Below are 72,089 nucleotides of genomic sequence, written 5' to 3' on the forward strand. Positions count from 1 at the left end.
TAACTAAAATAATACAAAAAATATTAGATAGCGGAGGGAATAAAATTACTATTAGAACTCCAAACAGTGCAACAGTAGGGAAAGTGTTGGATAGAGTAGGGGTAAAAATTAGTACTCCCACTGCAGTAATTGTAACAGTAGGGAACGTGTTGGATAGCGTAAGGATAACAATTACTATTCCAACTCCAAACAGTGGAACAGTAGGGAAAGTGTTGGATAGCTTAGGGGTAAAAATTACTATTCCCACTCCAGGGACTGCAACAGTAGGGAAAGTGTTGATACCGTAAGGGTTAAAATTACTATTCCCACTCCAGTTAGCACAACAGTAGGGAAATTGTTGGATAGCGTAGGGGTAAAAATTACTATTCCCTCTCCAGTGAGTGCAACAGTAGGGAAAGTGTTTGATACCGTAAGGGTAAAATTACTATTCCCACTCCAGGGACTGCAACAGTAGGGAAAGCGTTGATAGCGTAAGGGTTAAAATTACTATTCCCACTCCAGTTAGCGCAATAGTAGGGAAAGTATTGAATACAGGAGGGGATAAAACTACTATTCTAACTCCAAACAGTGCAAAAGTAGAGAAAATGTTGGATAGCATAGGGGTACAAATTACTATTCCCACCCCTGTGAGTGCAACAGTAGGGAAAGTGTTGGATAGCGTACGGGTAAACATTACTATTCCCACTCCAGGGAGTGCAACAGTAGGGAAATTGTTGGAAAGCGTAGGGGTAAAAATTACTATTCCCACTCCAATGAGTGCAACAGTAGGGAAAGTGTTGGATAGCGTAGGGGTATACAATACTATTCCCACTCAAGGGAGTGCAATAGGAGAGAAAGTGTTGGATAGCGTAGGGGTTAAAATTACTATTCCAACTCCAGTGAGTGTAACAGTGTGGAAAATGAAGGATAACGTAGGAGTTAAATTAACATACTTATTAATTAAATACATTTTGTAAAATAAATAACATATTAATAATTAATTAACAAAAAAATGAATACTAAAGACCAATAAAATTAAATTAATAGTTACTTAAATAACATTAAATTACTTCCCATCCTATTCCCCCATAAACACACAACCCGCTGCACATAAAAAATAACATAATTAATTTAATTACTACTTAATCAATTAATACAAATTAATTACCAATAAAAAATAACTAACAGATAATTAATAATCAATACCAGTTAAGAAAAATTAATAATTACTTAATTATAATAAATAACTTCACACCCTATTCCCCTATAAACCCACAACCTGCTACACATAAAAAATAACACAATTGGTTTAATTATCAAATAAACAAAAATGAATTAGCAATTAATAATAAATGTACAATTAAATAATTAACAATAATTATAAATAAATAATAATAATACATTAAGGTGCCGATTCCGATCCGTTAAAAAGAATTACCGTACGACTCGTATCCGTATTTTTTTACGTACAAATCATACAAGTCCCGTACAACTGGTGAAGTACGATTCGTACTTGAAAAAATACATAAGAATCGTATCGGGAAAAGGTCTACGAGACGTCCCTGGACAGTTTTACGTATGAGTCATAAAACTGAAGTCCGAGCGCACAAGTCCGATCCGTATCAGCGTTCCGAATACACAAGCGTATGGAAAACATCCCGTACGGAGCGAACTTTGTACGACCCCTACCCCGGGTACACTTGTGCCCGGGGTACGAGTCGTACGGCCCCCCCAGCCTCCCCCCCACCCGCGTATGTCTGCACCGTACACCCCACCCGCGTATGTCCACACCGTACCCCAGGCGTACCCCAATCCTCGCGTATGTACGGTCCGTACATATGCGAGGATTGGGGTACATCTGGGGTATGGTGCGGACATATGAGGGTGGGGGGTACGGTGCGGACATATGCGGGTGGGGGTATGGTGCAGACATACGCACCGTACATACGCACTGTTGGCCTATGTACGGTGCGTACCCCAACAGCGTGTATGTACGCACCGTACATATGCAATGTTGAGGTTCGCACCGTACATATGCAATGTTGGGGTATGCACCGTACATATGCAATGTTGGGGTACGCACCGTACATGATGACACGTACGATGTGGTTGATGGCGTGTACGTCGCGTACCGGGCCCCCTTATCGTCGTGCATCGCAGCGTACTTAGCTTTTCAGGCACTTTTTGGCTCCCGTAAAAAAATAGCTGTGCGGAGTGCTGTAGGTACGAATCGTACTTGCTGGTCTGTAAAACACTGCCTGACTCCGTGCAGACGTCGCGTACGCGCTGTCCAGGATCAGAATAGTAGGTATTTTTTAGCCATACAGTGTTTTTTACGATTCATACGGAAATGGTATGTCTGTACGAATCGTACTTGCTGGTTTGTAAGGTGGATTTCCCGGGTACGAGTCGTACGGAGAATACGCTCCGTACGACCATTCGTACCCGGGTTTTACAGGATCGGAATCGGCACCTAAGTATATATATAATTATAAAGTAATCAATTAATACAAATTAATGATCAATTAACAATAAATTAATAATCAATAACAATAAATAAAAACATATTAATTAATTATAATTAAATTACTTCCCACCCTATTTCCCTATAAACCCTCAGCCCGCTCTGATACTAAAACGCAAAATTTACTTTAAAAAAAATTACATATATTTAAAAATAATAGAAATACATCACAAAAAATGTTAAACATTCATATAAAATATATAACACTAATATAAATATCGATATTATTAACAACAATATTTTCGCTAACGATATTACTTACTTCGATATTACTTACTTCGATATAAAAAAATAATATTACTTACCTTAATGTTAATATTCTGATCACCGATATTCTTGACATCGATATTCTGTCCCTATGATATTAAAAAAACGATATTAGTGTAGGTCGATATAAAAAAAATCGATATTTTGACTGCGCACCTATTTGTACATAGTGCGCAAAGAGGGCTTGTACATGATGTTCGAGGCTTTGTGATAATGTTGTGCGAAGCTAGATGTGTAAACAAAGTAGTTTAAGAGAAACTAATCCAACATTGTCGTGCATGCAAATATGTGCTAAAGTTCACAGCAAAAATGTTGTAAGACAATGTAAGAAATGAGCAGTTTCGCTACATGGGCCTAACCCAGCAACATAACAATCCTAGGTGAAAAGGTCCATTTGCAGTGCATCAAGAAAAAAAGTGACTGTACATGTAAACAGAAAACTGTTGACATTTCTAGTCAGGCACAGCGTATGACTGACCTTCACTCCCTCAAAAATGTTTGTCCCCAGTGGGGTCTCCGACTACAGGTTCTTCCATACTCAGTTCTGATGAAGACCTGTTTAGATGTAATGAATGCACACTTTTCATAAGAGGGTCAAAATGTTGACGGTTCTATTGCTGCCTTTGCTGAAACTCTGCTTGTTGGGCCTCCAAATGACAAATTACCTCATTTATGAGAGACTATAGATTTGTATATATTGGGCAGGCCGTTAAAACATCGGAAATGTTTTGCTTACAAGTATTATGTCAAAGCGGAGAACCCAGTAGTTTTACACCTGGTAACTCTCCAGTGTCAAGAAAAACAAAGTTTTTCTTGTAAAACCCTCACCCACAAGGGTTACCACTTGGTGGCATACTTCATCGTCGGGTCCATCTTGATCCGCTGGGGATCGGGGCGTGCTAGGGCCTAGGATCTATGTGGGAGTATGTATTGATCTTTATTTGATGGTAAAGAAGGAATTTATAAAAGGGGGAGTGGAGGATAGTGCCGTTTTATGGTGTAGTTTAAATATACCTGGCTAGTAGGTATATCTATTTTATTCCTGCCTCTAGCCGGTATGATTAAAAAATAGGGGGTAAGTAAGAAGTGGAGGTTATAATGTACCTACTATTCTATGGGTCAACATGTTTTGAGCCGTGCACCTATGGCTCTTCTTCAAGACCATAGGAAATTCGGGGCTCATTAGGATGGCGGAGGCCCGCCACCGCCAGCAGAGCGGTGGCGGGGACTTCGCCATCTGACTGGCAATGTCCCCCCGCCACATTATAATGGCTGGGGGAATCGTTCCGCAATCATGGCGGGTGCAAAGACCACCACCACACTTCCACCACAGGCAATCATTACGATTGCCTGGTCGAGCGGACAGATAGAGGTGAATGGTGGCAGTGCCTAGCAGGCACCATCGCCAGATCACAATGCTGGCCTCGGCAAGCCTTTCCATGGCGGTGAAACCCCCATGGAAAGGCTGGTGGGGATTGGTTTTGGGGGCCTGTTGCGGGCCCTCCTTGTCTTGGGGGGAGGTGTTGCTGCACTGGTGGGTACCTTTCCCCGCACCGCATTGCAGGTGCCACGTGGTGTCTGCCATGTAGTGCAGGGAAATGCACTGCATGACACTTTAACATTGCTAACGGTGCTGCAGCCAGCAGCACCATCCGCAATGTTAAATCCCCGAGAAGCGCCCGCCATACTGGCAGGCGCATTGTAATTTCAGTGGTGGGACCGCCGCATGACCGGTGGGCAGTCCCAACCATCGCAACGATGGTGGGCGGACTCAGGTCTGACCGCTATCGTATTGAGCACCTTAGTTCCTTGGTACCACTCCTGAATGTTGGTCACAGAAAACACGCTATTTGCATGACTTGCCACATTGTGAAAAATACATACAAGATACGGTTCCCGGGGCAAAGTCCACAGTAGGCATGCACAGCAAGGGTTTGCCTAGATGCGAGTGTGACAACTGGCCACCCTCTCCCCGTAGGAACCATGATGCACTATTAATTTATTATAAGTATGGGAAAATAAAGAACACCAATTAGGTGGTATACGTATGTATTTCTCACAATGTGGCATGGCATGTAAATAGCGTACAGGAGTGGTACCAAGGAACTAGTTTCCCATGGTCCTGAAGAAGAGCCATAGGGGCAAACTAGTTCCATGGTACCACTCCTGTATGCTATTTGCATACCATGCCACATTGTGAAAAATACATACATATACCACCTAATTGGATTGTATTTTTCTCTACTTAGGATGCATTAATAGTGGATCATGATTCCTCCGGGAGAGGGTGGCCTGTTGACACACTTACATCGTGGCAAACCCTTGCTGTGTAAACCCACTTTGGATTTTACCCCCGGTCCACATCGTGTATGTATTTTTCACAATGTGGCATGGCATGCAAATAGCGTGTTTTCTGCAAATAAGGTACACGAGTGGTACCGAGGAACTAGTTTCCCTTGGTCCTGAAGAAGAGCCATAGGGGCACAGCTCGAAACATGTTGACCCATAGGATCGTAGCTACATTATAATCATGTCTTCCTAATTACCCCCTATTTTTTAATCATACCGACTAGAGGCAGGAATAAAATAGATATACCTATTAGTCAGGTATTTTTAAACTACACCGTAACACACACTATACTCCATTCCCCCTTTTATAAACACCTTCTTTATCATCAAATAAAGACAAATAAGTGCTTCCACGTAGATCGTATGTCGGAGCACGCCCAATCCGCAGTGGATATGGATGGACCCGATGATGAAGCATGCCACCAAGGGGTAACCCTGGTAGGTGAGGGTTTTTCAAGAAAAACGTTGGGGTCCATTAAGATGGTGGGCGGACTACAGTCCGCCCACCACCCTAGCGGTGCTGGGACTGGCTGCCAGTGGTGCGGTGGTCCCGCACCGCCAATTGGGATGCGACCGCCACCGTGGAGACACCGGCTGAAACCCGCACACGTCCGTGGTGGCACGGCGCTACTCATCCCCTGGATTTTTTTGGATTTAATCCCTCGATACGAACTCCCTACCAAGGTTTCTACCAGGTTCTGTGCAGTGGATCGGGGCTCCAACCCTGCAATGAACAACCCCCCTTTTTTCTGTCACCGGACGATTCTACTCTTACGATCAGCCCTCTACAGCTGACGTCCTGCGACACCGCCTAGGCATCCAAAGTCAGCCCTTCCTCCCATGGGCACTGATCCCTTCGTGCCACAGCACTCACCTATATGGCTACCCAGTCCTGATGATGATCCTAACTTGAAAGGATAGAAACGCCGTCGACCCTCTCCCACCAGCAAAACTCTTTTGGCGCACACCATACTTTGGTTCTCTAAATCGCTGATAAATTATAGCCTACTTACTCGAAATAATCATTATGTGAATCAACAATCCTGTATATATTGTATATTACATTTCATCTTGTGCCCTGCACTGTGTTTTTCTCACGTTGTCACTTGAGCCGTCACGTCTTGTCACAAGCACAATGTGCACTTATTTCCTTAGGGTTGCCTCTGCATCCATGCTTAACAGTGCTGTTACAACTGTTGTGTATATTCCAGTCTTCTATATATATGATGCCTAAGAGCACATTTAATGAATAATTTGGAGTCTCTCGCCTTTGTTCCTCTACTGTAATGTCTTGCACATACAAGCATAATTATTTTCAATGAATCCGGTTGAGATATTGTTGCATATTTGTAAATGACCTGAGGCAAACATCTACCATGTGTGATCTCTTTACTGTTGTGTACATGTAGGAATTTATACTGGAGGACCTACCTTCTTTGAAAACTCTAGGCCAGACACTGCTGGCTCTTTTTTTGAGGCCCAGCATCAGGCAGATCAGCCAGATGTAGCAGGAGTGCTTCCGATGATGTCTCCAATGCTGCACTATATCCTGCTCTTCATGCACCAAACCACTGCAATTTGTCACACAGCACTTCATTGTGTGAAAAACAGTAAATCTGGGTATTTATTTGAAGATGTGGGTTGCACGCTCAGAGTGTTTTGACATTCATGTTTTGAGGTCCTGTGAGACTCTGCCCTGTAAAAGAATAACTGGATAGAAGGCTAAACAAGCATTGGCAATGCAATCGGTCTCACATTTTTTAACGTTAGAGCTATTGGTATTGAAAATAATATTGTATTTTACTAGAGAAGTTCAGAGGACTAATAATGAGGAATTACCGTTGGGAAAAGAGACACAGTTGCAACACTGCCTAGAGCACTTAGAATGAGGAATTACAACTGGGACCAGAGTAGCAGCTAGTAGCACTGTCTGGTAGACTTAGAATGCAGAATTACTAACAGGACTAGAGAAGAAGCTGCAGCACCAATGCCTTGAAGGGTAACAATTTGGAATTGCCCCTAGGAACAGAGGCCCAGCTGCAGCACTGTGTAGAGGAGTTAGAATGAGGAATTACCACTGGGAATAGAGAAGCAGCTAAAGCACTGTCTAGAGGACTTAGAATGAGGAATTACCGACGGGGCCAGAGTAGAAGCTGCAGCACTGCCTAGAGAACTAAGAATGAGGAATTACCACTGGGACCAGGGAAGCCACGAGCAGTACAGCCTATAGGACTTATAATGAGGAATTACCACTGGGACCAGAGAAGGGGCTACAGCACTGTCCACAGGACGAAGAATGAGGAATTACCACTGGGAACAGAGACCCAGCTGCAGCACTGTCTAGAGGATGCAGAATATGGGAATTACTGTTTGGACCAGAGAAGCAACTGCAGCACTGTCTAGAGGGTTTAGAATGAAGAATAATTGATGAGCCCAGAGAAGCAGCTGTAGCACTGTCTAGAGAACTTAGAATGAGGAATTACCGAAGGGGCCAGAGAAGCAGCTGCAGCACTGCCTAGAGAACTAAGAATGAGGAAGTACCACCGGAACCAGAGAAGCAGCTATAGCACTGTCTAGAGGAATGAGAATGAGGAATTGCAGACGAGGGCAGAGAACCAGCCGCAGCACTGCCTAGAGGACAAAGAATGAGGAATTACCACCATAACCAGAGAAGCCACTAGCAGCACAGCCTAAATGAGAAATTGGCACTGGGACCAGAGGCACAGATGAAGCACTGTCAAGAGGAAGTAGAATGTGAGAATTACCAACGGGGCCAGAGAAGCAGCTGCAGCCCTGTCTGGAGGACTTAGAATGATGAATTACTTATGAGCCCAGAGAAGCAGCTACAGCACTGTCTAGATGTCTTAGAATGAGGAATTAACAATGGGACCAGAGAGGTAGCTACAGCAATGTCTAGAGGACGAAGAATGGGGAATTACCACTGGGAACAAAGACACAGCTGCAACACTGTCTATAGGACTTAGAATGAGGACTTACCGACGGGGCCAGAGAAGCAACACAACATAGAGGACTAAGAATGAAGAATTAACCCCAGGACCAGAGAGCCCGCTATCAGCACAGCCTAGAGGACTTAGAATGAGGAATTACCACTGGGACCCGAGAAGCAGCTACAGCACTGTCTAGAGGACTAAAAATGAGGAATTACAACTGGGAACAGAGAACCAGATGCAGCACTGTCTAGACGATTTAGAATGAGGATTTGCAGATGGGCCCAGAGTAGCATTTAGCAGCACTGCCAAGAGGTCTAACAATGAGGATTTACCACTGGGGCCAGAGAAGCAGCTGTAGCACTGTCTAGAGGACTTAGAAAGAGGAATTACCAACAGAGCCAGAGAGCCCGCTAGCAGCGCAGCATCGAGGACTTAGAATGAGAATTATCACTGGGACCAGAGAAGCAGCTGCAGCACTGTCTATAGGACTAAGAATGAGGAATTACCACTGGAACCAAAGACACAACTGAAGCACTGTCTAGAGGACGTAGAGTGTGGGAATTACCACCTGAACCAGAGGCGTAGCTGCAGCACTGTCTGGAGGACTTTGAATGATGAATTATTGATGAGCCCAGAGAAGCAGCTGCAGCACTGTCTAGAGGACTTAGAATAAGGAATTACCACTGGTACAAGAGAAGCAGCTGCAGCACTGCCTAGAGAACTTAAAAACCACTTGCACAAGAGAAGCAGCTGTCCCACTGCCTAGAGGACTTAAAAACCACTTGCACAAGAGAAGCAGCTGTAGCACTGCCTAGAGGACTTAGAATGATGAATTACTGATGAGCCCAGAGAAGCAGCTGCAGCACTGTCTAGAGGAATTAGAATGAGGAATTACCACTGGTACATGAGAAGCAGCTGCAGCACCGTCTTGTTTCATTTAATATTTTTAAAGGTGTGAATGTGTATATCCTTTATTGGTAACGGAGTTAACAAGCCTTTTTTTCTCACTAGTAAAGCACATTTATTGTTTTTGTCCCTTGAACCTGGAAAGCATGTTTTATTTTAAACACATAAACTGCAAAACAGGAATCCCCACCTTATTAGAAAGAAAGCATATTATAAAGGTAAAGACAGTTAGGAAATGATTTTTAAGCATGATCAACTCAGGCAATTCTAAAATTGAGGACTGGATCAGGATAACAGTAGAAACACGGAACCGGACTACGAAGCATTGCTGATGTTACGTAACTATTTAGTGAAGAGCCTTGCTACTATGGTATTTTAGAAGAGACAAACAGGCTTTTCAAAAGAAGAACCCGGCGCTGCCCAAGAAGAAAACTCATTCATTTTTTTTATACAAACGAGATTCCTTCGAATGGTAACACCAACACACAGCGCTATATTGTGGGGATCTGGTTGGGGGTGGGAGTGTTAAAGGAATGCTCAGCGATAAAAATCATAAATATTTCTGGTTAAGTAAAACGCCGCAGGACAGAATAGTAGGAGCGGTCTTTAAATTACTCGCCATGTTTGTTACACTGTCATAGAAAGGTTAAGTAAAAATGTCTCAAAATGAGTCCCTGTGAGGGCACAATGTGGCACCTGTGGGGATACACAGTTCACGTCAGGGCTGTTGTCACTGTGCGAAATTCATGTTGTGACATTTAAAAATACCAGTTCAGTTATTGCTTAATTAACACCCTGCCTCGCTTACTAGACATCCAGTGAGCATATGTACAATTAAAGGAAAGGCCAACTGATAAACACGGGGCAATTACATGGCATATTTGTGCTACAAAAGTAGATTATCAATGTGATGGATAAATAAAACAGATTGCGAGCAGGCAACGGGTGTAGTGTTTCACAAAAGTATCTATCACGAGTGCTGCAAATGCTGTGACGTATGAAACAGAGGGCTGGGCAGCCCCACAGAAGCTGTTCCAGTTCCACGTGTTTTTTTAATACAATGCCCGTGCAGGAAAAGTGAAGAGGGAGGAGGGGCCATCACACGCTATACAATGTGATGGGCAAATGAAACGTTCTCTGAGTGAAATCACCAGAAACAGAGCTAAGCACAAAAAGGTGGGAGAGTAACTGAAATGCACCAATAACAAACTACAATGGCAATCGGTGAGTTTGCCAGAGCCCATAGAAGAGGGGTCTTCGAGGCTCGACCTAAAAAGAATATGCTTTTAGCTCGAGTAAGAAAGCTGATGTAAGAAACAGTGTACTCCATCTGTTAACAGCATGCGAGTTTAACTATCACTGTGGATCCCACAATATGATGCTTGCAGCAATAGCTCAGCACTAGTGATAGCGAGAACAAGCAGCTCAGGGCAGTAAAGCTCAAGAACAACTCATTGTACAAAGAGGCTCTGCAGTCATGAATGTTTGTAAGATAATACAGTTTAAACAAGTGATTTGGGAAAAAGCAAACAACTATACCCAAAATAAACAACAAGGTCTTCACCTGGCCCCAGAATTCTTGGTGTTCCAATGTTTTGTCCTTAAATTGTTTCACAACTTTGGCGACGGTAAACATTTGTACGCACAATATCACAGTTATGACAGTTAATACGATAGATATAATAATGTAGTTTAGTGTCACCACATAAGGGTTCTTTAATTCCACTTCAAAATTGAAACACACGTTTGTCTGTTGGGTCACAGACTTGCCATACTGGAAGAACAATAGAGGGAAAACAATAAAAATAACCAGTGCCCACACTGCAAAACTGGCAGCCACTACATGTAACTTCCGATAGAACTCCACCCTGTCCTTTTTCCTAAAGAATGTGAGGCAGCAGCTAGCCAGAGTCATGACATAGAATATCAGAGAGAGGTACCGGTGCACATGTATCATGGCACTAACTGCCTTGCAGAAATCTAGGCCGAAAGTCCATTCCTGTTTGATGTAGAAGGTAATGCGGAACGGCACAGTCAGGAAGAAGACGCCGTGCACCACAAGCAAGTTGATCAGCATGGTTGTGTTCACTGATCTGGATCTTATTTTGAGGAGATAAAAAGACATCACAATTATTCCACACACACCCCCGACAAGTACCACTCCATAAATTCCGATCAGTGCAACGGCCATGACTTTCTTTTCAGCGTCGGGCATGATGCAGGCTGTTGGTTTGTCAGTGGACATTGCATAAACATTTACTGTAAAGGAAAAATAAGATACTTGTAAGAGCTGCATGTAGGAAGACAGACTAAAAATATACTCCACATTGGTATTCAAAATTGTCCATAGATCAGGAAAACTTGTATGAAAAATACAAACATTTCCCTTTTCAACATAGATTACGCAGATACAGAATATCGTCACCATGTCCTCAGATATTCTGAGGCAGAAATCTGACACCAGTTAATCCTGATGCCGCAGGATGCAGTAAATCCTGCACACTCGGGACTAAGGCATTTTCATGAGAATCTGTGTTTGTGCATGTGAGAGGCTGCAGTGCACAATTTCCCTCACCCTCTTCTCATTTCAGCCTCTTTTTCATGTTAGTATTTAGTCATTTTTTTTCTGGTGAAATGTGCATGGGAAAAATGATGTTGTGGTTTTCGTGTAACACATAAAATTCAGACTAGGGCATTTAATTTCTCTCAATTTGGAATTAGAAAGTGGGACCCTCACGGAGGGAGAGAAAACAGCCACTGAGAGATGACACGCAATGCATTGCGCATGAGATTCAGCTGCCCCATCAGTGTTCGGCTACAACATCATGATGATCAGTACGTGCCTGAGCGATTTCTCAGTTCCTCAGTGTAGCGATTAGCCCACCACCCACTCAGGTACAAAAAAAGAGATAGTTGCGTTCAGAAGGCGGGCGGGTACTTAGGGTATAAATTAAGTTTGTATTGTTTGGTGCTGGAAGTGAGAGGAAGGAGCGCATTAGGGTGCAAACAGAAAGAGCTGGGAATGTTAAAAGTAGACAAATAAGGGGGCATGGATTAGCACCCACTGAAGATGTCGGCAGGCTAACAGAGCTCTGTGGCAGCTGTGAGGTACTTTTCATCACATACCTACAGTTTTGTCACCAGACTGCTACTTTTACATTTCTAAATGAAACAGAATACTTTTGGAACACAACCACATTCACAGGTGACAGCTTCATGGGCTCTTTATCATCTATACTGAGAGGAATGCTTTCTGGTGGGAAGCTCCAGCAGTTCCCCCATCTTATCTCCTCTCATAAGGTGTTTATTAACCCTTTCGATGCGCATGACGGAGAGGTTCCGTCATGCGCATCGGTTGCGCTGTGCGGATGACGGAACCGCTCCGTCATGGCCCCGCCCGCGCACGAACCCTTCAGCACAGCGCGGTAATCCGCGCCACGCTAAAGGGGTTAAACTGGTTTGGTACTAATGGCATAACCTTTTGACCCTGCAGCACTCATAAATCTCTCTTCTGTTCTTTGTGCTGGGAAGTTTCATTTTCAACTATTCATCTCTTCAAGTTAACATTTCTATTTCCTGAAGCACTGCCATAGACTGCCAAGGGAAGTTTCGCTTTCAACAATTTATCTCTACGATATAGCATTTCTATTTTCTGAAGCACTGCAATAGACTGCCTTGACAAGTTTATTTTTTAAACAGTTTATTGAAGGTAGCATTTCTATTTTCTGAAGCACTGCAATAGACTGCCTTGACAAGTTTAATTTTAAACAATTTATCTATTCAAGTTAGCGTTTCTATTTTCTGAAGCACTGCAATCCACTGCCTTGAGAAGTTTTGTTTTAAACAATTTATCTATTCAAGTCAGCATTTCTTTTTTCTGAAGCACTGCAATGGACTGCCATGTGAGACTGTTTTAACTACATTTTACCTGCATTTCATTTGGAGATAATTCCCTATACCACTTCCCTTTATTTAATCATTTATATTTATGTATGGGAAAAACTAGTAATTTAAAATTACACACCCATGGCATGGCTCACTCTCAGTATACAGTGTATACTAAAAACTATTTTCCTTCAATGGAATCCATTTTGTATTCTTCATCTTGCTCCTTCTCTGTCAATGTGCTGTTTTCTGTTATATTTCTCTCTCTGTTAAGAAAAACATGTTTTTTTTTTTTTACTTGATTAAAGAATTTATGTGATTGTTATTCTTTACTTATAGAGTACACTAATTTCACTGCAATTCTTTATTTATGACTTTACGCATTATTACTTGGAATGTAAAAGGGTTAGGCTCACCTATTAAACGACAAGGAGTTCTTACTCATTTAGCCAAATTAAATGCTGATATTGCTTTGTTACAGGAAACTCATGTTACTGAATTGGAGACCAATAAACTTGTTAGACATTGGATGGGAGATGCATTTTCTTCACCAGGTAATGGAAAACTTACTGGAGTTGTAATTCTGTGCAAAACAATCTTTGGATGTTACCTTGTTATCACAAGAAACAGATAACAAATGTTGATGACTTCTTGTAAGATTACAAGTAAACACAATACCAATATCTGTTTTTAATATTTATGCACCCACACATCCCGCTAAAACATTTTGGAACTCAATTACACCCAAAGTGATGCCTATTTCTGATGACTATTTCGTTTTTGGTAGTGATTGCAATCTGGTACTGTCTTCTTTTTTCCCTTCCTACATTCACAAACAATTCACCACAGCCATCAAACAAAGATCCCTTATTGACCCTTGTTTACAAGAATATACTTTTTTCTCCCATGTACATTTCTCTCAGTCTAGGATTTATCAGCTTTTTGTCTCTAAACCCTTATCTCAATACATCTTAAGAGCTGAGATAGGCAACATTTTAATTTCTGATCATGCACCGATAATTCTAGATCTAGACCTCCTTCCTCTTCCCCTCAAAGTTAGACGTTGGCGCTTCAATATTTCTCTTTTATTGGATACCTCTTTCACACAACACTTTGATACTTTTATAAAATAATCTTTTACTCTCAATGAATCTCCTGGTTTATCATTTCCGATTATTTGGGATACATTCAAAGCTGCGTCTAGAGATTTTATCATTACTTATAGTTCTACTAAAAAGAAAATACATTATAAAAAGCACTAAATTTAATGAAACATATTAAATCTTTAAATCAATCCTACTTCGTACCCAAATCTAAGACTTGTTTAGATAATTTAATTAAGGCTAAATTTGATTTCAATAAACTCTCCACAGAATAGGCTAACTCTTATCTCCTTAAATCTAGTTCCAGATACTATTGTGGTCAAAATAAAGCAGGCAAACACTATGCAAATTATCTTAAAATTACAAGAGAGCATACTAAAATAGAAAGTATTTGAAGAGATGATTCCATGCATCTTTTTAGAGACAAGGATATTCCTAATGAATTTACTAAATTCTATCAAAATCTATATATGCCAGAAGTAGATCCTCTCCAATCTGATATTAACTCATATCTTTCTTCTATCCATAAGGAATTTGATTTAAAGACAGATTTTTTTCCCCTTGATTCTGATATCACAACTTATGATATTCATACTGCCATTCTATTAAAAAAGGTAAAGCTCCTGGGCCTGATGGTTTTTCTTTTGCATTCTACCTCCATTTCGCTAAACAATGAATCCCTCAATTACATTGATTATTTACTTTCTTTATTTCCTCCAATTCTGCTACCGGGACATTTCAAGAAGCCTTTGTATGCCTTATACCAAAAAATAACAACTATCATAAGTTATGCAAAAATTATAGACCTATTTCCTTAGTCAAATCTGATTATAAAATTAATCCTCTCCTCCCCAATTGGTTTTGTTAAAAGTAGACAACTCTCTGATAATACCAGGCTTTTTTGCGATGTTCTCAGTAAATCTAAAACCTATAAACATTCTTTAGCAGGCATTTTTTTCTTGGATGCTGAGAAACCTTTAGATCCGAGACACTGGAATTTTTTTTTCTCTACACTTCTCTACACTTTCATGGATTGGTTTTAGGGAAAAGTTGATTATCTGAGGGGTATATTCTAAAGAACGTGTGATAACCATCGCAAAAGTTACTTAACACAACTCTCAACATCTCAGCCTATCGCAGCTAAATTACTCTGTGTTAACAAGTATTCACAACATGGCGGTACCATGCGATAGTCACCAGACAACGCGTCAAATGGCCGCAATAAAATCAACGCCATGCCACAAAAAGGCGAAACACGAATGCAAAAAAAGCTGCGATGAGGCCAATCGCGATACAAATAGCTGTCAAAACCAGTGGCAGGCCTGCAAATCCCAAGCGTCTGGCGGGAAAATGCACCATAAAAGCTACAAAAACAACACACCAGAAAGAATCCAAAGTGCATAGCAACATGGATGCACCATGACCGAGCGCAGAGGCCAACGCGAACCTCACAAGCCCCACAGACCACCAGCAAGGAACAACGGGCTCGGGGAAGGCTAAGGTGAAGAGGGAGAGGAAGACGGGTTGCAGTCTGCAGGAAAACAAGACCAGCGTCACGGAGGTGACAGAACACAACCAGCAACTGATCCACAATCAGACCACCTGGAATGCAGCCTGAGTGTCCAGGAGGCCAATGGATGAGGCCAAGAGGCGCTGGTATGACGTGAAAACCTAAACCAGGCCGAAAGCTGCTGCCAACAGGAAGGCAGCAACGGCGACAGGAGGTGGGAGTCCTGCGCCACAGGAGGAGCTGGAGTAAATGGAGGCCAGTCATCAGTGTGGCGACAGTGCAAGGAGGTGGGAGTACGGACACAGCTCAAGAGGACCTGACACAACAAAAACAGGGTGAGGAACGAACAGTGACTGGGGGGACGGGAGGATGTGCACAATGCAAACATGCACAAGGATGTGCAACACACTGCACACCCACAATTACACAGGGTCATGTCCCCCATCCCCGTGGCACACTGCAGCACACACACATAGCAATCACAGCACATCCCATGACAATATGGCACAAAGTGCAACACCGACACTGCAGAACAGGGGACCCAACTGTGACCCCCAAAGCGGGAACAGGCCAATCACATGTGACAGCAGGGAACTGTGAGATGCATATGTACGGGTACAACCTCACATCAGTCATGTAGTACAAATGCCCACTGACCCCCTCAAATTGCCAGCACCGCCCAGACAGTCACAATGTACATTGTCACACAGTCTGCATGTCTAAATACCAACACAATGTCAACCTGCATCTCCCCTTCACATTGCAGAGGGACAAACAACACCTCCAGAAGGTCAGACCAGACAACCCATCAGTGATGCCGGAGACGACCACCACACCTCCGACACTGATGCCCTACAACAACCCATGACCATCCTACGCGACCCACCACCAGGACCAGGGCAGACAAGCTACTTAGAGGAGAGCCCAGCCTCTGCAACAGACCACACAGCATGAAGCACCCGCAAGCACGGCAGGCTCACAACACTTCACCGACCCACACATGGCACCCCAATGCCAGGTGTCAGAACACCAAAAGGAGGTGGCCGAACAGGTGCGGGTGTGGTCCAAGCCCATGGAAGGCAAACTAGATCACATAAGTGGGTGTCCATTAGCCTTCAGGGACCACCTATACCCCACAAAGGAGACCAACACTGCCATAGAGACACATGCAGATGCACATTCCCAGTACAGAGTCACACCCAGGGGCACGCACATATCAGTCACACACCCACTTTGGCTCTGCGTACGACGGCCCATGTCCACTCCCCTTACAAATTGAGTGGGTGATGACAAAGCTACATGTCCAAACTCTAACCCGCTGCCTGCGGTGACATGTCTGCGTCCGCTGTAGACAGCACAATGTGATGTCCTAGGGCCCAGGGCCCTCATGCATACAACAAGACCACAGGAACACACGCAGAAATCATGTTGAACTGGCTATGGGCACGTACACCCGGCTCCTTTATTGGCAGGGCCACATGTACAGTGACGCTTGTGCTGGATGGGTGTGGGGTGAGTATAAGCCAGCCCACACGGAGTGCTTGGTGCTGGCAACAGTGGACACCAGTGCAATGGAAACAGAAAACACCTGCATAGCAGAGTCAACTGCTGGGCAACATGGAGGGAGCTGGAGCAAGTACAGAGGTCATCCAACATACAAACAGAAGTGTCCGTGAGTTTCAGTGCGCTGAGGTTGGGGCCCCAGAGCGGAGCGCGCTCATGTGAAGAAAATGTCTAGGATTGTGTCCCTTCTGGATATTCCAGATGTAGCTGCAGTGGGGGGGTGTCATACCTGCATCATCCCCCTCATCATCATCCCAGGTCTCCCACACTGCCTGAGTTGACATTGCTGCATGAGCTGTCCACAGCACATAACCAAAACAGTAATGGACGATGATTCATTTTTTACTGACCTAGTGGCACCTGAAGTGCTGAGCATGGGATCAGGCAGAAGATGGCATCCACGACAGGTGCGAGCAACTCCGTCTGTCTGCCAGTACGACCGTTTCGACACTGGCAGTTGGCGGATGGAGTAGGTCCTGGGACTGGTGGCATGTGCCTCCTGCGGTGATGCTATGTCCGGCTTGGTCAGGACTTGATTTGATGTGTGAGCCCTGGTGGGCCGCAGTTGAGGCCGGAGGCTGCGGACAGCGCAGGGCCACAGACACATGGCGTTGATGACCCCAAGGCCATCGCCACAGAGGCCATCCAGTATCTCAGAATAAGGGGTCCCAGACCTGACCAGCACAGAGTCAGTGGCCCCAGAGGCACTGCAGCCGGCACAGGCACCCCGCCACGGATCAGATGGGCCACTTGAGCTGAGTGGGTCCATATCAATGTCCGAGGTGTATGTGGCGGAGGGTTGTGGGGGACAGTGGAAGGTGTCCTCCAGGGCATGATGCAGAGGGTGGAATTTGTCCGGAAGCAGCAAATGGAGGAGTGGAATACCACAGCATCGTTTTAGCCACGAGGTCAGTATCACCGACATGATGGCGACGACAGCCCCAAGACCATGGTCTCAGTCATCACCAAAGTTCAACTAGAAAGTGTCCATGGATAACGGGGAACAGACTTAGTGGCACCGGGGCTGAAATGGAATGCAGTCTGCGTTGAGGCCTGTACAATGACATTAAGTCAGCCATAAATAAATCAAGACTGAATTCGAATAGTGTAACCTACTCGTCCACAGTGTAGTCCTGAGGTGGCGGTCAGCGCGGGCCAGACGCGGTTCAGCAAGCTCCTCCTGGAACTCTAACACATGACGTTGACATGACATTTCGGGGTGACTTGTGGTTGGCGGAGGCAAAAGCACCAGATCCGAGTGTTTGTTCAGTCAGCGACGACGACGTGTCCTGCCTGGCACGGACTGGATTGGATTGGCGTGAGGCCTGCTGGACCGCAGTGTAGGCCAATGGCATAGTCATCAAGGGCCCACAGACACGAGTGGTTGGGATGCCTGGCACATACTTGGTGTCACCACATCCAAGGGAGTACAGTGATGCAAACGCTGCATTGATATGCGTGCCCGGACAATGTATGATCAAGACTCAGTCCCAAATGTGTGACCTACTCGCCCGCAGCATAGGCCGGAGGCAGCTGGCAGCAAGGGCACACAGCCACGTGTCATTGTCTTGCGATGCACATAGTTAGTGACCCCAGGGCAGTTGTCGGTAGTCCTTTTATCCTGAGTGAAACGCGTCATCCTCTTACACCTCTCCTTGCGTGGAATGATATGTACTCTGCCATTGACAAATCAAGACTCAGTCCCACATGGGCGAACGACTCAAAGGTATCGTGGCCTTAGGGCAGTAGTCCACGTGGGCCCACGGACACCTGTGGTTGGAATGCACCGACTTGGTGGCACCACATCGATGGGAGTATAGTGAGATAAAATCTGCCATTATTGATGTTTGACCTACTTTTCCGCTGTGCATGCAGGTGGTGTACGTCAACGAGAAGGGAGTACAGCGGGCCTGTGCTGCGGAGGCCGTGATGGTCTGAGGAGGCTGCCTAGTTCGCGGCAGTCGGGCTTGGAGCTTGTACTGGCACGTGGTGAGCCCTCATCGACACACACCGGTGTCAGCAGGTGTGCATTGAGGCCTGGGTGCGCCGGGCCTGGCAGGACTTGTACGGGGCCCTGTGGGCCGAGGTGCAGCAGGCGCACAGGAATGCAGCCAACACCGCTCACGGCGACGGAGTCAGCCTTGTGGTGGGGTGAGGGGTGCCACCCTGGCAGAGTTGTTGGGCATTCCGGAATAGGACCACGCCCAGAGCTACGAGCTTTTTATTTACACCCCTACACGTGTCCGGCGTACGCCGGGCCAGCCCACTCCGCTCACACTTACAGGGGGGGACATAACAAGCTACATTTCTGGGATCTTCCCCACTGGCTGGAGTGACATGGTTGCTTCCACTGCACTCCTTACACCGGCGGTGTATGTTGACATGGATATGTGTGTGGTCTGCATACTGCAGTCTGGCCATCGCTTTGACGCCACACTTGGCATTGTGTACATTGTCATTCATTGGTCATTTGCCTCCTTCGCATATGCCTTGTCCCTACCTCTTCCCACAATCTGCTATTGTGTGGCTGAGGTGGCATGCAGTGGATGGCTTATGTGCATGGCTGGACCAGGTTGCCAGGGTGAGTTGGGCTGTCATGTCTGGTGTGTGGGCATGTTGTTTGGCATGTGTTATGTGAGTTTGTGATGTGTGCATTCCCAGTGTTGTGAGTTGCATGGTTGTAGAGTTGAGGTGTGTGGTGTGTTCATTTGGTACTTGACAACGAGCAGTGCATTTCCATAGGTGCCAGCCAGGAAGTGCCGGGTGATGATGGGCTGTCAGAAGATGTAGGACTCATGCACTCAGAATGGGTGGTTGGCGTCGAGTTTGGTGGAGATTTACGGGTGGGCCGCTATTGCCTGCACAGTGATGGTATGCGTGTGCTTTCAGTAGCGGATATTGTGTGCAGTGTCACCAGGGGGCACAAGTAGGACATGTGTGCATTCAATTGCCCACTGACATGTGAGGGAAGCCAGCTATGGCTCTGATGCCTTGATTGGTCTCCAGCTGTTCCTGCGCAGTGTGGGGGAAAGATAGGTAGGGTAGTACCAAGCTGATGTTGGCTCCCGGGACAGTTGCGGTGGCTGGTTGTGATACTCTTCCGACTCTGGTGGTTGTTGTTTGGCAGGTCCCAGAGACCAACAGGTGTGGCACAGCAAGCCGCTTTATCTGCGGAGGGATGTCGATTGTGTTGGTACCATTGGCCTGTGGGCAATAGTGGTCAGGATGCGTAGGATGGTTGTCCTTTTGAGCCTGTGGTGGGCAATGACGTTCCCTGGTGTTGGGACTGGGAGGTTGGTGCGTTTTCAGCAGGTCGCTGTCTTTGCCTGTGCTGCCTCAGTGTTGGTCTGGGGAGGGGGGTGTTGTGCCCTCTTGGGTGTCCGGCCCGCATGGTCAGTGGCTCCATGACTTTACACCAGGTCAGAGGAGGTGTTGATTTCCTGCTGCTAACGTGCCTTATCGCATGTTTCATGGGCTTTTTGCCGATCTGGCTGGTCGTTGAGACTGTTGTGGAGTGGTGTTGTCGCAGCTTTTTGCTTGGGAACGCCTACTCTGCATCTCATTAGCGATAGTTGCCGTGGTCATCTGTGGCCATGTTTTGTGCGGCTGCTATTGTGGGTAAACTGGTGCTATGGGCTGTTAGCACCAGCTTGTGAATGGGGTGATAAATTTATCGCGACTTTGGCTGCGAAAAAGTGCCGTTAACTCGGCGATAGCTCCTTCAAAATATGCCCCTTAGTCTTATATTCTTTCTCTTCTGCATCTATATTTGTCAAGGGCCTACTCTCCTCACCTTTTCTTTTACACAGAGATGTACAAAGAGGCTGTCTCCTATCGCCTCTTCTTTTTATTCTGGCTCTCAAACCTTTTCTATCTTATATTCAACAAATTAGTGCCATAAAAGGATTCAATTATGGAGATAAACAAATCTAATTTTCAGTCTATGCTGATGATATTCTTTTGATATATGGCCTTTCCTGATTTTTCTATATAGCCCTTTTTATACGCAGTTTCCACTTTTGCCTCATTTTCAGGTTATAAACTTAATTCTGACAAATGTGAAATCCTTCCAGTTAACAGATGGTGTATCAAACACGATTTTCTCCAATCAGGACTTCTTTGGAGCCGAACAAAAATTTACTATTTGGGCCTTTGGTTCAATACTTCTATTAAAGACACTATAGCGCTCAACACCTCTACGTTACTGTCTACTTTATCTAACCTTACTTTACGATGGAATCTGCTATTTCTCTGCTGGTGAGGTCGGTTAGATTCTATTAAGATGATGTTAGTCCCCATCATTCTCTTCTATCTTTTGGCAATTCCAATTAACTTTCCCATCTCTACTTTAAAAAAAAAATTCTATTCTTACTGCATTCTTATGGAACAATAATAATCATTGTATATCTTTATCCAAAGTACAAAGGCAAAAGCAGCAAGGAGGAGTTAATTTTACGATTTTTCAGTCTTATCAAAATCCTTTCTTTTTAAAACAGTCAATACATTTTCAAGATAGCCCACCCACAATTCCATCTCCCATATGGTCAGATTTGGAGTTATCTTTTATTCAACCTTTCTCTTTTGCAGAATTTTTGTCCTTTACTCAATGCCCTTTATTCATGTCTAATCCTACTCTCAAAAATGCTTGCAGAATATTACGTCCATTTTATATTTGTTCTCTTTCACCTCAAGATCAATTCCTTTAATCCTCAATCCGGTATAATACATTAATTAAAATTAATAATAAAACTATCTTTTGGAAAGCCTGGAGAGATAAAGGTCTATTATGGACTCATCAATTGATACATAACCATTCACCTACCACTTTTTCGCTAGCCCAATCCATCTTTCACTTTCCTCTATTATATCAACACAAATTTCTGTCACTGATCTCTTCTATTTCGACCACATACCTTTCACTTTATTCATTGCCCATTTCCCCTCTTCCTATTTCACCTATTCCAACATTACTGTTAACAGCACCTACTGCTTCTCATATATAGACCCACCTTACCTCTCCCCCTGTTGATCGACAAAAATCAACCCTAGAATTACAATGGGAAGCAAATCCTCACACCTCCTTTCCTATTCCTTTTTGGAACAAATTATGGCTTAAAATTCCCAAGACATCACGTGCTACCAACACAACACAAATCTTCTTTTTAATTTATAACCGTCTTCTAATCACTCCTGTTTCTTTATACAAATTTGACAACGTCACTTCATCGTTTTGATTGTCCTGTTCTGCATCAATTTCTGATATTAAACACAATTTATTTGGATGTCCCACCCCCTATCAATTTTGGTTACAAGTGTTGAAACAAATTAACTTTATTTTCATACATATACACCATTCTCCTTTATTTTTAGGTAGTCTTTCTGATGATTGGCATTGTTGTACTATTAATACACAAACTGTAGACTTATTAATTGATGTCACATTTCAACAGATTACAAAAAATTAGAAGAATGATTTGTATATGTCCTTTCAAGACTGGTGGTATTGTGTTTGTTATAATCATAGACTAGAAAGAGTGTATACTGTCCCAATGTCTCTTACTATTAAACTAATTTCTCTCTGATCTCCAGTAACCATTTTTCTAGATTCCTCAGTTTCAAGGACTTTCATACATCAATCCTTAGCTGATGAAGTATCTAAATCTCCTTGAATATATAATTTTTCTTCTTCAAGCTTCCATACTAATAGTAATATGTTTTGCTTTTTGTTTCACTGATAGTATGCACTCTTATGATTTTTGTAATTCTAATACTGTTTATATTTTTGCTAATTTCATTACATGAGAAGTTCTTTTACTTTTTGTCCCTCTTCTTTTTATCCTGTTTTGTAGATATAATTGCAAAAATGTTCCTGTTCTATCTTATTATTGTTCAACTGTTTTCAATACATTGTTATTATATTATAATGTGAAGCTGCTACCAGTTATTTCCCTTATTCCTAATTAATAATTAGAGAAATACTGGTTAATATAACCAAAGAGGGAACAGCAGGCAGTTTGGTCCTAGTAAAGTCAGACTGAAAAGCAAGTCGATGAGGATTCAGGAATAAGGAAAAGGATTTAAGAAATCAAAAGATAAAAAGGATGAAATTGTTGGACGGTGCAAGTGGGTATAATAGACTTAAGGGGTTAGTAAAAGTTGGCCTTTGGAATTGACTTTCAGCACATTATTTACGGACTTTCAGGGGCATATGTACAAGCCTCTATCGCCACGAGAACATCACTTTTTGTGACATTTCCATGGCAATAAGGGCTTTGCATGGCTAAACGCTGCCTTGTAAATAAGGCCCCCTTTCACTCTATGCTTAGCATGAATGGGGTAGACAGTGGGTGTTGCAGTGGACGTTCCACCGCAACATTCATTAATTTAAACGCTGCCCCCTATTTACAAGGGCACCGTAAATAGGAGGCAGCACCAAAATTATGACCAGGAAAAACTTGGTTTTAAGTTGGTGAAACGAAGATGAATGCGATATTTCTCCTCGTTTTCCCTTTTTCATGTGTGCTGCCTTGTGCAGCACACATGGAAAATGCAAAAAGCCTTTTATTGTTTATGTACAGGAAGGTACCCCTTCCTGCACATAAACAATCTTTAAAAGAAATGGCATTTTGTGACTTCCATGTGTGCTGCATTAAGCAGCACGCATAGAAGTGACACAATGGCCTTTCAAGATTGTTTATGTACAGGACCTTCCTGTACATAAACAATCTTTCCCCTGTAGACACAAGCCGCGGCTGCTGCAGGTAAGAGCGGTGGGGCCATGAGGGGGGGGGGGGGATTTTGAGAGACGATCACGAGTGAAAATTAATCATTTATTTAATTTTCCCTCGTGGCCGTCTCTCGAAATTACCCCCCACCCGACCTCACCGCTCTTACCTGCAGTGGCCATGGCTGGCAGACACCCTTGCACTATGGTGCAAGGGTGCCTGCATTTGCACTACACTGCTAAGTGTAGTCCCAGCACAGGGGGAAACGAAAGGCTGCACCATATTATTGTAAATATGGTGTAGTCTTGCGTTTCTGAATTGGCGGAGTGAGGCGTTAAGGCATGACAGCTAACGCCTCACTCCGCCACTTCTGTTGTACATATCCCCCTAAGTGTGTGCAGCTAGGCTGAAGGATTGCTGGTAATTGTTAGCTCTGCTTGCTTCCATTAAAGAAACAAAGGCGTCATGATCAGGCCTTCTGACCAGTGGTAATTGTAGCGAGGGCACTAATTTAAAAAGAGATTTTCTGATCTTTTTTAATTGGCCTGCATGAAAAAAAGTGCACTTGAACCTGAATCAGGCAAAGTATTGTGTGATTCTAGGGTTGACAAACTCTCAAACTATTTGCTTCAAAGCTTCAAAGTCATGTTTCCATGTCTGGCTTACTTGCATAGCTCTGCTCCTATTATCCTCAGGTTAGGGTGCTCTTGATATATTAGTGTTAAAAGTACATAACCAATGAACAAATTAAATGTAGTCAATCACTCACTGTTGCACCATTCCCCAGCCATATCCACCCTACTCTACCACCCACCATAAAAGATAAAATGTAATCTAGATGCAGTACACAATTTCAAACTGAAATACAGCTCTAAAATGCTTAGCAATATCTGACCATTATCATTGTGTGTGTACCCTGCTATGTTCACATTTTAAGAGTGAAAAATGCTGTCAGGTTACTGCAGAAAGTATTAAAAATGCTAAAATGTGTAAACCTTCACCAACACAACATAGGAATTCTTTCTAAACACAAGATCTGGGCACAATTAGTACAATCACAAGGAAGGCACTTACATGCTCACATATCAGAATGAATAATTACATGCCTGAAGTTATTGGAAAGAGGTTGCACTAAGTGAAAGAAAGTTCCCAATGGGAGGCAATAGGTTAATTCAAAGTGACTCTCCTAGCGTGTGCTAAATCACGGATGATAAGTAAGTGGACTGGCAACGGCATGATTGAACAATGATCCCTTAGTAACTTAAACAAAGCTTTGCCAGTCACCCTTAGATCAAAATGAACATAGCCCACATACTTGTGATAAGCATACCTGCTTAGACAAGGATAAGCATGAACCCTTATTCACCTTTTTCACAAGGTGTTAATTGAAGCCTAAATGGGAAAAATCTGCCTCTGCTGCTTTCCTTTCTTAGTGCATGCATGAGAGTATCTGTACTCTGTCTCTAGGAGAGATAAAGACATTTAGATCCCACAGAAATCACAGCCACAAGGACACCCAAGGTGAGAGGTACACACACAGCAAAATGCCACACCCAGCAACGGGTGAGTGTGGCAGAAAAATTACTATTGCTAGGTGCCGGTGCATGATCTGTGGTAAAGTGTTACTCTTTCTACGATATATTACAGCACAAGAGTAGTGCACCTGAAGCACTTAAACCATAGTTCCCATTTCCTCCATTAAGCCGTTCATTGTCCCTGCCTCCCCCAGCAAAAGCACCAAAATGGAAACATTGGGTTGTGGGTCTTGAACTGTACTTTGCAGTCACTGCCATTGAAGACAACAGGAAGCACCTGATACTCTTGCACCTGGCAGGAGAGGGCATTTACAAACCAGCATGTAACCTACCAGAAATAGGAGCTCCATGCAAGTATATGCGTTGCCAAATTGAGAGAAGAAATATTGCAAGAGGCAGGCAAGTTGAGGCAGGGTAGTCTAACTCTTGAGTGTTCGAAGGAACTCATAAAGGCAAGGGCTTCAAGCCTATCAAGAGAGAAGTCGTAAACCAGATCACCAGAACAGCCCCCCATGCCAACGGAAGAAGTGTGTCAGAAACCAACACACCATGCAGTTACTTCGTGGGATGATTTCTGCATGCAGGGGTTTGCCCAGCCAGTGGCAAGGAATGCTAAGAGTGCGGGGAAATTAATTATTTTGCAAAGGTGTACAGATCATCCCTGAGACAGCAAAACCCCCAGGATAAGGTGGTGAATGCCGTTGCACCTTTAGCTGAGCACCCCATGGAAGATTACCAGGGCGATGACAGGTGGGAAGGCACCATACATGGTATATGCTGTTTACCAATTTCAGATACAAGCAACATCTTCATCCAAGTGCTGAGTACTGAAAGGGGATCAGCCATTGACTGTCATTTTTGACATGAGGGCCTCCATCAACATAAGAAGCTTATAAGAATAACGCCAGACCCACCAATGTGTGAGTATGTGCCTATGGGCACCTAAAACCCTTTCCACTGGCAGGCATGTTCATTGCAGACATTACCCATACCAGCATAACTACCTCCCTCAATGTATATGTGAAAAAAGGAGAATTAGGCATTTTGCAGAAGAAAGAAAGCAACTAGTACACTTAACACGCAGCATGCATGCCACAAAGCGTGATACTCTCTTAGGAGATGTTAAAACACTCTTCCAAGGGATTGGCTGCCTGAAGGGGAAGATAGTGACGCTTCACATAGACCAGTTGGTGCAACCCATGGCCTTGAGGCAGTGCAGAGTGGTGTCCATCTACAGCCCAAAGTAGAAGAGGAGTTCCAGAAATTGGAGGAGGCCGTATCATGGAGAGAGTAGAAGGACCCACTCCCTTGGTGCCCCCAAACATGGTAACCTGCAAACCAAAGAAACCTGGGGAGGTAAGAATCTGCATAGACATGCAGCTCCCAAATCTGGCAATCAAGAAGGAGAGACGCTTTGTCCCGACAGTGGATGAGTAAGATAAGAGGGGCATTTTGGCATTTCAAGATGACCCTCCGGTCAGGGTATCATCAAATCTTGCTAGAACCGGGGACCAGGTATATTACCACTTTTTCTACTCACCTGGACCCCCACTGTTAAGATATACTGAACTCTGGGATACCAAGGGCCTTCCAAAACACCATATTTGAAGTCCTGTCAGGGTTGACAGGAGTCATAAACCTGAGTGATGACAGCTTAGTCTTTGTCCCAGAAGCACCATGCTTGCCTCCAAAAAGTCCTCCAGAGACTGAAAGAATGAAGTTCACTTTCCACAAGGAGAAGTGTAAAATCCTAAGACTCCACATCAGCTTTTTCAGCTATAACTTCTCTGCAGAAGGTGTGGTATACCTGACCCTACCAAGGTGCAAGATATTAAATCTGCCCCAGCCAAGTCTTCCACAACTGTCATAAAAAGCTTTCTGGGCATGGTGAACTACCGAGGATGTTTGATTATGAACTTGACAACTCTCACTGCCCCTCTAGGAGAGCCTACAAAATTGGCTGCCAGCAGGGCATGGTAGGAAGAGTATGAGACGTGCAAATTTAGTCTCTTTTGTTTAGACAATGAACTTAAGATAAATGTAAGGAAAACCAAATTTATGGCAATTCTTCCACACAGAGGCTTTGAATGAACAATGTTGCTTGAGGGGCAAAGGATAGAGAGATTGAATGAATTTGATTACCTGTTGATTTGAGCACCTGTCCAGTACTAATTACTGGGTATACCAAGTTACCAAACCCCCTGATCCTGAAACACAGCACGGCAGCATTATTAAAATTTGCAATTAATTCCTCTATCCATCCAGTCTGTGTTGCCTTCGAATCATGGAGGTCCGAAGCTGTTGCTGCAGGTATCTATGGTGCAGAGCTGTGGGGTCATAGTAATGGTACTTAAAATCCCCCAAAGGACCCCTCTAATCTTTTAACTTGACTTAGAAATCCAGCCCAACGCCCATCTAATTTGAGTCTGACAAATTTTGCATTGGTTTGGAGCCTGGTTGACTCCTGAGTTGGCTAATTATAGTGAGAGCCTTCAAGACGTTTTGGATATGTCCCAGGGTGAGAGAAAGCTCCAGTGGCTGGCCTTTGGGAAACAGGCATGCTACTCACTAAGTTTGCAAAAGTATTGGTTAGATCCACGTTCAACTTCCCCTCTTGAAATAAAAACCCTGAAGGCAATCTACTGGGATCAGGTAGGGTCTGAACTACTCCATCGGCCTGGCTTGGGAAAATGGACTGAATCTTTCCTAGAATTTAAACCATTCTCTTCTCTAGAGAAATGCATGGATAAGATAGACCCTCCCATTCACAAAAGCATTGTGCATCAGATTTAGTTTGGGCACCTTATCCTTAGCAACTGCAACCAGCAAGTGGAAAGCCAATCACAGGGGTTCCAATTCCTGCCCTGCATGTGGAGAAGCTGAGGAAACTACAGATCATATATTGCTCTTTTGTTCAAAACACTATTAGCAGAGAAGGCACTAGACGTCTTTTAAGTACACACTACAGACCAGTGCATCGGTTGAGGATATTTAACTGTACCTCCAAAAATTTGTGATTTTATAGATCTGACTAGTGATACTATCATTGTTATGCCTGTGATTTTACTTATCTTAATGCATTGTTTTTTGACATTTCTTTTGAAGTAACTTACTCGTACTGTATATTTATGCTTATTGCTTTTATGGTCTATAAATGAAAAAGAAAGTATAAGACGTTGCCCCAGAACACTAACAACACCATGTTGGCTGAGATTACACTGGTATAGTTTGATCCTGTGAGTGATTCCGAGCTGTCAGTGGACAACAGCCCCATAGGAGTTGGAGCAGTACTCTTGCAAAGACAGCTGTTTCGAGAATGGGATCTAGTGGGGTATGCTATTTGGGGTCTCGGTCCTACAGAGCAATGACATTCTCAAATAGAACAGGAAGTGACTGCAATCCTCTAGGGGTGCCGTCATTTTTACTAATGTTTGTATGGCCAGCCATTTGTTGTTCACACCAACCACAAACTGTTTACCCCCTCTTTTGAAGATCCATTTCCACCCCAGCCCACCACAAAACAAAAAATGTATCCTGCAGCTGTAAGAGTAGTTATTCTCTGTGGAGTACAAGCCAGGGTCTCATTTCTTGGCGGGCTGTCTATCACAACATGGCTGGTTGGCCAGAGGAGAAGAGGAAGCAAATGCCCAAGAGACTGAAGAGTTTGTGCGGTTAGTAGAGAGATCCTGTCCACAACTGTCACTAAAGGAAATTACATGGGCCAGTGAGACAGATGACTATCTGCAGCAAGCATTGGAAGCAGTCCAGAGAGGTTTCTGTATTACTCTAAAACCCATGTATCAAGAAGGAAGCCCCAGGAGATGCAACAGATGCTAACTTCTCTTTACAACATACACCTAGAACAGATGGCATCAGAACAAGGCTGCTTGGTGAGGGGCCATAGGCTGGTAATATCCCAGAGCCTGGCAATGTGTGTAGTTCACATTGTCCAGAGAGGCCACCAGGGAAGATTAAAATGAAAAACTGTAGTTAGCTGCATGACGAGCAAAAGTGAGGAATCTGCAGGTGGAGGATCAGGTGTTGACCAGAGACTGCCATTGAGGCAGTAATTTTCACCGACTGGTGAAGCTGGCTCCCTGGAAATTAGTGCAGATAGGAGGTACCATGGTGACTGCCCGTAGAGGTGGGCAAAACCTCATCTGAAATATATCTTCTTTCTAATGGTTGTTATGTTATGTTATGTTACTGGGATTTATATAGCGCGCGATTACCCAAGGGTGTGCTGGTGCTACCCATTATTCCTAAAGGAAGGGACAGAAGCTTTCACACTACCTATTAAACAACCAGGTCTTCAAGCTCTTCCTGAAGGCCAGAAGATCAGGGCACATTCTAAGATAGGGCGGAAGGTTGTTCCATGCCTTGGTGGCTCGCAAAATGAAGCTTCTTCCGCCCCAGGAAGCCTTCCTTATCCGTGGAACTATCGCCAACCTGGCTTCCATTGACCGTAACGTCCTTTTAGGATGATACCATTGGATGTTTTGTTTCAGGAACTCCGGGCCCATGCCCTGAAGTGCCTTAAACACAATACAAAGGGTTGTGGAACAATGACTATTCGATAACACTGTTTCCTAGAATGTAGTAAGGATATCCCAGCTAGACGAGGTAACCCAGAGGTTACTAGTGCGACAAGCCCCTGGGAAACTAAGGAGGTTCCTCCTGCTGAGAAGGTTCCTATGTCATCTAAGTTGAGAAGCAATCATCCTCTGTACAACCTGCAAGTGGAACCTACATGATCTCAGAAATAGCATCATCTCAGAGACTTTGTACAATAATTGACATGTTGTGTTGAGTGGGCGGGTTGATGAAGTTCTGTGTTTTTTAGAAGAATGTAGTATTGTGCATGTGCTAATACTGGGGGATACACTGTAACACCATTTGGTGCTCTCCTGTAGACATGTGCTGTAGAATAAATAGACACACCCTTGCGCCATGGGAGAGGTCCCAGTTGATCACCTGAACGAGTGTGTCTTGGTCGTAAATTAATTGTCAGGCCTGCCTACACCACAGTACACTTCAGTGAGAGGCACATAATTACTAATCACTATTTAAGGGAGTTTGTAACCTGAGATGCTTTTCCTTTGAGAAAAAAAGACATTATGTGGTGCTTCATCATTATTCTCAGGGATGAAAATAAGATGTTTTTTCTATGGAATTTAATAAAGATGCCAGATAAACTGATTGCCATTTTGGGATAACTTGTATTGGGCAGCTGAATCCCAGTTAACCTTTCATTGTGCCTCAGGATTCGAAACTGGTGAGGGACAGATAAAATTGTCAGACATTGTTGTAGAGCATGGGTCAAGAAACTTAATGTAGGGATCTTGCAATTCTTCTCGGACCCTCATATTTCTCTCCATCCTTGCAGCATTCCAAGCTCACTTCCTTGTCCCTTTCCAACTCCACCATGTTGAATTTTGAAACCATGTCCACATTGCATATTTTATGGTCATCTGTCTTTACAGCATTAGTAAACAATTTGATTATTCTTTATTGGCTTCACACGTTTTGAAATTCCAGCACCAGACCGTGGAGGTGTGATCCTTACCCAGTTTCCAACCTTAATACATGTTACCTTCCCTTTATTCTGATTGTCAAACTCTTTCTTCCTTCATTTTATCTATTTTTTGTTTTACTTTACCATTTTGCTGCATCGACATTGCCTTTGACACCAATGTATCTTCTTTATTTACCCAACTAGGGCACATCACACTAATCGGCATTCTTACGCTGAAAAGTTCAAACACTGCAATACCCATAGTAGAAAGGGGTGTTAGCTTATATGCTCTTACTTTATCATGAACTCCCTCCAACCATTACCTATTGGTCATCCTTGAGCACTGTATGTTTTCTTTCAACACTTTGTTGAATCTCTCAATGATGCCATTGCATTCTGGGGGATAAATAGCATATTCTTATGAACTATGCCTTTGTCTCTTAGAGAATGTTCCATTTCTCTTGATTTTAATTTTACCCCATTATCAGTTAAGAGCACCGAAGGACAACCCTCTTGATCAAATAACTTTTCAAGAAAAGTTATCACAGTCCACTTCACCACAGAAGTTACAACTGCAACCTCTGGCCAACGTGAATACCAATCAATACAACTCAAAATATAATCAGCAACACTCCCAGATCTAATAGGACCAACAATGTCAAGAAGAGAACTTCCTCACAATCTGGGTAGAGATCTGCACTTCAAAAATGTTTTCACTACGTAGACAGTCAACGCAATCCCTCCTTTTCTCTGTGCCATCAAGTCCATTCCAGGCCATCAATAGTAAGTTCTAATCCTCATTTTTGTCTTTGAGATCCCAAGGTCACTCTCATTTCCCGATGAAATGATACAATTTCTCAATGTGGTGGGAGGAATCAACCTATTACCTCCAAAGAGCAAACCACTGCTAACCGACAATACCTGTCACTTCCAAAACCCTTTCACTTCGTGTTTACAATCTTATCTTCTTGACCATTCTGACAATATGCATTGCTTTACTGTCTGCAGATCCTGATCCCATTTCACTTCATCTATTCATTCCTCCTCAAGTCTATACAAGTCTACTTTGGATGAGAGTTATGTGAGGATGAATTCAGAGTATTTGAGGTCACAGACTATCATCCTCACATAACTCTCATCCAAAATTCCACTCTTGTCCTCAACCCAAAGTTCTTCACAACACATGCAAGATACGCAGTCCGATAATATATTTTTAGCTCTTGGAACATACTCTACTCCAAAATGAAATTCTTGTAACGCAATTACAAGCTTGCATTTTCTAGTGGATACTGCATTGATGCCTTTAGACATGAATATCTCTTTCACAGGTTTATGATCAGTCCTAATCATACGTTCACTTCCCTATAAAACCTTTAGCAGCTTTCTAACTGCCAGGCACCCCAATGTTTCCTTCTCAATAACTGAGTACTTCAGTTCTGCCACTTTTAAGCTTCTAGATACAAACATAATGTTTTTTTTCTCTGCCATTGAACTACTTGCAGAAGAGCGGCATCCAAACTTTTCTCACTGGCGTGCGTCATCAGCACCGTATCCTGCCTTGTTTAAAACTTGATAGACTGGGGTCATCCTTCAATTTAGACTTTATTGTCACAAAATAATTTTGACAATCCTCACTCTATTTAGATTCCACCCCTTTTTTAAGCAGTTCTCTCATGTTAACACTCTTCTCTGCAAACCTGTGCTACAAATTTACCATAGTACTCCGCCATGCCAAGAAACTTAATCAATTTTTCCTTGTTCTCAGGTGTCAGCATTTTACTAATGACAGTCACTAGTTCTTCCCCAGGACTGATTCCACTAGGGGATATTTCATGCCCTAAGAGTTCAATACTGTCCACATTAAATTTACAGGTGCTCAATTTAAGAGTGAGACCACAAGCATCTAGCTTGGCAAGGACAGCATGCAACCTCTCATCATATTTATTTTACTGAACACTACTAAATCGTCCTGATAAATCTTGATCCCAGGTACACCTTCCAAGACACCCTACATCACCCTTTAAAAAACAGCAGAAGACTAGACTAACCAAAAAGGCATTCTATTGAACGTGCTAACCGAGGTAACAAAAGACATCGAATATTGAGACAAAGGATGTAATCTTATCTGGTGATGTGCGGATGTCAAGACCAGGGAAGAAAAACTCTTTGCACTCCCTATTGAACTTAATAGTTTTGTTATATTTGGTAGAGGGTACCTGTCCACTATGATGCATCTATTGAGTTCACACAAATTGACCCAAAATCTCACCTCACCGTTCACTTTCCTCACTATGACCACAGGGGACAACCACTCAGACCCCTCTACTTTCTCAATAATACCGTCTATCTCTAACCTTCATGTCCTCGCTCACTACCAAGGGAACATTACACACCTTACAGACTCTTAGAATTTATCCTGGTTTGATTTTTATGAACTGATGGTACTTCTTCAGACAACCCAAGCCACCTTTGAACACATTTGGATAAGAACGTCCATACTCTTGGCTGCACTGCACAATATTCACCCTTTCTCTAATTCTCCTGGCAAGGGATTCATTCAGGTCCAAATAAACACCCAGATCTCCCTGGTGAATCCAACTTATAAGGGAATCTCCTCTCATGGACACATAAACCTTCCCCACTGTGATTCTGTCACTAAGCTCAATGTCACATTGGAAATACCATAAAAGTTTAATAGGTTCCCCTCCATATCCTCAAGGTTTTATATCTGCTTTGAACAACTTGACTTTTCCTTTCAATTCGCAATCAGAAAACACTTTTTGGTACTAAGGTAGTTTTAGCCCCAGAGTCAAACAACATGCTCACCTTAGCACCTCCCACACTCACCACATCCAACTGGATCTTCCTTTCCCTTTCCTTTACTTTGGCATCCACTTGCAATACAATCAAATTACAATCATCCTCTGACTCATACTTCACTTCCTATACCTTGCCTTTGCCACTACCAGACTTGCAATAGGACATGAATTGACCCTTGTGTTCATATGTTTTTCAAATGGCCTTCAAACCTGGGCAACTCTTGCAATTAGCCAGATGTGATGAGCTATTGCAACGGAAGCAACAAAGTTGGGTTATTTCAACATCTTTAAAGCTGTCCTTAGAATTCTTGCATTTTTCTTTATATTCTTTGAAGTTGTCTTTTTAAAATGTTTTAACTCTTACACTACGACTTTTATCACCATCACCGTTTTTATAAACACCCTTTTCATACTCATTAGATTCCATCTTGATAAGATCAACACACGCCATTGAATGCACAAGCGTTTTTACTGTGATCAACACATCACTCCATGTCAGATTATCACAAAGCTTCCCTGGCTTTTTCAATAACACAACCAAGTAAAATTGATCCCTTAACCTTTCCTCACATGAAGTGCTAAAATTACATGTAGATGCTAACTTGCTCAATGATGTTATATACTCTTCCACTGACTCATCGGACTTTTGCATTTGCTTCCCAAAAACTATAACACGGTGCTCACCGTTGGGAGGTAATGCAAGTCCAACTTCTTTATACTGATACCAAATTAATTTGAGTCCACTGAGTCAAAATCACTTAATTCAAGAAGATGTTCAAATACTTCTTGCCCTTCTGGGCCCAAACAGTGCATCAAAAGGGAAGTTTTATGCCCTGCACTTACAAACATTCCACAAACCTTGGCACAATGGAAAAATACTTTTCCAATTTAGACGAATGCTGAATTGGTTCCCCTGGTGACGACAGAAAAAATGGAGGGTGAATCATGTTTTGCACAATACAATTGCTAAACTGTTGCCTAAAAAAAATGCAATTGCAAAACAGACTTTAACTACATCACAGCTATACGATTAGTCCTAAATGCTGTTAGTACTAGCTGATTTTACCTCTTTCCACTAGAGACAGCACACTAGTAGTACGCTCTGCTCAATGTAATTTATGCAAGCATACACATGCTCTGTCAAGGAGTCTCTTTTTAATTTTTTTTTAATTTAATTTTATGCCGTCATCTTTAAGGCGAAAAGAAAAGATATTTACATCTCTGAATTCATACATTATATTACAGTATACTCTTGAGGTTCTCAAATAACATTGAAAAAGGAAAGAAGAAAAAAGAAAAACATAAGAAAAACAGCAAGCATAGATTAACCCATTTCTATCCTACTTGCCGGCTCCCCCTGGTTTCCTTTAAGTCAGTCTGTCATCGGTGCCCAGATCTTACCCCCTGTCACTCTGGCTTGGTGGCCCTTGTTTTTATAGAGTGCCATTTCGAGAATATTTATATTCAATAAACGATGTAGCCAAGCAGTAAATATGGGGGGTTCCAAATCCTTCCATGCAGTAGCAATTAATTAGTCTTGCTACCGCAATTGTAACAAACACAAAGTCCCGATGTGCTGATGGTAGCCCCATTCGGCTATCATATCCAATTAGCATCAGTGACGCGCTAATAGTAATTGCACAATTAATTGAATTTTCCCAGAATTTCTCTATACACTTTTCCAACAAAATCAGGGACTTGCATGCGTAAAGCATATGTATAGTATCGGCAGGGCTATGCTGATATCTAGGGCATTGATCTGATTCTCCTTTCCCCCAGCTCAAAAGTTTGGCTGGGGTATAATATATGTTAAATAGGGTTTTATAGTGTTGCGCTTTAAGGTTTGTTGCAAAAAAGATATGTTTCCCTAATTCTAATGACATATCTAGATCAATATCATTATCCCCAATTTTTGATGCCCACCTTGTCTCAGTTTTACCTAAATCATCAGGTATTGTTTCCATCAGCATATTATAATAATCCCCGATCAGCCCGTCCCCCAAAATAGCTTGTCCATTAGAGGTATTGATCGAAGGTTGTCCTGTTTTACACCTGAATTTTTTAGGCACCCCCTGATTTGGATATATTTAAAATACGATCTGCTGTTGATCCCAAATTTTTTAACTAATTCCGGGAATTATAGCATTTCCAATTTATCACTAATTAAGCTTGCTACCTGATGTATACCAGCCTGTGCCCAAGCTCTAGACATAACATCCGATAGCTCCGCAGGGAAAAACAAAGAACCCCATAAGGGGGTATATCTACTGCATTTGGGGATTTTCATAATTGTACTTGCTTTAATTCATACCATTCTAGCTGCTTATAAACACTTAAATCTGACCTTTTTATAGTAACTGGGCTCGAGTTGTCTTTCAAAAAAAGTCCTGTTGCTTCCTCCCCAATAGTCAGATGGTATATAGATCGTAAGCCCTCCTCCCGTGCAGAGCTATCTGCTCCCAGCAGGGCACCCATTTGTTGCAGAAAAGCTGCCCAATAATAAAAAATTAAGTTTGGAGCAGCCCAGCCACCTCTCTCTCGCGGAAGGGTTAAAGATTTTAAAGCACGTCGAGTTTTTTGATAGTTTCATATAAAGTTTGAAAAAATAGAGTTCATTTTCTGAAATGCATTACCGGACAATTCTAAGGGGATGGAGCAGAATAGATATAAAAATCTAGGAAAAATCATCATTTTTAAAACATTTACTCTCCCCACTATCGATAAGTGCAGCTTATCCAACCGTCTGAGCTCGGGGGTAACCTCCTCCAACACTATATCAAGATTATTTGCCCACAACATATCTTGCTCTGGACCTATCTTTACCCCTAGGTATGTTGCTGATTCTGTCTGTCGCTGATCCCGTAAATTACATTGTTCTGTGCTAATTATCTGAGTCTTTCCCTTGTTCAAACAGTACCCTGACCTGCTCCCAAATTTCTCCGACATACTCTCAAGTTCTAATATTGCCTTTGTTGGGTTCGGTGTAACCACAGCGATATCGTCTGCGTAGACGAGTACCTTCGTCTCATAGCCATTTGCTTTAAAAGGTTCAATCACAGAGTTCTGAATTATCTGGTTAATGAACGGATCAAGATATATGGCGAAGAGAATGGGGAGCACAGACATCCGTGTCTAGTACCTCTTGCCACCACTATTGGGTCTGATGTCCCCATAACCTGTAATCTGGCATAAGGTTTATGATACATCGCCTGAATAGCAGTAATCATTTTGGGGCCAAACCCTCTCTCTACTAAGGCTCCCCATAAATATTGCCATGTCACTCTATTGAAGGCTTTCTCGGCATCCAAGAGGATCACAGCCAGTCCATCCCCCCTAGTCTCGGCTATATCCAGCAGAGAAACTACCCGTCGTATATGGTCGGTAGTACCCTGCCAGGTACGAAGCCATGTTGTCATGGCGAAACCAAACTGGCTATGACCCTCTGAAGCCGTGTCGCTAAATTTTTAGAATACATCTTCGCATCTGAATTTATCAGTGAAATGGGGCAATATAAACCAGGCAGTGTCGATGGTTTCCCCTTTTTATGAAATAATATTATGTCCGTGTCCTGCCAAGACTTGGGAGGGAGTTCTCGATATTGAACATCTAAAAAAAAGATCATGGAGTAATATAGACAGATCAGCTTGGAGTATTTTATATATCTCCACTGGGATTTTATCTGGGCCTGCAGCTTTCCCAGAAGAGAGAGAGTTTAAATCCGACACAGTTTCTTCCAGCGTGAGCTCTTCTTCCAGCATATAGCGGGATCTAATCTGCTAAATTGTGGATACTCCTCTATGGCAGCTAATTAATTATAGCTAAGATCCGCCTGATATAGCTTCTTATATAACTGTTCAAAAACCCCCATTATCTTGGCAGAAGTTGTTTCCACCTGCCCCTTGGCATTTTTAATTTCCGTTAATATTATTGCGAGAGACCTTTTGTCTAGTCCTAAGGGCCAAAAGTCTACCAGTCTTTTCCCCATATTCATATAGCTCTCTGTGATGTGTTTGATACGTCTGAGCAACTTGCATCTGAAAAAAGCTATTTAGCTCTGTTTTAGTGATGATTAACTGATTCTTAACCGCAGTTAGTGTGTCTGGTTCTCCCTGATGTAGCAAATTGATGTGTTCTGTCTCTAGCTGTGCCAGCCGGGTCATAAGGGAGGTAACAGACTCCTCGGCAGCTTCCGCTACTGGCCTACATACCTTATTATTTCCCCCCTTAAACACCCTTTATATGTATCCCACACAATCGTACGAGAAGCATTATATCGATTAATTTAAAAAAATTCTCTAGACCAATTTTTAATAAATGTAATAAAATCCTCATCTACTAACAATTTCAAAAGACCAGGATCGGAGTTCCCTTTCCGAGCCTTGACCCGTTATTTCTAGTAAAAGTGGGTTGTTTTATGAAAAAATTTGCGGCATCTTTGTTATCGCAACCGCCCCCAGAATGCTTGCTGAAACCAAAAAATAGTCTAGGTGAACATTTTTTTGATAGGGGCATGAGAAATATGTATACCCAGGATCAATATTGTGCTTGGCTGCCCACACATCTACCAGACCATGGCTGGATTTAAAGTTATTTATGGCCCGATTGACCGGTGGTTTTCTCCCCTTATACTTCAGCCCGGTCTCACTTGAGATCCTGAAATGGATATTAAAATCTCCACATACTGTTAGAGGTGTTGGCCACGCAGCAAGCTCCATCTCTAATACTTCCCAGATCTCGGGATCGTCCTGGTTTGAAGCATATATTACCCCAACCGTCACCCCTGTATTTAAAGTAACAATTGCGCATCGGCCCCATTTATCCACCAGAGTAAGTTTGCTAATACCCACTTGCCGTTTGATAAATATCACTACTCCCCTAATCATGGACGTCTGTGTGGAGCAAACTGCCAGATCGTATCCTGTTAACTGAAGGATTCCCCTATTATTCCATGGGATGTGGGTCTCCTGTAAGCAAATAATTTCAGGGTTAATAAAGCGCAAGATCTCGAATACCTTAGCTCTTTTTGCTCTGTTATTCAGGCCTGCCACATTGATTGAACTGATCCGTAGTTTATCCATACCCTTCTCCCAAAATGAGCCATCTGTTTAGCCTACCATTCCATTTTTTATCTATTCTTTCCTTTTCTTTATTTACTTTATTTCTGAATCTCCTCACTTTGATGCACCTAAGCTGGCTTTTCTTCCCCTTGCTCCCAGTCCCACCCCACCCCTCCTTCCTCCCACCCCCCTGAACCCCCTCTCACTTCTCCCACCCTTCACCCCAACCTTGAAAGCTACTACACTGATGGTCTAGGTCGGATGATACAGCTCTTAGCATGATCTGTGAGTCCCCTCCAGTTTTTTCCATAATACATCCAAAAGTAACCATACTTCCCTTATTGATATATCAAATATACCTTAACCTACACTCCTGTATCATATAACACCTACCATCCTATTGCCCACCATCACCACTATGAATTAAGTGCAAAAATAACCAGCAAGTCCATCAGTAATAGCTAAGAAAAAGAGAAAGGGGAGAAGAAAAGATATCTCTTATCAGTCCCATAGTCAGTTTCATGAAGCCTATATAGATCCAGCCTCCCTAGCCTTTCCTATTTAATTAATCCAAAAACGCATTCGCTTTAATTTCTGATGTGAAGTAGCAGGCACTATCTTCAATTACAACTTTTAATTTTGCTGGGTTCAAGAGGTATGCCTGGGCCCCCCTTTCTTGAAAAGGGTTTATCATCTGTCGTAACCTCCATCACCTTTCGACCATCACATGACAGACGTCAGGTCTTGTGAAGAACTCAACATCATATAACCGGCGTTTATGATCTGGTCTGGCCTTTTCAAATATAATCTGACGAAGGAGATCATTTCCAAAAAACACGAGGACTGCTTGAGGTCTGACGTCTGCACCTGTCTGCTGTTTCATCACCAAAGGGACCCGGTATGCTCGTAGGATTTACTGGGCCTAGTTGCAACCTTCTACCTCAGGAAACGCCTTGGCTAAAAGATCGACCATTTTTCAATGGATATCCGTACCCCCTTTGTTTTCAGAAATGCCCAAAAACCGCAGATTGTTTCTTTGTTGTCAGTTTTACTGATCTTCGAGCTTCCACTGCACATCTATGAGTCTAGCTTCATGTGATGTAGTTTGCAGCTGCTTTGATACCATTTCGGACTCAATAATACCAGCTCTTGTTTCAAGATCAGTTAGACGATCCGAAATTTCACTGCATGTTTTAGCGATTTTGTGAACTGAGCCTTGAACTTTTCGAATAGTGGCTTGAGATCGCATGCTATCTTGTCTAGCCTCCTCACAATGGGCCATGACTGATTGTAATATTGCATCCAACGTTGCTGTGGGCACCACTTCCGTATTGAAGGGAGGTTTCGTTATATCCCCCACTAGCAAGCTAGAGGGTGAGTAGTCCCAGTTCAGATCTTGCTCTCCCTGCTTAGTTCGGGCTGACTGAGTAAAAATTAGCTGTTGCTTCTATATCCGTTTCTTTTCCCTGCTGGGTCTTTTGTACAAGATGTTAAGCCCATGCATGGGGTAAACCATCATCCATAACACCTATGGGTTGTTTTCTTTCCATAGAGTTTTCCAAACCCTTATCGTTACCGAAGGTTTGGCCCAGGTTTTTGCTCGACTGAGGTTCGCTAATAGGGGTCCAGAACCTTGTTGGGCTAAGTCACCTTCTGCTACCCCTGTCACAACCTTCTTTGGTGCTTCAGCCATTTCATCATTGTTAGCCATAGCCTGCATCTGTGTCTGCATCTGCTCTGACTGCTTCACGTGGGGCAGCGTTCTCCCCGGAGTATCCTTCCGGGTCAGATTCTGACTTCGTCGTCCTGGCGCTTGAGTTATTCCTGCTCCCCGATCCGTCATGGCCATGCTATCCTCCAATGTCCGGGACTTCACCGGCGTTGCAGCTGTGTCCCTCGGAGGTGGACTCTCCGCTATCTGGTTCTTAGCAGCTTTTGCCCGTGTCGCTGACGGAGCCCCTTTCGGCTTCATTTCCTTTCGACCCCCAGAGCGTCGCTCTGCCAGCAATTCATGTGGAAGTCCTTGCCGCTCGCATCCAGTACCGCATCCAGTACCGCAGGCGAGGCTCAAAGATTGCCAGATCCGCCAGCAGGTAAGGGCCACTTCTTGTCATAAGTCTTCTCTTTCTGAGAGATATGAACCGTGCTTAATCTTATCTTCTGTGATCTTAAGCAGCAGGTCCTCACTAGCCTGCTGCCATCTTGCTTTCCTCTCTGTCAATGAGTCTCAACTGAGTTAGCACTGTGTATCAAAAATATCCAGGGTCCCCAAAAGGTGTGTAAATCACCGTCTACTCAAATCATGTTAATACTGAAATTATACATAAATGAGCAAAGAATGGCAGTTATAATAAATGGTGTGTGCATCACCAAAGAAAATTCAACCTTCTCAGTGTGTGCCAAGGTGAGCAAATCACCAATAAATTCAAATTGACAATGGTGCAGACAATATTCCAACTATGGCCATTGGTGTGCAAATCACTGAAAAAGGCGAGCTTCAGTGTTCACACTAGCACCATTGATTTGCAATACCAATGCTAAGGGTAATGGTACATTCAATAGGACCACGGTGGCATGATAAGTGTGATGTAGCTTGGTCACTCCTCTGCCAACCATGATTGACCATTTTAGCTGTCTCCGATAAGTGACGCACCCGGCTAAAAGTCGGGTGAAACCGGGAGAGTAGCGGTACCAATGATGCTAGTGCTCAGTACAATTTAATATTACAGTCATCAGGTTCATGCAGCTTGGCCACAAACTAATACAACCGCTGCTGAAGCCTCGCTGATGAAAATAATTCACTGTTGAAAGTCAACGATACGAACAGCACACTCTCCTTAATTGCAAGCAGGAGCTGTTGAGGACTGCATGAAGTCATTTCCGCTCGTTGCAAGTGTGAAAAGGATGGTGCCACACTTCAAAGGTTGTCTTCTTTAAGACGGTGAAATTCCAAGATATTTTAACTCCAATCAGCTAGGCATGATCTGTCTCCACTAAGTCAGCTCTCCAATTCCTGATTTGTTTGAATCTACATTCTTAGGATCTGTGTTAACCTAGCAACAGGCCAGGCACGCTCAGAGAAGTTCTACACTGCAATCACAAGTTTGATGTAAAGGCGCCAGGAGCAAAATATTTTTATGTTATATGGACAGGGACTCCAGTGGATACCAACAGTGCACTGGCACTACTGCATGCAGATTTATGTATCCTCTGATTCGTAAACCTTTGATTGGCTGTTTATAGACTTAATAAAATAGTCATTTTGAAAAGTTGCACTCCTTCCCTTCCGCTCTGAACCCACCGATATCAACTGCAGAGTACCACAGGAATCATCTCTCAGCCCTACACTCTTCAACATCTACATGGACCCCCTCACCGCCATCCTCAGACAGCATGGGCTCAGCATCGTATCCTACGCTGGTGACACTCAGCTCATCCTCTCCCTCATGAAGAATCCCGAAGGCACTCACACATCGCGGCCAAGACCTGCAGCGAGCTCCTGGTGAACATCAGATGCTCCCCGAACCTGTGCACGTTCAGGAAGGACCTCAAGACCTGGCTCTTCGACTGATCCAGAGCCACCTCCCCCCCACCCCCAAGCGCCTTGAGACCCTCATGGGTGAGTAGCGTGCTATATAAACCCCTGATTGCTTGATTGATTGACTTACTGCATCAACAGCAATTACCAATTAAGGAAAGACAAGCACTCTTGCAAGCAAACTTTGAGACAGTCTTGGTTTTCACTTGTTTATAAACACCAGAAATGGTTATGATACTTTTAATGTATTTTCCACAAAGATTTATGTAGTTATCATGTTGTAAGGGATTGAAGTAGTATTATTAATTCTGTAAAAATGTTTACAATGTTAAGTCACATTTTGGGATAAAGTGTTTTATTTCATACATAGCAAATATGAGGGATCTGTTCAGGGTCAGACTGGGACAGAAGATAGGCCCATGCACCAAAATAAAACTGGCCCCATTAGTGAACCAGACAGCTAAAAAGTGTGCAAATCAGACAGTTATGAACTTGGGGTTGCTTGGGGCTGACAGGGATGGCTGCCTCTCAGCAGTGCTCCGCTGCGTGACCGGGTGAGTCGAGCCCTTCCTGACCAGACGTCTTCATCCGGCGCCACTCTACGTGCCATCATGAAGGCATTAACTGCTCTGCGGCTGCCAAATTTTTCCCTGACACTGCTGTGAGCGATTTTTCTTCTTTTTTTCGGACGGAGCGTTTCCTCTCAGGACTCGTGCCAGCCATTTTGTTTTTCACTGCGAAGATGATTTCCCTCTACTGAACAGAGGAAGTGATTTCTCACCAATCTCCTCATTATTCTCTGCTCGCAGCAATGTTCTTTCGCACACTGGATGTTTATTCTCTCAAATGACTGCCAGAATTTTACTCAATGGTCTTGAATGGCATTTTTGATTACACTTTGCTCCTGCCAGGGATCCCTGCGGCCCTGCTCTCTGTTTCTCTGAACAACATTTTATTGAAACCAGTGATGAACTATTCTATTATTTATAATACCAGTTTTTAAGGCATATCTTTCAAATATATAGAGCTTTTTATATCTTTAACTCCTTTGTGTATGGGGAGAACGAAGTCTGCCAGTCGTGCTAGTAGCACCTCTGTCACTCCTCCATCTGTGGTGGATTATAACTAGGGGTGGGCCGAATTTGCGGAATCGCGTTACGCAAATCTCCGCGAAACGGTAAAAAATCTCCGCGAACATGCAGAAATTCCGCGAACACGCGGAATTGCTTGGTCGCGATACTTTTTTCCTGTTCGCGATCGCTGCTTGCGTGCTCGGGGTGAAATATCTCGCGAACACGCATATTGAGAACGCGAACAAGCAAAAAATTTCGCGAAGTTGCGGAACGCAGATGTTTGGGCAATTTCGCGTTCTCCGCGGAACGCGAAATTACCCAAATTCCGCAAATTCCGCGAACGGAACGGAATTTACCGCCCAGGCCTAATTATAACCCGTTCAGAGCCCTTCAAGAGAATATGGCAGAGTCTGAGCAAGATATGGTGCCTCCTTTAAACGCCAGCTCGTCATATATCCCCCTTGTCTCTTCTAACATAACAGCAAAGTTAGCCACCACTTCGACACTTTCATCAGGAAAATGGGTTAAAAAAGACCCTCCCTCGCCAGCTGTATCTCCCCCTCCAATATCCATGGAGCTAATCCTTGAAGAAAAAAGAGCCCTTAAGCCATACATGAAAGAAATTAATACATGTCTTCAGAATTTGGATGAGAAGTGGTCTGCTATTGAGAATAAAGTTGTTCAAATAGAGACTAGAGAAGACTCTTTCCAGTCTGTTGTGAATCAAGTTCCTTCTATACAACTGCAAGTCTCACAACTTCAAAAGCAGGTTCAAAACCTTGAGAATCGTAACAGGCGCAATAATATGTGAATTTATGGTCTAACAGAAGATCTTGAAGGCTCTAAACCAATCACCTCTTTTCAATCTTTTCTTCCAACGATTCTTGGCCTTCCTAATACACCAGCTTTGAATTTTCAAAGGGCTCACCGTTTAGTTCAAAGTCCACAAATTGCATCTTCAATTCCTAAACCACAAGGTGTTATCCTGTACTTTTTGGAATACAAAGATTTGTTGAAAGTATTGCAGGCAGTCAAAGGCAAATGAATAATTTCCTGGCAAGGTTCTAACCTATTCTTTTCTCAGGATTACGCTGTAGCGACAGCAGACAGAAGGAAAGTGTTTTTGGACACGAGACCAGCACTTTGTGGTGTTAATGCCAGATTTGGTCTTATACATCGGTGTATTTTCAAAGTTACCTATAAGAATAAAACTACGACCTATGAAGATCCCACTATACACCAACGCTTTTTGGACAATTGCAAACAGGAAGACATGGAAGTTACTAAAACCACTGTTTGAATTTATATTATCTCATTTTAAGTTTCATTCCGTGTTGCCTTAAATGTGTATTGTGTTTTGTTGTATTGTGTTACATTTTACAGATTATGGGCCAGATGTATGTAAATTCAATTTTGCGAGTCCTTAATGGCGATTTTTACCAAATCGCTATTAAGGACTCGCAAAATTGAATATTGGTAGGAATCGCTAAAATATTTGCAATTCCTTAATATTCCTTGATTGCGAATCGCAAATTGAGATTCACAATCAAGGAATACCATCCCATTGATTCCCACGGGCCAAGAGGCCCATAGGAATTAATAGGATTTGCGACCACAATTTACAAGTAACCAAGAGGCACTCGCAAATTGCGGGCACAATTTAAAGGGTGCAAGGGTTCCAAAAGGACACACTGTTGAATCCCTGAAATGTGCATGTGTGCACATGTGGTGCACATACATGCCCTAAGGGCATGAATGTGTGCCACATGGCACTTTCAAAAAAGCAAAAAAGTGCACTTTCTTTTGTGCTACTTACATTGCATTTAAGGAATCACAATTTGCGATTCCTTAAATGCAGTCGCAAAATAGGGAATCACAATGTTTGTGATTCCTTAGTTTGCCAGTAGGTTTAATCTTACCTACATTGCTGAAAGCCAAATTGCGATCGCAAAAGCTGCAATTCTGCGAATTTTGGCGTTTGCGATCGCTATTTGGCTTCCTACATCTGGCCCCTAGTCTTTTGTCAGGTGCTGTTCCTTCACATTCTACTGTTTGACTCTATATTATCTTACTATAAGCTTATTCCTTGTTGCTTGCAATGTAAAATGTGCTGTATTGTGTTGTGGCCTCACCACCCTAGATTTTTGTGTATGTTTTTGTGCATGTTTTTTCGTATGTTAATTTCTCCATTATCTTTTTCTCTATGGTGTTTGTTTTTTTCTTTCCTAAACTTCTTTATCTTTTCTTACTACAGTTTTCTTGTCTCATTTCCTATCAAATCTTTCTTATCGAAATAACTTTTTCTCTCTGTTTCCAATTGCATACGTTTTCCCATTTTTTTGTCTATTTCCTTATCTTATTACTTTCATTTTTCATTTTTCCTTCTTCTTTCTTGACTCTTTCAATTTCTTTCTCGTATACTTTCTGTTTTTCTATGCTATTCCCATTTAATGACTATAACTTAAAATTCTTATATTGTCTTTACATTTTTATACCTTCTCTTACCTGTTTTAATATCTTAATCATATTAATATGTTATAGATGGCTTTAAGGTTTATTTCATGGAATGTTAATTGTTTAGGTTTCCCTATAAAACGTCAAAGAGTTTTAGCACATATTTCTTGTTTAAAAGGTGACATTGTTTTATAACAAGAAATTCATATCTCAGATAAGGAAATCCCTAAACTTAAAAGACAATGGGTAGGTCATATTTTTGCATCGCCTTGTTCAGGGAAACATAATGGAGTTGCTATATTGTGTCATTAACGCCTTGACATACAAGTCATCACTCATAATTCAGATGATGAAGCTAGACGGGTTTCAGTTTCTTTAATTGTTGATAAAATTCCTTTCACCATTGTTAACCTATATGCACCTACCAATCCTGTGAAATCATTTTGGCCCCGAATGCTGTTTCAATTGATGACGTATAAGGATGGTTATTTATTAGTAGGTGGTGATTTTTTAATATAGTTTATGACCCTATTTTAGATAGGCGTTCCAAAACTTGCTTTGCTCCTTCATACATCCATTCTCAGTTTACATCTACTATATGTCAGAGAGCTCTTATTGATACTTTGAGGTTTTGTAACCCGACTCTTCAGGATTATACTTTCTTCTCCCCTGTTCACTTTTCTCAATCTCAAATAGATTATTTGTTTATATGTCAAGCACTTGCTCAACACCTTATACACTCAGATATAGGTTCTATATTAATTTCGGATCATGCCCCAGTTACCATGGATTTAGATCTCCTTCCACTCACTCCTGGTACTAAGAGATGGAGATTTAATAATGCTCTTCTTTAAGATTCCACGTATACACAAGCCTTTGGACAATTTATCAGTGCATTTTTTCTTGAAAATGAAGCTCTTGATATTTCCCCTCAAACTATTTGGGATACTTTTAAAGCTGCCTCTAGAGATTTCATTATTTCATTTGTTGCCCAGAAATGCAAGTTATCTTCCCTTAACTCCAAGTCACTTCTTTCTCGTATTAAACAATTTGAATTTTCATGTTATAATTCTAAATCTAAGACTGATCTTGATGAAATATTTAAAGCTGAATTTGCATTCAATAAGCTTTCCACAGAACTTGCTAATTCATGTTTAATAAAGTCCAGTGCCAAATATTATGGTGGTCAGAATAAGGCAGCAAAGCTTCTTGCTAATCATCTTAAAATTAGTAAAGAACGTAGTAAAATTGATTCTCTTCTTACGTCCTCAAATAGAACTATTAATAAAAATGAAGATATACTTTCGGAATTTACTCAATTCTTTCAGACCCTCTATACTCTGGAATCTCAACCTATTCACCAGAATGCCTTTCGATACCTATCATCGATCTCTCCCCTACCAATCCTGACATAGAGTTCTCCTCCTTGGATGCCAATATTCAAATTCAAGATATTTCTAAGGCTATTCGTCTGATTAAGGGTGGTAAAGCACCAGACCTGATGGTTTCACTATAGAGTTTTATTCTCATTTTTCCAAACTTCTAATTTCATAATTACATCATATTTTCCTCTATTTTATATCTAAACAGAAATTGTGTGGTTCATTTCAAGAAGCTCAAATATGTCTCCTTCCTAAGGACAATAGAGACCATCTATTATGTAAAAAGTATTGCGCAATATCTTTAATAAATTTAGATTATAAGATATTTGCAAACATTCTTGCTTTACGCATGTAATTGGGAAGGAGCAGTGTGAATTCATTAAAGTTCGGCATCTTTTGGACAACACAAGATTATTTTTTAATGTTCTTAGTAATACTAAATCATATACATTTTCTTTAGCAGCGATATCTTTAGATGCGGGAAAAGCTTTTTACCGAATCAGCTGGCCTTTCATTTTTTCCGCACTTTCCTGGTTTGGTTTTGATTCTAAATGTATTAGTTATGTATCGTTGTTATATTCTTCCCCCAAATCCTCCATTGTAGCTAATGGTCCTATGTCTCCATTCTTCCCTCTTTCTAGAGGTGTTCAACAAGGTTGCCCTCTTTCAACACTACTATTTATTCTTGCTTTAGAACCATTTTTATTAAAAAGTCATTGGAATATAGATATAATGGGTTTTGTTTATGGTGATAAACAGCTCAAACTTTCTGTCCAGGCAGATGATATTTTACTTTGTATTTCTCACCCACAAACATCTTTACCAACTCTTCTTTTAGAAGTGGACAATTTCTGTCTCAGGGTATAAGTTAAATGCAGATAAATGTGAAATCCTTCCCTTAAATAGACTATGGCCAATTTGGCATAATGTGTTTGTTAAGTCAAACAATAAAGCCATTTTTTCGAAAGATTGATACGCTAAAGGCCTCAAATGGATTTTTCAACTTTTCCAAGGTGATATCTATATCCCTTGTTCTGTAGCTCAATCTCGCTTTTCTTTTCCACTTTTCTATCAAACTGAATACACAGCCTTAATTTCTACGATTCAATCTTCATATAATAAGCTTCCTCATATTTGTAATTCTTCTATACTAATATCCAGTGTCAATAAATTGTTGTATGGATTTTGCTTCTTCTTCTTTTAGCTGGAATCCAGATAAAATGAAATATCTTGGATTGTGGTTTACTGACTCCATCAAAGATACAGTCTCTTTAAATTTCAAATCTGTACTTACCATGTTAAATTCACTCTCCTTTCAATGGAACCGTTTATTTCTATCTTGGTGGGGTCATTTGGACACTATAAAAATGATGTTAGTACCTATAATTTTATTTTATCTCTCTAATATGCTGGTTAATATTCCCCTTTTTCACTATAAAAAATATATTCTATCCTGTCCAAATTTTTATGGTATAAAAAAACACCTCAGATGTCTCTTCAAAAACTTAAAAGACCTGAACATTTGGGAGAGTTAACTTTACGGACTTTCACATATATCATTATACTTTTTCTTTAAACAAACTTCCCTCCTGTTACAACAAGATGATTCTTTACAGTCTCCTTTATGGATTGATCTTGAAAAATCTTTCTTTCACCCTTTCTCACTTATGGAAACTTTGGGCCCAATTCACAAAAGTAATCAGACAAAATCCTAACTTTGCGACTTTCGGTATTCACAAAAGGCATTAAGGAGTACTAAAGTACGGAATCCTAACTTTAGTACTCCTAAATGCATTTTGTGAATACCGAAAGTCATAAAGTTATAATTTTGTCACAGTTAAACTCAAGTTTTAGTCTTCTTAAGGCCAAAACTTAAGTTTAACTGAGACAAAATCCTAACTTTACGACTTTTGGTAGCCCTTTACGGCTTTCGGTATTCACAAAGGGCTTTTAGGAGTACTAAAGTTAGAATTCCTAACCCTAGTACTCCTAAATGCATTTTGTGAATACCGAAAGTCATAAAGTTAGGATTTTGTCTCTGTTAAACTTAACCTTAAGACCAACACTTAAGTTTAACTGAGACAAAATCCTAACTGTACGACTTTCAGTATTCACAAAGGGCATTTAGGAGTACTAAAGTTAGGATTCCTAAGTTTAGTACTCCTAAATGTATTTTGTGAATACCAAAAGTCGTAAAGTTAGGATTTTGTCTCCGATTACATCTGTGAATCGGGCACTTTGTCTTGTACGTCCAGACCTCGTTCATTATCTCTTCCAATTTTTAAAAATACTTGTAAAGTACTTCAACCTTTCTTATCTCTTATAGAACTCCTAAAGAAATGTTTTTACAATCGCCAATTTGGCATAATGTGTTTGTTAAGTCGAACAATAAAACAATTTTTTAGAAAGATTGGTACGCTAAAGGCCTCAAATGGATTTTTCAACTTTTCCAAGGTGATATCTATATCCCTTGTTCTGTAGCTCAATCTCGCTTTTCTTTTCCACTTTCCTATCAAACTGAATGCACATCCTTAATTTCTACGATTCAATCTTCATATAATAAGCTTCCTCATATTTCTAATTCCTCTATCCTAATATCCAGTGACAATAAATTGTTGTATACATCCCCTTACGCAGCTCAACTATGTAAGCATTTTACCGCTCTCCCAGATATTAGGGATAAAACAGAGGTAGAACTCTCTTGGGAAATTGATTTACAAACTACATTTTCAATCTCAATCTGGAACAGGATTTGGAATAAAATAGGGAAATCCTCTAGAACAGCTAATACTACTATAATAGGCTTCTAATCACTCCTGCTGCACTGCATAGGATAGACTCTACTATTCTACCGACATGCTGGTCATGCTCCGCTGCCACAGCAGATCTGAAACATATGCTATTTGAGTGCCCTCATATTTATCACTTTTAGTTACAAATTTGGCAACAGATCAATAATATTTTTCTAACACCCATCTCATTTAAATGTATTAACCTCTTTTTGGGAAGTGTTTCTGAAGATTGGGACACTCAGCCTAAAGCTTTTAGTATCATTGATTTACTCCTTACGGTTGCCTTTCAACAAATTAACAAAAACATGGAAAGATGCTGTAAAAGTATAATTTCAAGCATGGTGGTATGGAGTTTGTTATAATCACAGCTCAGACAGAGCATATGTCCACCCAAATACTCTTGCTATTAAAAGAGAGCTCCTTAACAACTTTTTTGAATAGTTCTGCTCGAAGATCATATTTTCCTAATCCTCAGGTTGAAGAAGTCCCTAAACCTTCATGAGTTTTCTTTATCTCATTGTTATTGACAATCATTGTTATTGTCTCTGTTTATTCACTGTTTTGTACATTACATGGTATATGAATATTTTCTTTCTTCTCTCTTTCTCCTTTTCCCTTTCTTTCTATATTTTTGAAATATTTTGACGTCCTATGCATAATGATTATTCTTTCATTGTCGATGCTCTGTTTCACACTTTTTTTTTAAAACTGAAGACAGTTATGAACTTGTAAAGACATGCTTTTGCCAGGTATGGGAGAGTGCATGCATTTGTACTTGCTTCAGGCAATGTTGGTGGCGTTATCAGGGAAATCAACAGTAGAAAAAAGAGCCCACCAGACCATGAAACAGACCCACATCAACCAAAGAACTAGCAGACACACTGACCTGTCAGACCAGCTGGTCTAGCACTCTGAGAGTGACCTTTAGGCCAGGCCGAGCCTCATGGTCGGACTGAGGAACCAAAAGCAGCTCCGGAAAAAATGCTCAAACCAGTCTGGCTCCCTCTGTTTCCTTGCACATTCTTTCTCTCTTTCCATATAACCCTTCTCTCTCACTTTCTCTCTCCTCTCTCTTATCTCTCTGAATGCTATCTCTCTATCTTCCCCCTTCTTCCCTCACTTTCTCTTTCTGTTGAAGCCTACCTGTGCCTGCTGCAATTAACCTCAGGGAGCTGGGAAAGTGGCAGAGGCACCAGACGTTACCCTGGGCTCTCAGAAACTGTTTCCAAGGGCATCCAGCCCACCAGGGAATTGCCTGGTGGAATAAAAGACCTGTCCAGGCCTGCCAACCCTGGGCCCATTCGAAGCAGCCCAGAACTCCTTGATTAAATGTAATGACAAGGAGCTCTGCACTCCAGCTTCTCAGCCCAAGTTGAGAGGGAAAATATTCAAGGGTTTTTGGACTGTAGGGAAACCTTTCAAGATGTATGACCAAGCATATTTCTTGATAATAAGCATGCTTTTCGTGAGCAATAACCTACTGCCTTTCAGATTGCCAAGCACACATTTGATTTTGTCTTACATCTGTGTTTTCAGTGGGCTTCACTCTCATGTAGATCGGGGTGTTATGCACCCCCCACCACTCAGATGGTGCTTGCCTGATTGTGAGGTAAACCTGCTCAGAGGACTGGGATGTAGAAGTATCCTACTGTTAACTGGCCCCCTTCGGTAACATGGGTATGAAATGCACTGGAAATCAGGATGGTAGTTGGACCAGGCCCCTGTGGGGTCATAGATAGCACCAACACTCCCCTTTGCACTGGCCTGCTCCACACTAGGATTCAGCTGGTTTTAACGTGTAGACACTGGGCAGAGCAGGCTCATAGATCCCTGCAAGCTGAGCATGATTAAAATCTTTAATGCTTCTTTTTTCAAACATTATTCTGCGATACCTGTGGTTGATTCAATTGACATCAGTCAAGCTTATTTTCCTAACACTATTATTGTAGCACTGCTAACTGTAAAGGACTTAGCTGGATTTTTTAAACTATACTACATTTGGTTACATATTTTTCGCACACATCCTCTTCACTACTGTTGATTGGTTCGCTTTTAAGTGTCCTTTCCAGACTGTTCTCCAGATGCAACCAGCCTTTCTGTAAGCTGATACTTCTCACAGCAGATAAGGCTGGCTTCAAGCAGAGTACCCACAAAATGAGCACAGTGCAATAAGATCTCAGCACCGGGCTGTCGTCAGCTTTCCTGATGAATCATTACTACTGGTTCTCCACTCTCCAGTCACAGGAATGCATAAACACACACACACACACTCACACACAGTCCTACTACCATACCAATGTCACATGGTCAATGAACAGGCAAAACTCAACATGCATAGGGAATGTCAGTAGGAGTGTGCAAAATTCACAATTTTCTTTTGCACAATTATGGGAAATTTCAGCAAAAGTATGTGAAAAACAAAAGTAACATTTCGGGTAAATATTTACAGCAAAGGGCACATTTGTTGAAAGGTTTTACTATACATGGCTTGTAATGGTGCACAGTGGCACAAAGGCATAATTTTGCATGACAAGCATAATGAAGTTCCAGAAATTAAGTGAATTTGGACAACATAATATAATTTTCACCCATACCTAGATGTCAGTGCCAGGTTCTAGGCTTCACATAACAATAGAACTTTACATGAGAGGGGTCAGTAGACTGCATGGCCTCTAACTCATGTTATTCTGTTATTTGATACCAATAGTCTGTAGGTAGCCTAGCAGCAGACAGGTCATTCCTCAGTTTCTAGTACCTAATAAATTACTAGTGATTATAATTGACCATATCAATTTAAACAACTATAGGGAAACTGGAGCAAATGAATGGAATGGTCTCCTTGAGATCAATCAGTCAATCAATTTGTATTTGTATAGTGCCACACTGTTACCCCTAGGGGTATCTGGGCACTGTGGGCGTGACATCTCTGTTGAAAAGCCAGGTCTTGAGTTGCTTTCTGAAGTTCACTAGGAAGGGTGCTGTTTGAAGATGGAGTGGCAGGTTGTTCCAGGTCTTGACGGTGATGTAGGAGAAGGAGCGGCCTGTACTGAGACTGCCATGGTTAGGGGCGGGTACAGGAACCAGTGAGGAGGAGCGCAGGTGTCTTGCAGGTAGATGGAAGTTCAGAAGGTGGTTGATGTAGGTCGTCCCTTGATCGTGTAGACCTTTGTAGGTGTGCAAGAGGATCTTGAACTGTCAACACTTCTGGATGGGGAGTCAGTAGAGGTTTCTGAAGTGGGGGTGATGTGGGTATGTTTGGCGAGATCCAGGATGAGTCTGGCTGCAGTATTCTGTGTGGTATGGAGTCTTCTGAGGAGCTGGGTGGAGATGCTGGCATAGAGACAATTGCCGTAGCCGAGAGCCTAGGTGGCGGTGTTTCAGGTGTTGACTGAGATCCATCTAAAGAATTCTGTGAAGCGTGCAAAGGATTTGGAAGCAGGAGGAGGCACCTGTGTTGACTTATTGTTTCATGGTCAGTTCACTGTCGAGTATGATGTCTTGTTTGCTCGCATGGTCTGTTGGTGAGGGTGTTGAACTGAGTTCTGCTGGCCACCAGCTGTGGTCCCATATGGAAGTGCTCTTTCCCAAGGTCAGTACTTCTATCTTTTCAGAGTTGAGCTCAAGGCAGTTGTCTTTCATCCAGTTGGCTATGTTGGTCATGGCGTCGCAGAAGTTAGTTCTGGTGGTGGAGGGGTCTTCGGGTCGTGAGAGGGTAAGTTGAGTGTCATCTGCATAGGAAATTATGTTGAGGCTGAGGGATCTGATGATGTCTGCGAGGTGGGTCATGTAGATGTTGAACAAGGTGGGGCTGAGGGATGATCCTTGTGGTACACCGTATATGTTGTCCTTGGGTTTGGAGGTGAAAGGGCATCCGGATGCTCTGTGCGCGTCCTGCAAGGAAGGAGGCAATCCATTTAGGGTGTTTTGCTGTATGCCGATGATGTAGTCTGTTGACAAGAGTGTGGTGGGATACGGTGTTAGATGCAGCAGAGAGGTCGAGGAGGATCAGGGTCACAGTCTCTCTGTAGTCTCGGAGTGTTCTGACGTCATCTGTTGTAGCGATCAGCACGATCTTGGTGCTGTGGTTGGCCCAGAATCCTGATTGGGAGGCATCAAGTAGGAGACTTTGTTCTGGGTATTCAGTGAGCTATAGGTTGATGACCTTCTCAAGTACTTTGGCCGGGTAGGGGAGAAGGGAGATAGGTTGATAATTTTTGAGTTCGCTGTGGTCAGAGGAGGGTTTCTTTTTGAGGAGCTGGACCTCTGTATGTTTCCATCTGTCCGGGAAGGCTCCAGTGGTGATGGAGGTGTTGATGATGCTGGTGAGTTCTGTGCTGATTGGGCTGCACCCGAGGATGAAAAGACAGTGGGGGCAGGAGTCAGTGGGTGCTCTGTAGTAGATGGATGACATGATGGCCATGGTGGTCTGAGTGGAGAACGAGCCTAGATAGTGATCATTTGGCTGTTGAGGTTGAGAACGGTGAGATGAGGTCAAAGTTCTTGTAGATGTGGCAATCTTGCTGTGGAAGAGGTCCGAGAAGGTGTCACAGAGTTCATGGAGGGGTGAATTGTGTTTTTTATGGGGAGAATTCCTTGACTATTTTGAAGTGTTCTTTCATGTGGTTGGTCGCTGTATCAATGCGGGCTGTGATGGCTGCTTTCTTGGCTTCCTTGATGCCCAGGTGGTAGTCGGTGATGGCTGCTTTGTGGGCAGCTCTGTTGGAGGGGATCCTTGTGGCCCACCATCGTTTCTCGATTCGGTAACAGTTGCGCTTGGTGATTCTGAGCTCCGGAGTGTACCAGCTGGCTTGTTATGCGGTGTTGTTGGTTTTTGATGATTTCATCGGTGTGACTTTGTCGGCCTATTAGGTGATCCATGCCGTGACGTTCTGGACAACCTGGTCAAAGTCTGATGAAGCTTCTAGTTGGGTGGTGCTGAGGGCCTGTGTCCACTGTGTCTCAATTACTTTGCCTCAGCTGCATTGGGAGGAGTTGTGATGCTTGGTGATGGTGTGCTGAGCATTGGAGATGGTGATGTGGACAACAGCGTGGTCGGTCCAGGTGAGTTCTGTAATGTGGCGGAGTGTGTGTCCGGCTTTTTGAGTGGATTCGGTGACCAGTTGGGTGAGGCCAATGTTGTTCAGGTTCTCCAGGAGGGTGGTGAAGTTGGCGTCTTTGGGGTTGTCAATGTGGAAATTGAGGTCTCCATGTAGGACGTAGTGGTAGGAGTTGATGGCTAGGGTGGCGATGATGTTGGAGATGGCATCGCAGAAAGCCGGTCGGGGTCCCGGGGTCTGTATACTAGGGAGCCTCTTGTCGTGGTCTTGGCGTCGGTCTGTAGCTGAAAGTTGAGGTGTTACATGAAAGGTGTGGGGTCGTCGTTGGTGGTGATGCATCGGATGGTTTCCTTGTAGATGATTGCAATGCCCCCGCTGTGGTTGTTGGTTCAGTCTCGGTGTATCATCTTGTATCCATCTGGAGTTGCGGTGGCGATGTTGGGGTTCGAGGAGGGGCTGAGCCATGTTTTGGTGATGAAGGTGATATCGGGGGAGAGGATGGTGATGATGTCCCAGATTTCCATAGCGTTTTTGCAGAGGGGTCAAGCTTTGAGCAGGATCCAGTGGAGCGGTTCCGGGGTGTTCAAAATCTTCTGGGCGGAAGTGGTGCGGGATCCAGTGTGGACTGGTGGTTCTGTTTTGTAGGAGAAGCTGCAATGGCAGCAGGTGAAGGAAACTTTGATTTATCTTAGGAAGGAACTGCCGCAGATGTTGTTGCAGTAGCCGGGGTCCAGGGCTAGGAGCTGCTCGGTGGTGCAGTGGTGGAAGGGCAAAGGTTCCTGGCACTGGGCATGGTCAAGGCACGGACGGGTGCACAAAGGCTTCAAAACAAGTCCCTGCCACGGCTTTAGCTTGTGTATCAAAGGTAAGCCCGCTATCGATCCAGACACCTAGATTCTTAACTGCCTCTTTAGGCACAGGGGCCGGTTTGAGGCAGTCTGGCCAGCACTGCTCGGACCTCAAGTCTCGGTCTTTCCCAAATAACAGCACCTCGGAGTTACTGGCATTCAGCTGCAGGCAATTAGTTGACATCCAGCCTGCAACCTCTATCAGATCCTCCTTAAATCTTCCTAAACTAACATTGTTTTCCTTGGAGAAGGTGATCACGAATTGGGTGTCGTCGGCGTATGACACCAATGACAAACCTCTGCCCCTAGCCACCTGTGCGAGAGGTTGCATGTAAATATTAAACAGAAGGGGGCTCAAAATAGAGCCCTGAGGTACCCCCGGTTGTAGAGCCAACTCCTGCGATTGGAAAGGTGGCACCCAGATCTGGAAAGATCTTCCCGTCAGGAAGGACCGACACCAATCCAAGGCCCGATTCCTCACTTCAATATCATGCAAACGCTTCAACAGAATCTCGTGGGAAACAGTGTCAAAAGCGGCACTTAGATCTAAAAGAACTAAGGCCGCAGAATCACCCACATCCAGAATCCCTCGGATTTCCTCCGTCACAGCCAACAGAGCAGACTCTGTGACGGGCTCTAAAACCATTCTGTGAAGGGTCAAGAATTGCATTCTGCTCGGTAAAATGAGTGAGAATAGTATGCACATTCAATTCCACCATCTTTGCCAAAAAAGGAAGTTGTGAAATAGGGCGATAATTGCCTGGCTCACCCGGATCTAGAGATGGTTTCTTTAGCAGGGGAGTGACTTTCGCATGTTTCCACGTTGCTGGTACCGTAGCTGAGGACAGGGAGAGATTGACCAGCTCCAAACTTACTGGCGCAATCGTGGAAAGAAACTGGCAAAAAAGGTTAGGTGTCAGTGGGTCAATTGGCGATCCTGATTTAATTTTCCTACAGAGGATCTCAAGATCTGAGAGATAGCAACGGAAACAATAACAGGTTGTTTGTCCCTTTGGAGGCCGGGACATCAGGCCCGGTCTTACTGCCAGACCTGACCACAGGGGGGAGGCTTTGATATATCTTCTCAACCTTGTTGACAAAATACTTGGCCAGGTCATTGCTCTGACTATTAGATGAAATAGGAGAGATGCCGGACACACCTCCGTTCTTCATATTCTTAAGCAGGGAGAAGATTGTCTTCGATGGGTTAGGACTAACTAGAATTTTATTACCGACATACTCAGCCCTTGCTCTCCGAGTTAATTTATGATAGTGCTTAATAGCAGCACGATAGTTGGTTTTCTCTGTTACCTCGTACGAGCACCTCCACACTCGCTCAAGCTGTTTACAGTGTTTTTTGGCTTTGACCAGAGATTTATTGAACCAAGGTTTGGACTGCCCACGATTTCTCCTGCCCAGCTTCGCCGGGATGCAGCTGTCCAGGCCTGATATCACCCAATCATGAATCAGCATATCAGCAGCCTCTATATCCTGTGGCAATTGTGGCCTGTGGCTAGATCAGTAAGCGGACAGACCATTGCTGTCTAACTTATGCCACGGTCGTTTAAAACATGGGCAGAGCTATGACCTTTTGGCTGGCTCCACCACCGCAGTGCGAAGACAACCAGAAAATGATCTGTCCAACACTGTGGAACTGGAGGAAGAACCTTCAGCAGGGCGAGATTTGGAAATAGAGGATCTAGTAAATGCCCAGAGGCATGTGTGTGCTCGCGCACCCACTAGGTCAATTGGAGAGCCTCTACATCAGCCAGAAAACTAGCAATCTCTGCCGTCCCAATGTTTTCACAGTGAAGGTTCAAGTCCCCTATAATGCTGAAATTCGCAGGTTGACTAGCGAACGACATGGCTTTATTCACTAGGTCTTCCCTGAAAGCTCCAGAAGGCCCAGGAGGGCGATAGACAAGAAAGCCCAAGATAGTAAGGTTGGAATTCAACATGATTTTGAATAGGGCACTTTCACAGTTCATCAAATTTCCCTAATAAAACTGCAAGAATAGATATCTTTCATAATGATTGCAATCCCGCCCCCTCGTTTCCCCAGTCTATTTAGACTCTTCATGACAAATTCAGAAGGAAGAGCCAATCAGGATTCTGCTATGGAACCTTGAGTGAGCCATGTCTCCGTTAAAAAAAAGACATCAGGGGATTCATCCTCCAAGAGATCAAAAACCTCAGCATGATGTTTAACCAGGGATCGACAGTTCAGGCTCATGAACCTGAAATCCGTGTGGTCAGGAGGGCAGGGCTCCAACGCCTCCCCTGTGAGTTGAAACAAACAAAATGTGCATTTAACAGGGCCATCTAGTGGATGCCATGGCAAGGGCATTTGGACTGCAGCCCTACTAACTCAGCATGCAAGTAGCTCAAAAATGTAATAGGGGAAAGGGCAAGGGGTCTGGCAACTGGCGACGGCCTGGCGCGGACGGGCACAGACGGGCTTGCCTTTGGCGCGCCATTGGCGCGTCGCCGGCGCGGTCGCGTCAGTGCCCCCATAAGTGTATATATATGCAGATTTGTTTGGGGTAGCAACATCTATTTGCCGTCATCACTGATGTTTTAATTGGTTTGGGTGTAAATTAGAGCACAAAGCACTCTTTTTCTTGTTCTTTCAAGCATATCCTACATTTAGATTAAACTGAAAAGAATATATTTCACAGTATACAAGAGAAGGAAAAAAACAGAAACGTAATCTAAACTATACACATTTTCCTGAATGTATGGCCATACATTTCAAACAACATTATTCTACTAATTAGTGAGCTAGTGAGAGCACAAAGTGGTCTCTCAGAAGAAGGGATAGCAGCCTAAGTTGTGGGTCTGAGATGACCACATGAGGGAATAGTTTTGAGAAGCTATGCATAAATCTGGTCCCTTCATAAGAACCGGGGAGTAATTAGGCTACCTGGGTGGGTGGACCTAGTTGTATTTTTTAAGCAACACTTTTTAACATGTGCAATGTGTATCCCAAATGTGGCTTCTAAGACCAACATAAGCAAGCTGAAAATCACTTTAATTTGCCAGCTCTGGGAATTTTGTTTACTAGTCTTAAACCAACATCTGCACTGTCTAACTATTACCAAATGTAGTTTGTTCACTGGTATGAGGGTGAAGTCAGATGTCCTTTTTACGTTTGCATAGTAGTTCAAGTGTAACAAGGGAAAACTATTTGAATGCATTTCTTCCCATATTTTTTTCTTGGTCGAAAAAAACACTCCGGTTTGCCCATTGTCTTAAGCAAGGTGGAATTATATACACATAGAACATATACAAATAGAACATTTAAAGGAACTACTATCGGTGTGGCAGTGATGCTAGAGAAAGAGCTGAAGCTGCAACTTCTTTTTTGGATAAGGATCTGAGCTGCTTGTTTCTGTACCCCCTTTTATTTTCCTGTGTACTGTTCTTCCCACACTCTTCATGCAGAATCCCATCTGCTTCCTCTACATACTACCTGAGTCCCATTTAGCATGGAGGACATGATAGCCTGTAGCATAGATGTAGAAATTGATATGTTCACCATGTCCACTGTGGCTGCATAAGCTATTGGTCAGTCTAGTCAACTCTATTTTTTTTGCTAATCTTCATGCATCTCTTGTGCTTTTTCTTCTTTCTACAGTCCCGACACTTGCCCTGCCCATCCTACCCTGCATTATTGCTGCTCCTGATCCACTTAATACCATTTAGCTTTCAAATCCCTCCTTGTTATAACTTTAATCACTCCCCTGTTGCATTGGTGAGTAATAGAACTTAATAATGTCATAAACGGAATTGGAATGGAATGTTAATCAGGGTATTTATGGTCAGTTGTAGAATGTTCGCAGATTTATGGTTATGCTTCAGAAGACACCTTAATTGTATTTGCCTGCGTATGTTTTTGAACCTGTCCATTATTGAAGAATGATTTCAAATATTGAAGCTTTTATTGGAGTCTGTTGTTAATTCAATACTACAATTGTAGCGACAAGCAGTGGAGCAAGAACTGGATAAAAAGGCCCATCAAGAAGTGCCGCTGATTAATGCCTGAAATTGTCGGTACCTCACACTTTATGGAATGTATGCACAATTTTGTGAATCTTGGTGCAGATAAGGATCAAGACAAATTTGGCAACTCTACTTAAAAACTGTGTTAACAGCGCTTAAACTGCACACAGAAAATGGTTCCAATTTGAAAAAAATATATATATATATATTTTTACCGTTCAGACTGAGTTTGTGGTGGAAGGGAGTGCGCTCTGAATAAGGCTCGAGAGAGCGCATGCAATGGAGGGTGTACTATGCTCACGAAGGCATTCTCAGAGAAGAGCTTACGTACATGTGGAGGAGAGCGAGCGCACGCGACTGATTGTGATGTCACTGCACAACAAGAAAAAAACAGAAATGAAACACTAGACAGCGTCTCTGTGTACAATGGCAATTAACTTTACTGCACACGCCTGAGTACGTAAAATGAGCGTGTCTGTGTTCAATGGAAATTAACTTTACCGTGTAATAGAAATAGTTTGCCAGCAAAATAATCCGAACTGTTTCAGCGTTGAGGCCATTAACCAATTTTTCCCACCTGAACATATTTATTGTAATGGAATGTGTGCAGTACTCTATATGTTATTGTTGGATTGATAAAAAAAATTATGTACAGCATTGATAAAGTAGACTGCTAACTCATGATCCTTGGTAGTGAAGAATACCAGTCATAATAGACAGAATGGAGAGAATTTAAATATATAGCACATTTATCACAAACTTTTAAACAGCTGAGAAGAAAAGTATTTAAAATATTGTTTTCTTTTACAACAAACCTTTAGTTCCTTTCAGTTCACCTGTCCATTAATTGACATGGCTAATGCAAGTATCTTTTAACCAATCTGCACTATTTTTACAATCTCTGCTACCAATCAGGCTGTCCGATCCCAGAAATGCTCACATCAACCAACTTATACCAGTGCGGCACCTAGTGATGGTTTTTCCACCAACTGACCAATACCAGCGTGGCTCCTAGTGACGTCAGCATACGTCAGCATAACTTTACGAAGTCTTTAATAAAAACAAACAACATGAAAACAACTTGACTGCTCAACTAAAAAAAAAACGATGGAACCATACACTCTGAGAATTCTTTTACTTCCAGCAAACTCTCGACCAGCATGATTTTACCTTCACTCGAGTGAAAAACTCTCAGGATCCCTCCAGATGCGCTATCTGAAGCAACCTCCAATTTAGTGTATGCCACACCAGGACTGCCTTAGGCTTTATCCCAGGATCTTAGGCCAACGAGGGACCCCTTACTTCCATTAAGGTCAACGACGGACCACAACTTAAAACATAAAGATACTTTTTATAGTCAGTCAATGTCTCTTAAATTCCGACTCTTCATTACCTAGTATATTTCGTCAAATAAAGCATCCTCTGCTACCAGAAAACTGATCCAGCGGAAGCAGTATAGAATTTATAATCATTCACAAATACCACCAATATACCTTGAACCAAAATATAATCATTTACTATAACCAAGAGTTTGGGCCCATTGAAACTCTACAACCACTTACAAATCATGAGGCCTTCCGATAGCTCTTTGTAAGAGCTAATAGGGACTCAGATAATTAGAGACGGATGCTTTTTCCTTCATGAGGACCTGTAATGAAGAAAAGGCCTCACCAAAAACAACAGTCAAAAACATATCATGTAAAAAACTCTCATCAATAAAGACAAACTCAGTATGTTTAGCAAGATACTTTTATTGAAATCTTCAATAATGAATGGTCAATACACAAAAACACATTAGAATTGTCAGTACTTTTGTTATTTCAATGAATACAGGTAAATTCATAATAGAAAATACAAATCATGGCAAAATACATAAAAATCAATAACTGGCATGAAGAGGGAGAGAGAGAGTCAAGAGAAAGATTTACATAGCAATTTTCATTATACAATTTGAGATTCATACGAGCCCAAAATCAATGAACTAATGCATAGCATGCAAAAGTCTGACTCAACCAACCCTTCAGCCGAAAAGGTTTAGCTTGTGCAACATCAACAGCCAATTAAGTACAAGGCAATCAGGATTGTTCATTTAAGGGAAGAATCAAAGTTCGGACTAACAGCATGTCATGCCCAAAATTGCAAAGATAGTAGCCAGGCAGCTACAGAAGCATCGAGCATAGCAGCATCAGCATCAGTTATTTTCTCACGGGGTAGTTATACCTCAAAATGTTCACAATTTCAGCCCTGAAATGTAGCTTCTTCACAATTTTACACGTTTCCATTGGTTAGAATTCATGGTGTGATCATTCTCCAGCCAAATTCATCCGGAACTTTGACAAGATGCCTTTTTAAATTCGTAAACGTCATGTCACCTCAGAAATAGGACACTCATCGAAAATTTTCATATCCACGCACTCGCTTCCACATTAGCTTGTAACATAGTCGAGACAATTATTCATAGAGAGAAATACTCTAATCATAGGAAGAAAACTCTAGTGATAAACTATTCACAACTGAAGCAAATAGATCAGTCATTTTTAGAAATAATGAATGACAAAATACATTTTTCTCAGGTCTATATTAGGAAAGAAATAATACACTAACAAGTTTTGAGGCCTACATGGAAAACCACTAAATCATCTTTTACTAAAGAATAAAACACACCATTCTTAATAATGTATAAGAAAATAGAGAATGAATAGAAAACGATATAAGAAAACATCATTTTAATTACACCTATAAGCATAGTCTGAATACGATTCGCTAAAAGTATAAACAATATTTTTTCTATTATGACTTTCATGTTCAGGGAAAAACATAAGGAAGAATTGTTTTACTTTAAGCATTTTATTTATCATGTTTCTATATACCTACTTGCAATTTAGTCTAGAACTATATGCTTTAGCACATTTAGTAAGTTTTCTCTCTTATAACATACATTTCTCTCATTACACCAGTTTGCAACCCTTCTGCATGCTTTTCTTTGCAGCTTTTGAACTCTAAATGCGTTGGTCGTCTCTTGCACGTTTTACGCTACACTTTTAAAAACGCTCCCATTTTTTTAAATTACCACACTGTTCTTCAAGGTTGATTAGGTCAATTCTAAAGTTATAAGAGTACAATTCTATAGTTAGACACATTTCTAGAGGCTTGATTTAAAGAGTAGATTGGTTATCAAGATCACCCATTGAGGATTCAGAAGACAATATGAGCATTTCTGATTAAGAATGTGTAATGTCAGTGGTTGACACTGTTGATTGCTGTGCACGATTTATATCTGAAGCTGAGTGGGTAGAAGCAATAGGAAAGGATTCTGTTTTGAATCAAATTAAATCATATGCCGTGAATGTATGACTACCAATTAAAAATGTGGGCAAAACATTAAGAAGCAATCTACAAATAGCTGATAAATTGAAGGACATGCATTTATACCACCTTTTGTCCTGAAAAAGAAATTAGTGAAATTAGCTCATGAAGGACATCCAGGAGCTACTACCACTAAGAGACTTTAAAAAAACATTACTGGTGGCTAGGGATGGATTCAGAGATTGATGTGAGTATTTGCATATGTATGGAGTGTGCTAGGTTGGACAAACATTGGAAGACGTCAAAGGAGGAAATACATTTGGTTGGTATTCCTGATGGACCTTGGTTAAAATTGAGTACTGATTTTGCAGGACCATTTCATTTTTTGAGTGACAATATGCGTTATTTACTAGTACTGACTGATTATAACTCAAAGTGGGTACATCACTACAGATATGATTATTGCTTTTTTTACAGAAAATGTTTGCTGTGGAAAGAATTCCCCATATTTTAGTATCAGATAATAGTACTCAATTAACTTAAAAGAAATGTTGGATTTTCTAGATAAATGTAAATTAAAACAAGAAAAAACACCCTTGTACAACCCTTCCTCTAATGGTTTAGTACAGCGAGACTCAAAGTATGGCCTGGGGGCCACATGTGGCCCTCCTGATCTTTACATACTCCCACTTGGTCAACAGCAGCACTGGGCTGCTGTTCCTCGACTCAGCACTAACATTGAGAAATATGTTAAATAAAGGGGCACATATTTATTTACAGCTTAACTGAAGTTAAAGGAAGTAATTAAGGTGCTGTACACCATTTAAATTTAGGAACACCTTCATTTTTAAAGACATGTTGCAACTGTAAAAATCTGATAGTCTCTTCAAAATTCAAAAAATGTATTTCATTAACATGCAGAAGCATTTTGTCTTAGTACATTATATTATATTAGTGCATTGAGCATTTTTTTTCTTTAGGGTGATAGTTTGCAAAGATGAACTTAGAAATGTTCATGCTTCCCCTCCAGCCTGGCAGCACTGGAAATCATGAACTCAGAGGCATGTCAGTTGTTACGTTACCATCTGAGTAGCCAGGGTTCATATTATACATGTATGACATCATAGTTTAGCAAATAAAATGTAAGAAAAGGTTTCATACAGTGCGCATGCTGGAGTCATGTATTTAAAGGTCTTTTCAAATGTGATAATGAAGGAAAAGAATATGAAGTTGAATAAAACCATTGTCTAGGATCACACAATTTGGTCAAGAGGGTAAGCCAGGATTGATCCCAGGTTTTCTTGCTTTATAATGCGTAATTCAACTTTTATATGTAAATGCTTAGCTTCCCTTATGCCCAGATTACTCCCCCCACCCCCATCTGCCATTAATGAGGCCCTCGATCACAATACAAGCAAACTTTTTGGCCCCCTGAAAACTGTTAATGAGTACCCATGGTTTAGTAGAAAGAGTCAAAAGATAATTAAAGGAAGGAGTTCATATGACTTTGGCATCCAATTAAGACAAAAGGTTGTCAGTTATAACAACACTCCGTATTCTGTTACTGGATTTTCTCAATTTCTTTTATGAGAGGGAGAAATGGTTGTACTTTGTTATCACCAGAAATGACTGGTTGTAAAATACAAACTAAAGTAACGGAAATTGAGGATGACAAAATACAAGTTAAAGAAAAACAGTACAAAACAACTTAATGGCAAAGTTTTCCATGACAGTATACACAGAACAAAATGTAAACAATTCTCTGTAGGAGATAGGGTTTTGTTTAGGAAACCTGTGAATGTACAAAAAAAGGAATCTGCGTATTCTTTCCCGAAACGGTTCGTTGAAAATGTCAGATAGTGCAGACTAATTAAAGGAGAAGGGATGGTGGAATAAAAGTGTACTGGTGTTACTTAAACCAGGACAAGAGAAGGTTTTTGACAACAAAGATATGGGAAATAATAACAATAATTTTTATGATTTAGAAAATGATTCCATGACTTTACATGAGGAGAAAGGTAACAGCGAAATAGGAAATGAATCTGTTGATACTATTCCAGATTTATTTGAAAGTAATAATATTTATGATTCATTTCAGTCTGACATACACATACACAGAAATAAACAAACAGAGTATGAATGATAATTTACAAAATGAGATTGTGAACAGTGATGTTCGGAGAAAAAGAAAAATTGTTATTCCTTCAAAACAAAATGATTTTATCCTATAATCAAATTGTATTTTATTATATTTGTTTTGGGTTTGAAAGGTTTAATTTATTTTATCTTTTTGCGTGAAGAAAGGGCGTGTTGCATTGGTGAGTAATGCTATACTTCTGGGGAAGACACTTTAGTTGTATTTGCCTGCGTAAGTCATGTGGGCCTCTTCATTATTGAAGAATAAATTCAATGCGGTGCCAGGAGGCATTTGCAGGGAGCTGACATTGATATTGTTCCCTTTCATTTTTTTCTACAAATATTTACAATTAAGAAGGAGTCCGGGTGCGGGTATCTACCACCCAGGGCAGATGAGTAAGCTAGATTTACTGTTCCCATCTCTAACAGTTTTTTCCTTTGTCAGACTTGGATACCATTGATTGTTGGCAAAAGACCTAAGCTTCATTTACGGCTATTGTTCATGCACAAGTGGTAGGTTCTCTTACTGGGGATTGTGCCAGGGAACAAGGTAAACCAGTTAGGATGCTCATTTGGAATATAGCAGGCATCAGGTATAAGCAGCAGGATCCCAAATGGTTTGATTTTATCGCACAGTTTGATGTACTCATGCTGCAAGAAGCTCAGGCCCTTGAGGAGATCATATGGGATGGCTATGGGAGTTTTAGTATCCCTGCTGTGGCCTCTTTGGGTCAGAGAGCATGGGGGAGGTTGGCCAACTTGGTACAGATAACGATGCCTTTAAAAATTGTCCAAATAACTTTAGATCACAGCGGGATCCAGTGTGGGTTGTGCTGCCAATATAGTTTCATTATTTTCTTATTTAACTTTTATAATTCAGTGTATGAACTGGGCTGTCAGATAGGTACGCTTTTCTAGGCGAAGTCATTATGAATGCTAGATGTAATCTGTGCAATGAGTCTAATGTTATACTTGGAGGTGACTTCAATGCTAAATTGGGTACCATTACTACTGTGATTGATCCTTTCTTGCAGCATAATCTGCCCAGTCATTGTGCATTAATTGATCAGAAGCGATGGAAGCTGTATAAGGCATCGTGCAACTCAGGCTTTTCTAGTATTATAGAAATAGCAGGTGACCCCCTCAACCAGCCCCCTACTTTTGTTGGATGGGGCCGTGGTTCCACAAATGGTTATGTTTTATTTGTAGGAATTTGGAAGGCGTACTTACTACGGTCATAGAAAATTGCCACAATGATTATAACCATAACCATTATAACCACATTGGATTTTCTCTGCACCTACCTACCAAATCTCCTTTGAAAATGCAGAAGCTATTGGTGCTGTCATGGCCAGTCCAGCCAATAGGACCCCCGGGCCAAATGGGGTCCCCAAGGACCTGTATAATGCTCATAGCGAGCTATGGGCCCCTCTTACTACCAATGTTTTAAACACTGCTGCCTCTGTTAAAATCATATAGTCATGGAAAAGTGTAATAATTGTCCTGATCTCTAAGAAGGGTAACAGACAGGATCCATGCTGTTACAGACCCATATCACTGTTGGACTCTACAGTCAAGGTTGTGGGGCGTGTCATCGTAAATCAAATTGAGGTCGGGTACAGGATGACAATGTCCTTTGCCTGTTGCTTTATGGTTTCAGGAAAGAATTGGGGACTCTAGAACAATACTTGAACCTCAACCTTATTATTGGGAAGTATGTTACAGCAAAGAGAGGGGCACTTAGTTTAGCTTTCATGGATCTAAGCAGTGTCTTTCAGCCTGTAAACCGGTCTAAGTTGTGGGATATCTTGTCCCGTATGGGTATGTCTTCTCCATTGGTTGATTTCTTACGTTAGATACGGTACTGAGGGAGAATGTACTGAACCTTTTGATCATTCCTGGGGTGTTTGACAAGGCTGTGTCCTGGCCCCCATTTTATTTTTATTGTATATTATTGGTATTAATTCTTTTAAAATCTCTAATGAAAGGATATGCCTAAAGTTACATTTGCATATATTCTGGCCCTTCTGTATGCCAATGATGCAGCCCTGCTCTCCTGCACTCACAATGGCCTTAGGGGTCCTATCAATGCCTTTGTCAGGTTTATGGACAGACTAGACCTAGATACGAATATCTCCAAGACACACTATATGTTGTGTGGAAGGCAGACCTGTACAACGAGGTCAATTTCCATCAAGGGCAAAAGAAGGGTGCAGAATTGTTGAAACCCCTGGTCTTTCTAATCGCTGTATGCAATTTAACCAATCTTTCAGTGCTTTATTCAATTTTGCTTCTAGTGTTGGCAGCAAACCTATGCTGCCCCTGTTGGAAGTATATAAGATGAAGTGTCTTCCAGTTTTGACCTACGGGGAAGGTATATGGGCATTTCAATATTGTGTAAGACTGCAGCAACAGAAGATCTGCTTCTGTAGAAGGCTGCTGGGACTGGCCCCAGGAACTCCTAATTTTTTTATGCATGAAGAACTGAAGATACAATCAGATATACTCCTTTGCTCCTATGGATGGTGGTATGGTGTTATGGGGTATGGGGTAATCAGTACAATGCTCTCAACCGCAATGTGATCTTGGATTGTTTAAATTATTCGTATGACCATAAGATCTCATGGCTTGACCACATAAGGTGAATTGCTGATTCATTGGGCAGAACTGAGTTGTAAACCTCCCCTCAAGCGCTCGGTAAGGGAGAGCACACAAAGATCAGGGAAAATTTACATTGACAGAATACTTGGTTGCCAAAAGCAGTGACGGGCCCTAGCCTTATCTTTCACTTGTGAGGAATCCATGGGAAAGGTCTTTGCTTATCTTTCACTTGTGAGGAATCCATGGGAAAGGTCTTAGCTAACAAAATTCTGAATAGGCTTAATTAGAAGTTATTTCTGTTTTCCAGCTGGTCAATTTGAACCGGCTTTGTCCATGTGATGGCATTTCCCCCTAATGACATTGATGAGACATTTCACTTTTTGAAAACATACTCATCCATGCTGGCCTAAACTGTGTCGAAGGTTTCCTTCCTTTAAGAGCCTCAAATGTGGAAATGCCTGTAGTGGAATGCGGTGTGCTAATATAAAACCACAACATGGACTGCACAGCATTGTAAACGTCACACTTATTGGCTACCACCCACCTTACACACTCACCAAGGACCCTGTTGAAATGTTCCACTAGACCAATAATTTGTAGTTGGGAAAGCGAACTCTTAAGGTGTCTAATAGAACCTTTACTCAAAAAGTTCTCTAACTTACCTAATACAAATTGTACCCCATTGTATGAGATGCTCACTTCAGGGAAACCCTCACTCAAGAAAATATCTTTGAGGAAAAGAATCACAGCTTTGGAGTTTGATTCATTAATAAATTTGACATAACGCCATTTTGAAAAATAATCCATAAGGACTAATGTGGAGTGGAAATTATGTGACAGAACATTGAACGGCCCCAACAAATCAATACCTAGTTTTTTCCAAAGTCCAGAAGGACATTCAATAGGTTTCAACAGTGGAGTGGTCGTTTTAAGAGATTTATCAGACATAGAACATACAACACAACTCTTGACTAAGATGTCAATTCCATCATCCATTTGAGGCCACCAAAATGACTCACGCACCCTCCGTTTTGTCAACGTAGCCCCCAAATGACCTTTGTGCACTTTGGATAAAATACTGCACCTCAGCTCAATTGGAGGTGTCAATTTGTTTCCTCTCAAAACTAAACCATCTTCAATGGTTAATTCCTATGTCATTTTAAAAAAAGGTTGAAGATTCAAATCCAATGACTTTTCTCTAGGCCACCCTGCAGTAACATGTTCCATAACATCTTTCATTATCCAATCTTAAGTTAAGCTTTTTCTCCACACCTCCTCAGTGAACTGACAGGTGTTTTCCACTTCCATGGCTGCAATATGACAACACTCATCTTCACTCTCATTTGTCATCTCTTCTTTTTACACAATCGGATTCATTGACACATAATCCACCCTCACATTTCTCCCTCCAGAAATATGAACTGCTTCAAAATTGAATTGAAGTAATCTGGCTGCAAATCTTGCAATCCTGGGAGTGCTACTCTTGCAATAGATGCCATTCAGAATAGAAACTAAGGGTTTGTGATCTGTTTGTAAGATAAAACTTCTACCCCAGAGATAGCACTTATATTTTTCTATGGCCCACCAACACACCGAGAGTTCTTTTGCTATCACTGAATAGTGAAATCCAGCATCTCTGAGGACTCTAGAGGCAAACCCAATAGTATTTTCTGTGTCACCATCTCTCTGTGTCAACACAGCACTTTTAAGGATCACAGAACACATCAAATGATAGTTGAAATGTAGATTTAATCCAGTAAAGAGCACAGACCCCCAGCTGTATCTTCCCAGCTCCACAGCACCGTCTCACTCTGAGGAATCACAATCTAGAATCCCCAGTGAAGCTCCGTTGCTAGGAAACATGGTTTGCATGACAACAAGTATACACCTGAGATCCCCCATACATGAAATATAACACATCTCCCCTTTTAAACAACCAACACAAAGAAATCTTACTTTTGTTACCTTTACAACTTACATTTCCCAATACGTTTCATTAAATTTATTATACACGGCAGAAAGAACTCAACCTTTTAAAATGACCAAATCAATCACATAAATAGTCTTCTAATTTCTTGGGTTTATGTTTGGCACGCTCACTTAAAACCCTTTCGGACTTAAAAGGAACATCATGAGTTTTGTCACACTGAGATTTCTTTTCCAACCACACTTTTACTTCAGTTTCATTGCACTTTGTGAATCTCCGTGTATTCCACCACTTACCATCAGAAAGCTCTACTGCATTTCCTCTCACATTAATAACTTCCTTTGGATCAGAATACTTTGACCCTCCCTTTTTACTCATGTTTCCCGGACAAGATCTCACCACATCCCCCTTCCTAATGACCACTGTAGCCCTGGTTACTTTGTCATTATGCCTTTTTTGGTAAGCCTTTTGATGTCTCTCAACTTTGGCACGCACCTCAGTAATCTTTGCACCTTTCTTACCACTTCTCCCCATCCACGCCGGTACAGACATAGTGCTAGGCACTCTTCCCTTGAGCAATCTGAACGGGGTCTCCACAGTCACCGAATGAGGAGTGGTTCTGTAATTCCAAAGTCAATTTTTTACCTCAATTTTCCAACTCTTATTGGAAGATAGACACATTTGAATACAATCCCCCAGGACTCGGTTAAAGCGCTCCACTAGCCCGTTACCCCTGGGATGATATACCGGAGTTTTCAAATGCTTTATGCCCATTCTCCCAAGAAAACCACCGAACTCTTCAGAAGTAAATTGGGGCCCATTGTCTGATAACACCTCTGCAGGACAACCCTCTCTCCTAAACACCTCATCACAGAATGCAATTCATTACTAGTTTTAACCTCTCTTACAAATGCTACTTCAGGCCATTTTGAAAAATAATCCATCATAACAATGGCGTATCTTTCTGATGGTGAAAGACAATCGAAAGGACCACATATATCAATTCCTAATCTCTCCCATGGTCTTACCGGTAACTTGATAGGAGTTATAGGAGTTTCTCTCAAGACGTGAGATTTATCACTGCAAGTACACGAAATACATTCTCTTACAAATGTCTCAATATCTCTGTCCATCCCTGGCCACCAAAAATCCATCCTGGCCTTCCTTTTTACCGCTGACATGCCACCATGGCCTTCATGTAATAACTCCATCAACCGTGTTTTCAATGCAGATGGAACAACTAATTTATCGCACCTTCTCACAATGCCATCAACCACAGACAATTCCTCCCATACCTCCCTAAAACTTTTCACCGATTCAGGTAACTTCCATCCGAAAGACATAGGTAATTGTTTTACCACCTCTACCATCTCTGCATCCGAAGCAATTGCATCAAGCCATTCCTGCTTTGTAATAGCTTTGCACACTTCCTCAATGCTAGCTACCATCCATTTCTCATCCACGTATGAATCCACTTCATTTCTGGTCACAGGCAAACGAGATAAGCAATCTGCATTGACATTCCTTACTCCCGGCATGTACTTTATTACAAATGAAAATTCCTGCAGCCGATATAACCATTTGGCTATCCGGGGAGTGGCTCTTCCTGCTCCAGATGTAGTAAAAACCTCTATCAACGGTTTATGATCCGTGTATAGTTCAAACTTTGTTCCCCATACATAGATCCTAAAATGTTGGACCCCCCACCAACAAGTAAGAGCCTCCTTATCTATGGTGGAATAAGATGGCTCAGCACCTTTGAGAGTCCGTGAGGCAAATGCTACCACTCTCTCCTTCCCTTTGTACCTCTGCATCAGCACAGCACCTAAACCATATCCACTGGCATCCGTAACAATCATCGTATCATGTTGAGGATTGAAAGGGCTTAACGCAGTAGCATTAGCCACAGCTTTCTTAATGTTCACGAATGCAGACTGACATTCCAAAGACCATGTAAAAGGTCCCCCCTTCTTCATCAAACAGCGTAACGGATGTACCAGATTGGAAAAATGATACACAAATTTGGAATAATATTCGGCCAAACCTAGAAATGACCTCAATTGTTCCTTATCACAAGGAGAAGGAGCTTTTTCTAAGTCTGCTACTAAATTTTATTTTGGTTTAATGTCTTCACATGATAATGTGTGTCCCAAATATTCCACAGTGGGTTGAGCAAACTTACAATTCTGTAGACTAATGGTTAAACCAGCTGATTCCAATTTATCCAGAACATCTAACAGGGTAGCATCATGTTGACTATTGTCACTTCCCCATACTAGTACATC

The 72,089-nt window shown here is 42.1% G+C and overlaps 1 protein-coding gene across 1 annotated transcript; it reads right to left on the bottom strand.

The window, feature by feature from the left end:
• Nucleotides 1-10,309: 10,309 nt before the first annotated feature.
• LOC146823178 (putative G protein-coupled receptor 141) lies at nucleotides 10,310-40,660 on the bottom strand. The gene is made up of 3 exons (XM_085606382.1): nucleotides 40,265-40,660; nucleotides 36,580-36,703; nucleotides 10,310-11,235 (listed from the first exon to the last, which is right to left on the bottom strand). The coding sequence occupies exons 1-3, from the start codon at nucleotides 40,658-40,660 to the stop codon at nucleotides 10,310-10,312; spliced, it is 1,446 nt and encodes a 481-aa protein (XP_085462508.1).
• Between the last annotated feature and the right edge of the window lie 31,429 nt (nucleotides 40,661-72,089).

This window comes from Triturus cristatus, chromosome 5_2 (assembly GCF_964204655.1).
Source record: "Triturus cristatus chromosome 5_2, aTriCri1.1, whole genome shotgun sequence".
Classification (NCBI taxonomy): Eukaryota; Metazoa; Chordata; class Amphibia; order Caudata; family Salamandridae; genus Triturus; species Triturus cristatus.

What these genes read in the sequence shown, in the direction of transcription:
- LOC146823178 (XM_085606382.1), bottom strand. Translation starts at nt 40,660, where the DNA reads ATGAAGCCGAAAGGGGCTCCGTCAGCGACACGGGCAAAAGCTGCTAAG. An exon ending in AAACCTGGGCCAAACCTTCG is followed by an intron (nt 36,704 to 40,264) that starts GTAACGATAAGG and finishes TTCATTAACCAG; the next exon opens with ATAATTCAGAACTCTGTGAT. An exon ending in GGCAATATTAGAACTTGAGA is followed by an intron (nt 11,236 to 36,579) that starts GTATGTCGGAGA and finishes TTTCCTTTACAG; the next exon opens with TAAATGTTTATGCAATGTCC.